Here is a 72,089-nt window from a genome sequence, read left to right as displayed (position 1 = left end):
TTTGCACTGATCACTGAGGAAGGCTTTCTTATCTCTTCTTGCTATTCTTTGGAACTCTGCATTCAGATGTTTGTATCTTTCCTTTTCTCCTTTGCTTTTCACTTCTCTTCTTTTCACAGCTATTTGTAAGGCCTCCCCAGACAGCCATTTTGCTTTTTTGCATTTCTTTTCCATGGGGATGGTCTTGATCTCTGTCTCCTGCACAATGTCACGAACCTCCATCCATAGTTCATCAGGCACTCTGTCTATCAGATCTAGTCCCTTAAATCTATTTCTCACTTCCACTGTATTACCATAAGGGATTTGATTTAGGTCATACCTGAATGGTCTAGTGGTTTTCCCTACTTTCTTCAATTTAAGTCTGAATTTGGCAATAAGGAGTTCATGGTCTGAGCTGTAATCAGCTCCTGGTCTTGTTTTTGCTGACTGTATAGAGCTTCTCCAATATTGCATGGGAACCTGGAATGTTAGGTCCATGAATCAAGGCAAATTGGAAGTGGTCAAACAGGAGATGGCAAGAGTGAACGTTGACATTCTAGGAATCAACAAACTAAAATGGACTGGAAAGGGTGAATTTAACTCAGATGACCATTATATCTACTACTGTGGGCAAGAATCCCTTAGAGGAAATGGAGTAGCCATCATGGTCAACAAAAGAGTCTGAAATGCAGTACTTGGGTGCAATCTCAAAAATGACAGATGATATCTGTTCGTTTCCAAGGCAAACCATTCAATATCACGGTAATCCAAGCCTATGCCCCATTAATCCTAGTAATGCTGAAGAAGCTGAAGTTGAACGGTTCTATGAAGACTTACAAGATCTTTTAGAACTAACACCCAAAAGGGATGCCCTTTTCATTATAGGGGACTGGAATGCAAAAGGAGGAAGTCAAGAAACACCTGGAGTAAAAGGCAAATTTGGCCTTGGAATACGGAATGAAGCAGGGCAAAGGCTAATAGAGTTTTGCCAAGAGAATGCACTGGTCATAGCAGACACCCTCTTCCAACAACACAAGAGAAAGTCTCTACACATGGACATCACCAGATGGTCAACACCGAAATCAGATTGATTATATTCTTTGCAGCCAAAGATGGAGAAGCTCTATACAGTCAGCAAAAACAAGACCAGGAGCTGACTGTGGCTCAGACCATGAACTCCTTATTGCCAAATTCAGACTTAAATTGAAGAAAGTAGGGAAAACCACTAGACCATTCAGGTATGACATAAATCAAATCCCTTACAATTACACACTGGAAGTAGAAATAGATTTAAGGGACTAGATCTAATAGACAGAGTGCCTGATGAACTATGGATGGAGGTTCGTGACATTGTGCAGGAGACAGGGATCAAGACCATCCCCATGGAAAAGAAATGCAAAAAAGCAAAATGGCTGTCTGGGGAGGCCTTACAAATAGCTGTGAAAAGAAGGGAAGCAAAAAGCAAAGGAGAAAAGGAAAGATACAAACATTTGAATGCAGAGTTACAAAGAAAAGCAAGGAGAGATAAGAAAGCCTTCCTCAGTGATCAGTGCAAAGAAATAGAGGAAAACAACAGAATGGGAAAGACTAGAGATCTCTCAAGAAAATCAGAGATACCAAAGGAACATTTCATGCAAAGATGGGCTTGATAAAGGACAGAAAGGGTATGGACTTAACAGAAGCAGAAGATATTAAGAAGAGGTGGCAAGAATACACAGAAGAACTGTGCAAAAAAGATCTTCACGACCCAGATAATCATGATTGTGTGATCACTGACCTAGAGCCAGACATCCTGGAATGTGAAGTCAAGTGGACCTTAGAAAGCATCACTACAAACAGAGCTAGTGGAGGTGATGGAATTCCAGTGGACCTATTTCAAATCCTGAAAGATGATGCTGTGAAAGTGCTGCACTCAATATGCCAGCAAATTTGGAAAACTCAGCAGTGGCCACAGGACTGGAAGAGGTCAGTTTTCATTCCAATCCCAAAGAAAGGCAATGCCAAAGAATGCTCAAACTACCGCACAATTGCACTTCTCTCACAAGCTAGTAAAGTAATGCTTAAAATTCTCCAAGCCAGGCTTCAGCAATAGGTGAACCGTGAACTTCCTGATGTTCAAGCTGGTTTTAGAAAAGGCAGAGGAACCCGAGATCAAATTGCCAACATCTGATGGATCATCAACAAAGCAAGAGAGCCCCCAAAAGCATCTATTTCTGCTTTATTGACTATGCCAAAGCCTTTGACTATGTGGATCACAATAAACTGTGGGAAATTTTTCAAGAAATGTGAATACCAGACCACCTGACCTGCATCTTGAGAAACCTATATGCAGGTCAGGAAGCAACAGCTAGAACTGGACCTGGAACAACAGAGTGGTTCCAAATAGGAAAAGGAGTACGTCAAGGCTGTATATTGTCACCCTGCTTATTTAACTTATATGCAGAGTACATCATGAGAAATGCTGGGCTGGAGGAAGCACAAGCTGGAATCAAGATTGCAGGGAGAAATATCAATAACCTCAGATATGCAAATGACAGCACCCTTATGGCAGAAAGTGAAGAGGAACTAAAGACCCTCTTGATGAAAGTGAAAGAGGAGAGTGGAAAAGTTGGCTTAAAGCTCAACATTCAGAAAACTAAGACCATGGTATCTGGTCCCATCACTTCATGGAAATAGATGGGGAAACAGTGGAAACAGTGTCAGACTTTATTTTGGGGGGCTCCAAAATCACTGCAGATGGTGACTGCAGCCATGAAATTAAAAGATGCTTACTCCTTGGAAGGAAAATTATGACCAACCTAGATAGCATATTCAAAAGCAGAGACATTACTTTGTCAACAAAGGTCCACCTTGTCAAGGCTATGGTTTTTCCTGTGGTCATGTATGGATGTGAGAGTTGGACTGTGAAGAAAGCTGAGCGCCAAAGAATTGATGCTTTTGAACTGTAGTGTTGGAGAGGACTCTTGAGAGTCCTTTGGACTGCAAGGAGATCCAACCAGTCCATCCTAAAGGAGATGAGTCCTGGGGTTCATTGGAAGGACTGATGCTGAAGCTGAAACTCCAATACTTTGGTCACCTCATGCAAAGAGTTGAATCATTGGAAAAGACTCTGATGCTGGGAGGGATTAGGGGCAGGAGGAGAATGGGACGACAGAGGATGAGAAAGGCTGGATGGCCTCATTGATTCGATGGACATGAGTTTGGGTAAATTCTGGGAGTTGGTGATGGACAGGAAGGCCTGGCGTTGTGCAATTCATGGGGTGGCAGGGAGTCAGACACGACTGAGCGACTGAACTGAACTGAACTGAACTGATTTTCTCTTAGAAGAGGTGACTTTTTTTTTTTTTTTGTATTGGGGTATATCTGGTTAAAAATGTTGTGATAGTTTCAGGTGAAGAGTGAAGGGACTGGGCCATAAATAAAGTATCCATTCTCCCTTAAACTCCCCTCCCATTCAGGATGCCACATAACATTGAGCAGAGTTCTGTGTGCTATACAGTAGGTCCTTGTTGGTTATCCATTTTAAATATAGCAGTGTGTACTTGTCTGCCCCCAACTCACTAACTAACACTTTCCCCTGTTGCTTCCCCCTCAATCATAAGTTAGTTCTTTAAGTCTGGTAGTCTGTTTCTGTTTTATAAATAAGTTCATTTGTATCATTTTTTAGATTCTACATATAAGGAATGCCGTAAGATATATATCCTTCTCTGTTTGACTTTCTTCACCAACATGACACTCTTTAGGTCTATCCATGTTGCTGCAAATGGCATTATTTCATACTTTTAATGTCTGTTTAATATTCCATTGTTATATATATATATATATATATATATATATATATATATATATATATATGCCATATCTGTCCACAGACAGAGGAGCGGATCAAAGTCGTCTAGCCAAAGCTATGGTTTTTCAGTTCTCATGTGTGGATGTGAGAGCTGGACTACAAAGAAAGCTGAGCACTGAAGAATTGGTGCTTTTGAACTGAGGTGTTGGAGAAGACACTTGATAGTCCCTTGGACTGCAAGGTGATCAGACCAGTCAATCCCTAGGAAGTCAGTCCTGAATATTCATTGGAAGGACTGATGCTGAAGCTGAAACTCCAATACTTTGGCCACCTGATGTGAAGAACTGACTGATTGGAAAAAACCCTGATGCTGGGAAAAATTGAAGGCAGGAGGAGAAGGGGACGACAGAGGATGAGATGGTTGGATGACATCACTGACTCAATGGACATAAGTTTGAGTAAACTCCAGGAGTTGGTGATGGACAGGGAGGCTTGGCATGCTGCAGTCCATGGGGTCGCAAAGAGTCGGATACGACTGAGTGACTGAACTGAACTGTCGATGGACATTTAGTTTGCTTCTATGTCTTGGCTATTGTAAACAGTGCTGCAATGAACATTGGGGTGGATGCATACTTTTGGGTCATGTTTTTCTCTGGGTATATGCTCAGGAGTGGGATTGCAGGGTCATATGGTAGGTCTATTTTCAGTTTTTCAAGGAACCTCTATAATGTTCTCCATAGTGGCTGCACCAGTTTACAGTCCCTTCAACAGTATAGGAGTGTTCCTCTCTCTACACACCCTCTCCAGCATTTATTGTTTGTGAATTTTTTGATGACAGCCATTCTGACTATTGTGAGGAGATATCCCATTGTAGTTTTGACTTGCATTTAAAAGTTGACATTTAAACATGTTCTTCAGTGATACATAGGGCCAACCAAACCCCTTCCCCCCACCAGGAAGTTCTGGTTCAGTTCTTTCCAGATTAACAAAACAAAGACAAAAGACAGATTGTAACAGGAGGGAAATGGGCAGGGCACAACTTTTGAAAGAATGACATAGCCCAAGGACACAACATAAACTGATTAGAATCAAATGAGTCCTGAGATGGCTGGCAAGTGACAACTTAGATTAGACCTTGATCCTCAATCAGCAAGCTAAATGACACACCCAGAGGTGCCAGGCTTTCCTCCTAGCTAAGTAGGTTAAGAATCTGCCTGCAATGCAGGAGACCTAGGTTCCATTCCTGGGTTGGGAAGTTCCCCTGGAGAAGCAAATGGCAACCCACTCCAGTATTCTTGCCTGGAGAATTCCACAGACAGAGGAGACCAGCAGGCTAGGGCCATGGAGTCACAAGAGTCAGACATGACTTAGTTACTAAAGCACCAAAGGTTCCATGACAGTTCCAAGGCACTGTCAAAAGACCAAGCAGTGGGCAGTGGCCCAATTCCTAGAAATCTCTACCCTTTCCCCAAAATAGTTGGAATAATCCTCCCACTCATTAGCATATGAAATTACCCAGCCTATAAAAAGTAACAACCACATTCCACTGCCACCTGACTTACCCTCTGTGATGGCCCACACTTTTTCTGCTTTGAATCTGAACAAATCCACTTCTTACCTATCACTTTGTCTCTCATTGAATTCTTTCTGTGATGAGACATCAAGAACCTGAGCTCATTAGGTCCTGAAACCAGATATCAAGTGTTTTGGCTGGGTTAGTCCCAGCCAGGTGGGTTCAAGCCCCAAGCAGGCTTTTGGCCAGGTTCAAGTCCCAGCACATGTGTTCAAGTCCCAATCTGAGGTAAATGGTTTCAATATCAAATTATTTCCCTTTGCTTTTTATCATTTCCTGAATTAATGATACTAAACAGGTGAACTGAAAGTTGATATGTTGCAGGATATTTCAAACCTCCATAGCACCAAATTTTAACAAGGAAAAATAAATATCTCTTTAACTTATAGAACACCAGAACTTACACAGGACTTGGGAAACAGACTCTGGGAGGGCACAAACAGAACCTTGTGCACACCAGGACCCAGGAGACAGGAGCAGTGATGCCACAAGAGACTGACCCAGACTTACCCTTGAGTGTCTAGGAGTCTCTGGCAGAGGTGTGGGTCAGTGGTGGCCTGCTGCAGGGTTGGGGGCACTGAGTGCGCAGTGCCTGCATGGGATCTTCATTACCTCCACCATAATTTGGCTCCAGGTAAATAACAGGGAGGGAACACAGATCCAACCGTAAAAAAAAAAAAGTTGGATTAAAGATTTACTGAACATGTCCCTGCCCATCAGAACAAGGCCCAGTTTCCCCCTTAGTCAGTCTCTCCCATCAGGAAGCTTCCATAGGCTCTTATCCTTCTCCATTAGAGGGCAGACAGACTGAAAATCACAATCATAGAAAACTAACCAGTCTAATCACATGGACCACAGCCTTGTCTAACTCAATGAAACTATGAGCCATGCCATGTAGGGTCACCCAAGATGGATGGGTCATGATGGAGAGTTCTGACAAAACATGGTCCACTGGAGAAGGGAATGGCAAACCACTTCAGTATTCTTTTTTTGAGAATCCTATGAACAGTATGAAAAAGCAATAAGATAGGACACTAAAAGATGAACTCCCCAGGTCAGTAGGTTCCCAATATGCTACTGGAGATCAGTGGAGAAATAACTCCAGAAAGAATAAAGAGAGCCAAAACAAAACAACAACCAGTTGTCCATGTGACTGTGATGGAGAAAAGTTCAATGCTGTAAAGAGCAATGTTGTATTGGATCCTGGAATATGTTAGGTCCATGAATCAAGGCAAATTGGAAGTGGTCAAACAAGAGATGGCAAGAGTCAATGTCGACATTTTAGGAATCAGCAAACTAAAATGGACTGGAATGGGTTAATTTAACTCAGATGACCATTATATCTACTACTGTGGGCAAGAATCCCTTAGAAGAAATGGAGTGGCCACCATACTCAACAAGAGTCCAAAATACAGTACTTGGATGCAATCTCAAAGATGACAGAATGATCTCGGTTCATTTCCAAGGCAAACCATTCAATATCACAGTAATCCAAGTAATTTAGCCAGCAACGCTGAAGAAGCTGACATTGAATGGTTCTATGAAGACCTACAAGACCTTCTAGAACTAACACCCAAAAAAGATGTCCTTTTCATTATAGAGGACTGGAATGCAAAAGGAAGAAATCAAGAAGTACCTGGAGTAATGAGCAAATTTGGCCTTGGAGTACAGAATGAAACAGGGCAAAGGCTAACAGACTTTTGCCAAGAGAATACACTGGTCATAGCAAACACCTTCTTCCAACAACACAAGAGAAGACTCTATACATGGCCATCACCAGGTGGTCAATACCGATTGATTATATTCTTTGCAGCCAGAGATGGAGGAGCTCCATACAGTCAGCAAAAACAAGACTGGGAGCTGACTGTGCCTCAGAACAGGAACTCCTTATTGGCAAATTCAGACTTAAATTGAAGAAAGTAGGGAAAAACCACTAGACCATTCAGGTATGAAAAGAAAGAAAGAAAGAAAAAAAAAGTGAAGTCGCTCAGTCGTGTCTGACTCTTTGCGACCACATGGACTGTAGTCTACCAGTTTCCTTTGCTCATGGGGTTTTCTAGGCAAAAATACTGGAGTGGAGTTCCCATTTCCTTCTCCAGAGGATCTTCCCAACCCAGGGATGAACCCGGGTCTCCTGCATTGTAGGAAGATGCTTTACCATCAGAGCCACATGGACCTAAATAAAATCCCTTAAGACAATACATTGGAAGTGACAAATAGATTCAAGGGATTAGATCTGATAGAGTGCCTGAAGAACTATGGACAGAGGTTCATGACATTGTACAGGAGGCAGTGATCAAGACCATCCCCAAGAAAAAGAAATGCAAGAAGGAAAAATAGTTGTCTGAGGAGGCCTTACAAATAGCTATGAAAAGAAGAGAAGTGAAAGGCAAAGGAGAAAAGGAAAGATATACCCATTCAAATGCAGAGTTCCAAAGAATAGCAAGGAGAGATAAGAAGGCCTTCCTCAGTGATCAGTGCAAAGAAATAGAGGAAAACAATAGAATGGGAAAGACTAGAGACCTCTTCAAGAAAATTAGAGATACCAAGGGAAAGATGGGCACAATAAAGGACAGGAATTGTATGGACCTAATAGAAGCCGAACATATTAAGAAGAGGTGGCAAGAATACACAGAACTATACAAAAAAGATCTTCACAACCCAGATAATCACAATGGTGTGATCACTCACCTAGAGCCAGACATCCTGGAATGTGAAGTCAAGCGGGCCTTAGGAAGCATCACTGTGAACAAAGCTAGTGGAGATGATAGAATTCCAGTGGAGCTATTTCAAATCCTAAAAGATGATGCTGTGAAAGTGCTGCACTCAATATGCCAGCAAATTTGGAAAACTCAGCAGTGGCCACAGGACTGGAAAATGTCAGTTTTCATTCCAAGAAAGGCAATGCCAAATAATACTCAAGCTACTGCACAACTGCACTCATCTCACATGCTAGTAAGTTCAGTTCAGTTTGGTCGCTCCAAGCCAGGATTCAACAGTTCATGAACTGTGAACTTCCAGATATTCTAGCTGGTTTTAGAAAAGGCAGAGGAACCAGAGGTCAAATTGCCAACAGCCGTTAGATCATCAACAAAGCAAGAGAGTTCCAGAAAAACATCTATTTCTGCTTTATTGACTATGCCAAATCCTTTGACTGTGTGCATCACAATAAACTGTGGAAAATTCTGAGAGATGGGAATACCAGACCACCTGACCTGCCTCTTGAGAAACCTGTATGCAGGTCAGGAAGCAACAGTTAGAACTGACGTGGAACAACAGACTGGTTCCAAACAGGAAAAGGAGTACATCAAGGCTGTATATTGTCACCCTGCTTATTTAACTTATATGCATAATACATCATGAGAAACACTGGGCTGGATGAAGCGCAAGCTGGAATCACGATTGCTGGGAGAAATATCAATAACTTCAGATATGCAGATGACACCACCCTTATGTCAGAAAGTGAAGGAGAACTAAAGAGCCTCCTGATGAAAGTGAAAGAGGAGAACGAAAAAGTTGGCTTAAAACTCAGCATTCAGAAAACTAAGATTATGTCATCTGGTCCCATTCAGTTCAGTTCAATCACTCAATCGTGTCCAACTCTTTGCGACCCCATGAATTTCAGCATGTTAGGCCTCCCTGTCCATTACCAACTCCCGGAGTTCACTCAAATTCATGTCCATCAAGTCGGTGATGCCATCCAGCCATCTCATCCTCTGTCGTCCCCTTCTCCTCCTGTCCCCAATTCTCCCCAGCATCAGAGTCTTTTCCAATGAGTCAACACTTTGCATGAGGTGGCCAAAGTGCTGGAGTTTCAGCTTTAGCATCATTCCTTCCAAAGAAATCCCAGGGCTGATCTCCTTCAGAATGGACTGGTTGGATCTCCTTGCAGTCCAAGGGACTCTCAAGAGTCTTCTCCAACACCACAGTTTAAAAGCATCAATTCTTCGGTGCTCAGCTTTCTTCACAGTTCAACTCTCATATCTATACATGACCACTGGAAAAACCATAGCCTTGACTAGATGGACTTTTGGTGACAAAGTAATGTCTTTGTTTTTAATATGCTATCTAGGTTGGTCATAACTTTCCTTCCAAGGAGTAAGCGCCTTTTAATTTCATGGCTGCAATCACCACCTGCAGTGATTTTGGAGCCCAAAAAATAAAGTCTGACACTGTTTCCACTGTTTCCCCATCTATTTCCCATGAAGTGATGGGACCAGATGCCATGATCTTCGTTTTCTGAATGTTGAGCTTTAAGCCAACTTTTTCACTCTCCACTTTCACTTTCATCAAGAGGCTTTTTAGTTCCTCTTCAGTTTCTGCCATGAGGGTGGTGTCATTGCATATCTGAGATTATTGATAATTTTCCTGGCAATCTTGATTCCAGCTTGTGCTTACTCCAGCCCAGTGTTACTTCATGGCAAATAGATGGAGAATCAGTGGAAACAGTGACAGACTTTATTTTTTTATGTGCCCCAAATCACTGCAGATGGTGACTGCAGCCATGAAATTAAAAGATGCTTGCTCCTTGGAAGAAAAGTTATGACCAACCTAGACAGCTTATTAAAAAGCGAGACATTACTTTGCCAGCAAAGGTCTGTCTAGTCAAAGCTATGGTTTTTCCAGTAGTCATGTATGGATGTGAGAGCTGGACTATAAGGAAAGCTGAGCACCGAAAAAACGATGCTTTTAAACTGTGGTGTTGGAGAAGACTGTTGAGAGTCTCTTGGACTATAAGGAGATCCAACCAGTCCATCCTAAAGGAAATCAGTCCTAAATATTCATTGGAAGGACTGATGCTGAAGCCAAAGCTTCAATACTTTGGCCACCTGATGCGAAGAACTGACTCATTGGAAAAGACCCTGATGCTGGGAAAGATTAAAGGCAGGAGAAGTGGACGACAGAGGATGAAATGGTTGCATGGCATCACCAACTCAATGGACATGAGTTTGAATAAACTCTGGGAGTTGGCGATGGACAGGGAGGCCTGGCATGCTGCACTCCATGGGATAGCAAAGAGTGGGACAGGACTGAGAAACAGAACTGAAGTGAATTAACATATTACTTGATGTTCCAAAAAGGAATAGGTGAATGCTTTCTTATTAATGACTTTCTGGGGATTATTTGAATAATTGGAATGCTGTCTTTTGCCCTTCCCTCTTCACTTCCCCGCAAATTTCTTCTTATAGTTTAATATCACATCACTGAATTGACTGATTTATTTTCCTGTGGTTTAGGTATGTTCTAGTCTCATATCAGTGACTGTATTTTTACCTAGACTAAGCAAGGTTGAACGCCCAATAAAATTAATGCCATTTAACATTTATGATATTCTAGTCCACTGTGCATATTTAAAAACCATGTTTTTTTATTAATGAAACTCCTGAAGCATGGACTGAAAAAAAATAAAGACTAGGCTTCCTCTGAAATTGGCTCCTGCTCTATTGCTTCTCATTTTGAATTATATTTCAGTAATCAAGAAACAAACAAATTGAACTTACACAGTATTTTATAACAATAAAAAGTAATATTTATTTAATATTTAATTTATCTGACATTCTATATAGCATTGTTCTACTTGAACATTAAAATTTATATTTCATAAAATATGAAATAACACTGGCCTAAAACTCATAATAATTCTCTGTAGAATTTACACAGCCTGCTTTTGGATATGGGTAAATTTTTCTTTCAATTCGAATTCTATTCCTGATTAATTAAAATCACAAACCTGAATTGGTGTTTTTTGTATACTCAAGTCTAGAATAGTAATTTTCCCATCTCTATGTTTCAAGATTTTTAGAAAACAAAATATGTAGAGAGTCCTATACCTTTCTAAAAAACTGGCACAATGTAAAATGTAAGGCATGCTGCCCTGAGCAGTGCCATTTAAATTTCTGAAATCATTCTCTCCTTCCTAATTTAACAGGAATTATGGGTTCTCTTTCTAGAAAAATGCCTGCACACAAAATTTTGCATTCAATTTTAGGGTATTCTCTAGTGACTTTCTGAGGGGCTTCCCAAAGACCTCCAAGTTACAAAACACTAGTCTGGAAGGACTGTTACTTTGCCTTTACTAGGTACTGTTTATAGCATGCTATAAAAGATTTAAAGTAGTTTATTTACCTTACAATTCACGTTAATAATTTAACAGAGCCTGTTTGAATAGTGGAGTAATAATACACTCATGGAGCTACAAATTAGTTAATTTATTTGGTAGTTGTCTCACTGTGGAGCTAGAATTAGACCTGGCAAATAGCTCCTGAAATATGGTTTTAGCAGGTGCTGTTATTCACTTCACAAATATTTATGGAGCTTCTACTATGTACTAGGAATTGTGCTAGGCAATGAAGTAAAAAAAACTTGTAAAAACACACACACACACACTTTAAGGGTATGAAAACTTACATTGGGGTTAGAAGACAAGAGCAATAATGATACTAGATGATAGGTATTATCATAGGGTAAGTAAAGATGTCTAATAAAGTAAATAAGAAGGGCATCTGGAAGAGCAAATGAAGGCTTCCCAAATAAAATAAGAAACAGGTCAGTTCTGAAGGATGAATAGGAGTGAGCCCATACCTCTGACACATGTGCTTAAAAAGTCAGCCTTCTATGAAACCTATTTCAAAAATGGCTGTCCTTCATTTTCTGCTCCCTGGAGTTAATATCTTCCAGTCATACACACAGACTCTGTTTATTTATCTATATATCTCAAAATTAACACACTTAATTTGCATTTCAAAGAGTTTGAATTTAGGTATTATCTTTTGATATCCTACTGATGAAGATTTTGCTCTCTTTAATCACCTTATCTTCAATCCCTTGCTCCTGGCCTTAGCACAAACCTATGCACATGTAAACACATCCTCCCATGCCATACCTCATCTTCCCATTTTGTCAGTATTTATATTATGCTTACATTATTTTGACCATGTAAATACAGTTATGTTGAGGGAGGAAAGGAATTTTCAGGAGTCAGGCAGAGCTGACTCCATCTTGAAAAAGAAGAAAACTTTTTGCACTTTCAGTGAGCTTTGGACTATGTGCCTAGTAGCACAGGGATAACATACCTACGGCTAAACTGGCCTCCTGTACTGATAAACACCAGATTCCATACCAAGATTTTCCATCCCCCAGAAAAATGTAATAATCCCCTATGTAGTCAATCACCTTTGTAATCTTTATGGCACCCATTTGTATAGGCTACAATGTATAATTAGCTGACCCTTCTGATTATGAATCATGGCTGTAACCTGATTGTATCTCCCTTTAACACTTTCTAGGCTAGGTTTAAGGAATTTGGGGATGTGGGCTTGAGCAGTACACTTAAGGTATAAAAGGTTTTCACAAAAGTCAGCTGGGGTCCTTGCCGAAGAGGAGACTCTGCCTTGGGCTCGCCGATGTAATAAACTGCACTTTACTATCCATGGCGAACTTCCAGATGGTCAAGCTGGTTTTAGAAAAGGCAGAGGAACCAGAGATCAAATTGCCAACAGCCGTTGGATCATCAACAAAGCAAGAGAGTTCCGGAAAAACATCTATTTCTGCTTTATTGACAATGCAAAGCCTTTGACTGTGCGCATCACAATAAACTGTGGGAAATTCTGAAAGAGATGGGAATACCAGACCACCTAACCTGCATCTTGATAAACCTGTATGTAGGTCAGGAAGCAACAGTTAGAACTGACATGGAACAACAGACTGGTTCCAAATAGGAAAAGGAGTACATCAAGGCTGTATATTGTCACCCTGCTTATTTAACTTATATGCATAGTACATCATGAGAAACGCTGGGCTGGAGGAAGCACAAGCTGGAATCAAGATTGCCGGGAGAAATATCAATAACCTCTGATATGTAGATGACGCCACCCTTATGGCAGAAAGTGAAGAAGAACTAAAAACCTCTTGATGAAAGTGAAAGAGGAGAGAGAAAAAGTTTGCTTAAAGCTCAACATTCAGAAACTAAGATCATGTCATCTGGTTCCATCACTTCAGTTCAGTTCAATGGCTCAGTTGTGTCCAACTCTTTGTGACCCCATGAACTGCAGCATACCAGGCTTCCCTGTTCATCACCAACTCCTGGAGTTCACCCAAACTCATGTCCATCGAGTCGGTATGCCATCCAGCCATCTCATCCTCTGTCGTGCCCTTCTCCTCCTGCCCCCAATCCCTCTCAGCATCAGAGTCTTTTCCAATGAGTCATCACTTCATGGCAAATAGATGGGGAAACAGTGGAAATGGTGTCAGACTTTATTTTTCTGGGCTCCAAAATCACTGCAGATGGTGACTGCAGCCATGAAATTAAAGATGCTTACTCCTTGGAAGGAAAGTATGACCAACCTAGATAGCATATTCAAAAACAGAGACATTACTTTGCCAACAAAGGCCCGTCTAGTCAAGGCTATACTTTTTCCAGTGGTCATGTATGGATGTGAGAGTTGGACTATAAAGAAAGCTGAGCTCTGAAGAATTGATGCTTTTGAACTGTGGTGTTGAAGAAGACTCTTAAGACTCCCTTGGACTGCAAGGAGATCCAACGAGTCCATCTTAGAGGAGATCAGTCCTGGGTGTTCATTGGAAGGACTGATGTTGAAGCTGAAACTCGAATACTTTGGCCACCTGATGCGAAGAGCTGACCCATTTGAAAAGACCCTGATGCTGGGAAAGACTGAGGGCAGGAGGAGAGGGGACGACAGAGGGTGAGATGGTTGGATGGCATCACCTACTCGATGGACATGGGTTTGGGTGGACCTGGGAGTTGGTGATGGACAGGGAGGCCTGGCGTCCTGCGGTTCATGGGGTTGCAAAGAATAGGACACGACTGATTGACTGAACTGAACTGAACTGATCTGCATTGTCCTTTTGAGTGAGTTTGTTTCCTGGAACGTGTGGCTAGAGCAATGTGCCAAGATACAATGGCCTAATCTTTGCTATACATTTTGCATCAATATTTGTCTGATTTGTATGTAGTTTTCCCTGTACTTAGTACTTTGTCACCTCTAAATGCTACCCTAGATATGTAAGTTTCCTCTGATGTTCAACACATTATTCTATCAAATTTCATCTCTGTCTTTGAGCTATCTGACCTATTCCAATTTGGATGGGTGGCTCTCTAGGTCTGTAGTCCAGTTGTCACGTTGGAACTGCCCTTCACCAACAACTTGGGATTTCAGTTGAATGAAAAATTATCATCTAGGAAACCATTCTAGATTTGATTTTCTTTTATGGCCTAATTTCCCTAGGATACATTTTCCAATGTCTTCCTTGGAAAGAGTACAGAGGAGGCAATATTTTGAGATTTTTGATATAAAATTGAGAGGGTAACAGGCAGGAAGGCCAGAGGTCTCCAAACAGAGGAAATAGGCTGCAAGTGTCAGACATTTTTTCTCTCTCTCTTTAGCAGCAGGAGGAAACAAAGGAATGTTAGAGAGTTTTCCCCCTTCTCTATACAAATTTAAAAAGAGGTTTCCCTTAAAATTCTGTGTTGCCATGATGACATCTGGCTCCACCTGAACTTAACTTTTCTCAAACCTTGAGCTAACCAATACGTTTTTCTTATGGAAACGTTTGTCTTAAGCTATGTTAATGAACTATGTATTTGCCCTAGACTGTGTCTTCAAGTCAGTTCCACCTAAGATTCAGAACTGACTTGACAAACCAGTATGTTCTACTCATGCATTGTTCTCCTAATCTATGTTAATGAAACTCTATATTTACTTGGAAACCTACCTTTCTTCAAGATTCATGTCAACTGCTTTATGGCCTGGGATAACTCACCTGGTGCTAATGTTATCTCAAAATGCATGTTGTGGGTGAGGGGCCTGGTGCCACTCAGTTTTGAGTTTTGACACATCTCCTTTCTTTAATTAACAGCTTGCTAGTAGCTATGTAACATTCGGCTAAAGACTAGCAGGGAGACACTCTCTCTGCCCCGTTCTGATGTCTATGTCAGAATCTTTCTCTATCTCTTTTATACTTTAAAGAAAAAATTATTATACAAAAGCTTTGAGCCATCAAGCCTCATCTCTGGCTCCAGATTGAATTCTTCTCCTCTGGAGGCCAAGAATACCAGCATCTTCGTGGTTTAGCAATGACCTTTCATCTTGGGGGATCATCTGGGATTCTTCAGGACAAGGTGAGGATGCTCAGAGGTCTAGTTCTTTGTTTTCCTAGCAAACACGTTTTCTGCTGTACTTTACTAACTTTACTAGCCAGGCTTCAGCAATACGTGAACCGTGAACTTCCAGATGTTCAAGCTGGTTTTAGAAAAGGCAGAGGAACCAGAGATCAAATTGTCAAAATCCATTGGATCATGGAAAAAGCAAGAGAGTTCCAGAAAAACATCTATTTCTGCTTTATTGACTATGCCAAAGCCTTTGACTGTGTGGATCACAATAAACTGTGGAAAATTCTGAGAGATGGGAATACCAGACCACCTGACCTGCCTCTTGAGAAACCTATATGCAGGTCAGGAAGCAACAGTTAGAACTGGACATGGAACAACAGACTGGTCCCAAATAGGAAAAGGAGTACGTCAAGGCTGTATATTGTCACCCTGCTTATTTAACTTATATGCAGAGTACATCATGAGAAACGCTGGGCTGGAAGACGCACAAGCTGGAATCAAGATTGTGGGGAGAAATAGCAACAACCTCAGATATGCAGATGACACCACCCTTATGGCAGAAAGTGAAGAGGAACTAAAAGGCCTCTTGATGAGAGTGAAAGAGGAGAGTCAAAAAATTGGCTTAAAGCTCAACATTCAGAAAACGAAGATCATGGCATCTGGTCCCGTCACTTCATGGGAAATAGATGGGGAAACAGTGGAAACAGTGTCAGACTTTATGTTTTGGGGCTCCAAAATCACTGCAGATGGTGGCTGCAGCCATGAAATTAAAAGATGCTTACTCCTTGGAAGGCGAGTTATGACCAACCTAGATAGCATATTCAAAAGCAGAGACATTACTTTGCTGACAAAGGTCTGTCTAGTCAGGGCTATGGTTTTTCCAGTAGTCATATATGGATGTGAGAGTTGGACTATAAAGAAAGCTGAACACTGAAGAATTGATGCTTTTGAACTGTGGTGTTGGAGAAGACTTGAGAGTCCCTTGGACTGCAAGGAGATCCAACCAGTCCATTCTAAAGGAGATCAGCCCTAGGTGTTCTTTGGAAGGAATGATGCTGAAGCTGAAACTCCAGTACTTTGGCCACCTCATGCAAAGAGTTGACTCATTGGAAAAGACTCTGATGCTGGGAGGGATTGGGGGCAGGAGGAGAAGGGGACGACAGAGGATGAGATGGCTGGATGGCATCACCGACTCGATGGACATGAGTTTGAGTGAACTCTGGGAGATGGTGATGGACAGGGAGGCCTGGCATGCTGTGATTCATGGGGTCACAAAGAGTGGGACACGACTGAGCAACTAAACTGAACTGAACTGAGCGACTGAACTGACTAACTCTAAGGTGTGCTTGTGTGAATGAATGACATGCCCTGGGCGAAGCAAGTTAGGAGCCCTGCTCTGCTGTTTTGAATGAGATGCCTCGTAATTACTGAAGGCAGCCTCAAAAAGGGGCACCTCATTGGGGGTTTATACCGACCTGCCAATGCCAAGGACATCCAACCTCCTTGTGAGGGGAGCAACCAGAAATGGACAAAGCATGTGGACCAAAGTCTCTTTTCTCGGTCAAGCTTTCTGGTCTCTCTGACAATTTCAAAACTTCTTGGGAATTAGAACTGCTAACCTCATCTGTCAGATCACAGATTTTCAAGGGACTTGCTGTCCATGATGTTACTGTGTACTGTCACTTATGTCCCAAACATGGATTGGTAGTCAGGAAGCGCCCAGCCTTGCTAAGAATCCGAAGTTCAGAAGCTAGATGGAGCTCAAGCTCCAAGAGCATCTCTCAGGTTAAAGATTACTCAGATAGGAAGTACAGCAGGCTTCTTCCTTTGGTAACACTAGCTTTTAGTGGGACCAGAGGAGGCTCTCCAGTAACTTTTGTCCCAACTACTCAGATATTCTTTCTGTGGAATCTGTGGGAATGAACTGAAGGACTGGGCCTAATAACTCAAGGGAAAAAAATCACTTTTTCCTCACTGGCCAGCCCTTCACCATCTCTTTTGCTATCACTTATACTCATGTGGTGACGCTTGGAAGGAACATTGTGGTTTTATGTTTGTATCGGTCTTATTGTGGTCAGGAATATACTCAGGGTCATACACTAGCACTCAGGTGATGAATGTTTTCCCTAGTGATCTTAGCTTGGGAGGCATTCTGGAAGGTTACTTTGATTGCACCCTGCGTGACATGAGAGGCAAGCAAGTTTTTAATGGTGAGAAACTGGACACTGGTCTGGGACGCCATCAGGTCTACCCCTGGTGCATCTCCACCCCATCTTGATCGTAGAGCCGGGAATTTCTCTGGGAATAGAGAAGTGGGCCAGTCTGTTATTACAAGCTCAAGGAGAGACGTGAAACCGGAATGTGCTAGCAAGTGGGAAAATGATATGCAAAAATGTCATCCTCATTTGGCTCTTATTTTACTGCTGCAGAGAACTAAAGAAGTTTGTGACCTGCTCCCCCCTACCCCATTCCACCCCACTTTAGCCACTTACTAAAAAGGGAAATTGCCCCTTTTCAGACAGTTAGTGAGGAGGGGCTATTCTTCTGCCTAGCACAGTGCCTAACTTCAAATCCAAGTTTGCATGCTCAGTCACTTCAGTTGTGTATGACTCTTCGTGACATCATGGACTGTAGTTCCCCAGGCTGGTCAGTTCATGAGATTCTCTAGGCAAGAATACTGGAGTGGGTTATCATTTCCTTCTTTAGTTACTTTAATAAGCCTAACAGTCTTCTGTCATTTCAACTAAAATATGTAACTTTAAATTCTGAAACATTTAAAAAAATAGTAGACCTGTACCTATTATTTAAATCAGTAACGAAATTTGTCATCTTTATTCAGCTCCTCACTTTTCTCTTTTAAAGCAATAACACATAAGATCTCTCCACCGTCACCCCTTCTTGCCTCCTGAGAAGTAATCATTATCCTGAAGTTGGTGTGTTTCTTTTATGCAGGAATGTAAACATAAGCACCATGTTACTGTTTTGTGTATTTTAAAATTTTAATTAAGTAGTAGACTGTTCCCTGGGTTGGGAAGATCCCCTGGAGGAGGACATGGCAACCCATCCCAGTATTCTTGCCTGGAGAATTCCTATGGACAGAGGAGCCTGGTGGGGTAGTCCACCAGGTCTCATGATTTGGAGACAATAGAGACTAAGCACAGCACAGCACAGCACACAGTAGACTGTTGCCAGACGTTTTGGAATTTACCTTTTTCACATAATTTGGGTATTTAGCCATGTTGATACATGTACATGTAGTTCACTCAACTACTACTTTGCAACAGTCTATTTTGGTTTATAGAGGTGTTTCAGATTTTTTCTTTTTCAGAGAAGCATGAGATGGGATCCTCACCTTGGGAGAGTAGTAAGGGGTAGTAGGATGGGAAGGGAGCAGTGTGAGGGAGAATCAGACTGGAGATATGAACTCACTTGAGAAATACAATAATGCTGCTGGGTCCAATTGGGGTTTCTGGATATGAATGTGGAATTAAGCCTGTCCATTGGTATGATCTTCTCCAGCTAAGTCTAACGTACTCTGATGTAGAAAAAGGCAGACAGGTATTTGAGTTCAATGAGATGGAGTTTAGGCAAGTGAGAACAGTAGACAGGGGATCAATATTGTTTAAGGTTTTACTGGAGAGCAGTTATGATGGTTCACAGCATCAGAGTAAGGATGGAGGTAAATACAGAAGGGGGATAGCGTTGGTTATCTATTGCTACCTGTAACAGTTAATGTGTCAACTTGGCTGGGCCAGAGTGCCCAGATATTTGGTTAGATGTTATTCTGGGTCTATCTGTGTGTGTTTCTGAGTGAGATTAACATTTCAATGAGTGGACAGAGTAAAGTAGATTGCCCTCCCTAATATAGGTAGGCCTCATTCTCTGGTGGTTCAGATGGTAAAGAATCTGCCTGCAATGCAGGAGACCTGGGTTCGATCCTTTGGTTGGAAGATCCTCTAGAGAAGGGCATGGCAACCCACTCCGGTATTCTTCCCTGGAAAATCCAGGGGACAGAGGAGCCTGGTGGGCTACAGTCCATACGGTTGCAAAGTCAGACATGACTGAGCAACTAAGCACAGCACAGAAGAGTAAGGCAGAATTCACTCTTGGCCTGCCTTTGAATTGGGACATTGACTCTCCTTCCTTCAAACTCAAACCCAGACTAGAACTTATACAATCAGGTCTCCCAGTTCTTAGGCCTTCAGATTTGGACTAGAACTACACCTTGGGCTCTTCTGAGTCTGCAGCTCACCAGCTGCAGATCTGGGAAATTGTTTCTCTGGAAAACACATCCTAAAACACTTCCTAACAATCCACCCCAAAAGGAATTTAGCAAGAGCTCAGCTAAGAGATTGTCTCTGCTGCATTTGAAGCCTGGAGTGACGGGCTTGAGAATCAATTTCAAGGTGGCTTCTTCACTCCATGTCTGGTATCTCACTTTCCAGTTTTTCCATGTGACTTTGGTTTTTCCAGCATGATCTCAGGGTAATCACACACCTTACATGGCACCTGGTATTCTAAGGAAGCAAAAGCTCCAGAGAGGAAATGAAAGCTGTCAGGCCCATTACAGGCTGTTGGAATTAGCAGTCACTTTTACTGTACTCTTATCAATCAAAGCAGCCACACTCTTTTCCAGAAAAAGGTAGAGAAATAAACTCCACTTCTTGATAATGGAGTGGCAAGGTTATACTGTGGAGAATATAGGATGAGAGATATTTTGCAGCCATATTTGGAAAACGTAATCACTGCAGGGATGATGGGCCATGGAAAAGGGTTGGTTGGAATGTAAGCTGTTCCAATAACTATGCTAAAGAACAGAAGCTGGTGGTCAGAATGAAGAGCTTTAAGTTGACAATTTTCAAAGCAGATTCAAGTACTGGAAATGACAAAGGTCTACCACTTACCATGGAAATGAGGTGGCTGAGAAGGTATGGAGGAAAAGTTCACTGGAGATGAGGTGGTCAAGCAACCAAAAAATCAGAGGGTGGTGAATAGGTTAAAAATGATAATTCAAACAGGCCATTCCTTGAAGAAAAGTTTCTCTAACACAGATGCATCTTGGTCAATATCTCTACCCTCACCTTTCTCTATAGCTTTTTCCCTGACAGCTGTGTTTTAACCCACTCACCTCATCCACAGAAAAACAGTGTAATCTAAAAAAGAAGAAAGCATGTACTTGAACACCAAATTAGTTGACAGAACGGTTCAATTTAGCTAGTAATAGAAAAATTCATCTGCACATCAATATTTCAACTCTCGATGCATGAGTCATTTTTTTCAAGATCAAAAGTATGCAGAAAAATTTCCTGCTTGATGTTTAGATCAATGCCATGTATTATTTATGATGAAATCTTTTTAAATGACTTACCAATCTCCCTGAAGTATAGGCATAAAGATACACAGCTTCCTTAGACTTAATATCCTTTCTAATTATCTGGGATAGAAAGGAGGAAATAGTTTGTGGTGGGGATAGCCTTCTACAACCAAAATCAATTAATAGGTGGCATAGCACATAACTGGTAAATTGTACTGTACACTGGAAACACAGAATGTTTCAAAGACTATAAGAAGATCAATATCCTTCCCTAAACATTCTCAAGGTATGAAGGACATAATTGTTTAAAAGGTTCTTTATTTTAAATAATAAGAAATTCTAAGTAGGCAAATTCAGAATATTCATCCAAACCTTTATTGAGTGAATATTACATTGTCAATGAAACAAAAGTGAAGATGAGCCCTGGCTATGAAGCAAGGGATGCTCTCTCTTGTCTGCTTTTACTTCTTACTTCATCACATTACCTTCCCCCATCCCATGTTAACACGTCTCTTTGATCCTTAAAAGCTGTACTTTCATTTATTCAATTAACACTAGAATTAAAAAAAAAAAAAAAAAAGCATAGTCAAGTCGAACAGAAAGCCATAACATCATGATATAAAAAAAGGATAAACAAAAGCAACCATACTCCAATAAAAATTAATTTAAAAAACGTGTAAGTACTGCTACAGTGTTATAATACAAACCCTGTAGAAACAAAGAAAAATCCATTTTGATTGGTAAAAGGGATGATATTCCCACAAAGCTGAAATGTAATTTTAACTGGTTGAATTTAAAGAATAAAATAAACAAAGTCAGCATGTTTGAGAAATGCTAAGAATTCGAGTATGGCTAGAACACAGGATGAACAGAATCACAGAGGATAATATACATGATGGAAACAAGTTGTGCTGTATTCTGTAGGTATTAAAGGGTGATTACCGATTTCTGAGCTAGGAAAGTTAAGTGGTACACAAGTGACACAGCTAGATGTATAGTTTAGGTAAAAAACTTAACAGTGGACTCTGGGAAGATCCAAAAGCAGGAGATCCAAAATACAGGTACTATTAGTTAAGAAGTTCCTATAATAATCCAAGTAAGAAATAAAGTTGGTCAAAACCCCCAAATAAAATTTAACAGTTAACTGAGTTAGGTTGGAACACTCTAAACTGAATATACAAGTCAAGAGTATCTTAGATACTTGTAATATAGTAGTTTAAAGAAATACAACTAGTTTAAATTATTCCTGCTGCCGCTGCTAAGTTGCTTCAGGTGTGTCTGAATCTGTGCGACCCCATAGATGGTAGCCACCAGGCTCCCCAGTCCCTGGGATTCTCCAGGCAAGAACACTGGAATGAGTTGCCATTTCCTTCTTCAATGCATGAAAGTGAAAAGTGAAAGTGAAGTCGCTCAGTCGTGTCAGACTTATAGCGACCCCATGCACTGGAGCCCACCAGGCTCCTCTGTCCATGGGATTTTCCAGGCAAGAGTACTGGAGTGGGGTACCATTGCCTTCTCCGAAATTATTCCTGAGTAAACTATAAATAGAAAATAACTATAATGTACACTTTATAATGACTTAAAAGGGCTATTTACATTTAGAGTATGTATTTTAAATATTATCAAAATGGAACTTAATATATCAACTTTATTAATTATACGTACATAATTTATACAAAAATGTTAAGGATTTCCCCCCCATGGTTATAAGGATACCTCTGATTAACTTTTTTATAATTAGCTAACACACATTCATATGCAAATAATCACCATCCACTTAGAAAAACAATTAAAATACTATCTGCTGTGTAGTCAACTATTTATTGAGCACGACCTATTTTTCAGCACCAAAACACGTTTATTACCTTACAGAAATCAAAAAAACCATCCTTCGTCTCTTTCTTAGTTACCTCCCTAAGGTCATTACCATGTGCACGTGCTCAGTGGCGTCCAGCTGTTTGCAACTCCATGGGCTGTAGCCTCTCAGGCTACTCTGCCCAAGGAATTTTTTAGGCAAGAATACTGGAGTGGGTTGCCATTTCTTACTTCAGGGGACCTTTCCAACCCAGGGATCAACCTGCATCTCCTGCATTGGCAGGCAGATTCTTTATCATTGCACCACTTGCAAAGCCATGGTCATCACCACCTATCTATAATTTCTTTTAATAAAATACATGTAAGTGGGAAGGTATAATAATAAGTATTATTCTATTCTGGAATTTTAAAATGAGACATGCACACGTTTAAAGGTTATACATTTTAAATAGATATAAACTGTTAATTCCTAAAAAATATTTAAAAAATTAACCTCATTTTAATTTTTGGTTTATAAAAATAACTTTAATTGCAGGGTGTCAATTCAAATAACTGTGTATTATGATGGTCAGCTACATACAAGATATATATTCTTTCAAGTTTAAAGTACCTCTCCTAAGAACTAGGCTAATGGTTGATTCCTTATTTTAGTTCAACTGGAATAAAACCTAACAAGAGTATTTTCTGGTAAAATACAAAAAATATTAGTCGCTTAGTCATGTCCGACTCTTTGTGACCCCACGGACTGCAGACCTCCAGGCTCCTCTGTTCATGGGATTCTCCAGGCAAGAATACTGGAGTGGGTTGCTATTCCCTTCTCCAGGGGATCTTCCCAACCCAGGGATCAAACCTGGCTCTCCTGCATTGCAGGTGGATTCTTTACTGCTCGAGGCATCAGAGAAGCTGTATAATACAAAAAATTATAGCCCAAAGGTCAAGCAACAAAGAATTTAATACACATTGAGAAGAACCTAACAGGTAATAGTAGAAAATTCTAGCCAGCATCTACTTTTGTGTAAGATTATCATACAGAAAACTTGTTCTATTAAAAGTATCTTCTATAAAGGGAAGAAACTAAAAAGAAACAACTATGTAAGAGATCTAGTTCAGTGCCCTCCTTCTACAAATTAAGAGACTGGGACTCAATCTTAAGTAACTTGTCCAAGACACATCTCAATGGTAGAATCAGGACTGATTCTGGAACCTGACTTCTATTCTGGGCTCTTGCTTACCATGTCTGTGTTCTCTCATTTTATGACTGAATCATATTACTTATTCACTAAGTTTTTACTTTAAATTTGGAAAATTAACAAGCAATGAAATGTCATCTACCCAACAATTCTCGAGTTGTTTTAAAAAAATGAGCATAATAAGAATAGGATGCAGTTCATAACATTAGAGCACTTGCTTGGCTTAAGGTTAAGAACTTTACACAGGAAAAAGTTCACTTTACACAGAATTTGGTTTGGCTAACAGAAACCTTACATGAAAGTCACAAACTTGGAAACCTCTTAATCTATATCATAGTAACTTCATATGTCGTGAAATGGTTTTCTATAATCTTGACATTTTCTTCAGATAGCCAGTTTTCCTGTTTTAGCTGCCTTATAAGAGCTTCCAAAGACTTCAATCTCCCTAGAGTTTGTTGTTCCTGTAACTCAAGGAGAGTTATCTTTGAATGTAGTTTAGACACTTTCTGCCAAAGATGTTCCTTATTTACATCTTGTCTGCAGTAAGAATGCTCAATCTGTAAAACTTCTGTCTCATAGTCTACATCCTTATATGAGTCTTCGATGTCTATATCTTCTTCCATTTCCACTGTTTCTTTGGGGGCAGGTATAAAAGAATTAATCGCAGGTTTGGAATTTTCTGTAGGTACAAAAATGGCAATAACGGATTCTTTATCTGTGTTTAATTCTTCAACTGTTTGAGTAACTGTGCTGAGTATGAATGGATTTTCCTGTGCTGACTTAATTTCCACAGAATTATTTGTAAAGTGTGGGTTAGCAAGATGATTAGTAGTTATTTCAATCACTTCTTGGGTTTCTAAAGGCTGCTGAATGCCCTCTGAACTTGCAGTTGTCAAAGTAATAGTTGTAGAACTTAGATTCTCAAATGATGTGTGAAAACCACCTATACCCATGTCTTGGTTAACTGATGTTTCCAATATAGATTCTGGTTTTCTGGTACCTTGTTTAACTAGACTAAGAGTTAATATGTTATTTTGCACACTTTCTGCTTTTGGATCTGGTGGTTTTACCAAGGCAGATGATTCAAGTAATTCTGCATGTTCAGGGAGGAGATCTGTATTAACTGGATGCTTCTTTGGCTCATTTGATGCAAAAGATTCTTCTGACTTGGCTTTTAGGCATACTTCTTTCTCACTTTTCAATTTTTTCTTCTGAGATTTTTTTTTGGAAGGATCTTTCTCCTATAAAATAACATTTTCAAATTCTAAAAAAGATGTCCTTACTAGGCTTTATCCTCTTATTAGTTAGTGCTATTTCCATACAACTTTGAGTAGTATACTGACCAAACAAATTTATTCAGTTAAAAAATGTTTTCAGTATGTTAACAGCTCAAAATGTATGTGAAAGCATTTTTTAAAAAAATTATGCATAATCAATATATAAAGAAAAATCTCAGATCATTCACAAGACTAGTAAAAAAATCTTAGATCATTAATTTACATTAAAAACTTAACCTGATAATTTATGTATGTGTTATCTTTGGCTCCTCTTAAGCTATGCTTCAGAATGGTTTATTAAAAAATTATCACTTTCAGTAAAGTACACATGAGTTTTCCTTTCTTAAGTATGTGTTTTCCCAACAGTTATTTTTCACTCTCCTCCCTCTTCCTGACTATCTGCCACCCTGCAATCTGCCACCATACTCAGCATTAGCCCCTTCTCCCCTACTCCCTGCCTCCAATACCTGATTGTCTTCAGGCAAAGCAAATATTGTTGGAATTGCAGTTTGTTTCAAATAGCGAATACCCCATCTGATGTCAAGAGAGTCAGGAGTAAAATGGTCACTACACAGGAACTGGTATTTACTTGGAACCCATGAATCTCGTTTCATATTCTTTAACCATTTTTCAAGTCTTTCTTTGTCATGTAGAGGAAACCTGAAATTAAAAAAAGGAAAACTTTGCTATATTTTAACAATAATGCCAGACTCCAGGCCTGTATATACAGGTAACCCAAGGGCCACAAAGACAACTGTTCCTACCATACAACAGCATCTTCATGACAACAACTGCCATATCACCTCTGCAGCAAAGAAAGCTAAGGTATGAGGTGTGCAGCCAAAGCTTTTGTCTGAGAAGTATAACTCAGGGTCCTTCAAGTAAAATATTTATGTTACTACAAAGGATAAAATCTATTCATATTTTCTATGGATTATGTTTCTTTTTCATTCTGTTGTATAGTCTGTAGAACTAGTGAAGAGTTTTGTTAACTAAAAAGTTCTATTCAAATATTCTTCATAGTAATATAACAAATCAAACCATTTCCTGTCTATAAGAAGCATTAAACCTAAGGCTTTTATATTAATATTTTTAAAATAAGGAGATGTTAATTCAAAAAATGGTTTAGCTAACATAACAGGAATACTATATCTTATAAAACTACTAATATTCCATTCTCTTTACTGGAATCAGCCTCAATTCCAACCATCTATAATGTAGTCCAACATTTCTAGTCTTCTTTAGCTAGTGGTTTGGGAACTCTAAAATTCAAGTATTCAAGTTCTGAAAGAGAACTAAACATGTTAAGAGGGCAGACTCATATTTTATAATAGGAAACACATCGAAAAGACAAAGAAAGGCAAGAGAGTTCTTTATATATGTTGTTCCTGTACCAAATAGCCTGGATATTCAGAGTTGGCTCTACCACACTACATGTTTTAGGGTAAAATTTGGACTTGCTGCAGAATTTGACAGAAAACTTTATTCTACCAGTGTAAACAGGTTTGTATTAAACAACAGTGATTTATACTTCTTTTGAAGATTTTATAGGAACACAGTCCAAGACACATATTATATAATAATCTATTTTTAAAAAGGAGTAACATAAAAGGTTCTCATACAAGAAGCAGCTGTTATACATTTCTCTCAATCACAACCATTTATGCTTTGTAGTAATAAGATCTTATAAAAAAATAAATATTGATAACGTAGTAAGATGCTAGATGAAAAGAATCTGGGTGCTTTGTAGGAAATAATTTTTAACCCTGATATCGTTCCACAGAAAAATCATATTATCTGCTTTTGGAAGTTTTTTTTACCATTAATACAATATTCATACACAGTTTAAAAAGTTTTTAACCTTACATATATACATATATATACATATATATACATATATATACATATATATATATATATATATACATACACACATATATATATATATATATATACACCTTACTTATATTATAAATATGATAAACGTAATGAGAAAAGGCATTTAGTGGCAAAAAGAATTTTACTTTCAGAGGACTTAGAATAATCACTGGTATAAACTGAGCACTATATTCATTGAATTTCCTAATTAACATAAATTTATTTTGCAGCACGTGACAGTGTTAGCAAGAAAATTCTTCAAGTTGGATGCTATTAGGGGACTGAACACATGAAATTTTAAAAAGTCAATAAAAAGTTCCATTTCCAGTAAATCCATATTTTGAGGAATAAAAATCTATAATTGACTTTCTCTGGCCTTATTATTTTTCTCTCCTTAAAAATAGTAACTATGCAGTCTACAAGACTAAAGAAGTCCTAGTCTGAGGTTATGAGCCCCCCAAACCCAAGGCCAAATAAATATGGGAAATATGGTATTAAGTTCAACATGATTCTTTGCTACAAACCTCCTCAGAGCCAGTGACATTCATATACCAGAGTATGTTTATCCCCGTAAAATATCTCTGCAACCTGTGGAAGGGCTTCAAGGAAGATAACTGTAGAAATATGGCACATAGTGCAAATCATTTGGAGTTATCAGTTTTTTGTTTTTTTCCATTAGGTAAGATAATGGAAAGCAGCTGAGTCATTACTGAACAATGAGCTTTAGGTCTAAAGTCAAAAAAGCTTCACAAAATAGCTAGTGAAACTTCAAATTAACTTAAAGACACTCACATTAGAGCTAAATTATTTAGAATTCCACGGACAGACGAGCCTGGTGGGCTACAGTCCACGGGTCACAAAGAGTTGGACACGACTGAGCAACAAACACTTTCATATAAGAAATAAAGGAAATTATAGAATAGTCTAAACACGTTGCTTTTTCACAAACACGAAGCATGTTATGAATGCCAAGTGCTATTTTATGTTTTTAGACGTTACGTGTGAATTCTGTACTATTAACGTGTCCACTTTACAGATGGAAGGTCTTGGGTAGCAGGGTTAAATAATTTACAGGTCGTTCAGCTACAAAGTGATGGAGCCAGGATTTGAACCTAAATCTGGCTTTGGAGCCGGTATCTTACTAATAAGTAGTACACAATACTTCTTCCCTATTGTTCCAAGTAAAAATGAGTACTTTTGGGGTTCCTCAAAAAAATATTTCGTGGCTATAGTTATTTGGAATACATACAGTAATTTGGAATAAAGTGGAATATTCCCTACTTTTCCAGAGTTCGCTTTCTGCCACTTCACTTTTAGGAAAGTTTGGTCTAACAGGTATTAGGGCCCAAACAAATTTTTCGCTTTTACAAAATAAAAGCAATTGCTTCCTCGCTTAGAAAAGGCTTCCTAGGAACGCTCTACGTTGGGAGAGCGGGGAAAACCTGTTAGCCCTTACTTACCTGCTCCCTGTACCAATGAAGAATTATCTAGAGCCCTGAGCAGGTGACAGATTATAATTCCGCCTCTGCCACAAAACTTTCAAGGTATGTTACCTTATCTTTTCTGAAAAGCCTGTTTTCTCAGGAGAAAATGGAATAACATCTACGCGACCTAACTCACAGGAGGTGTAAGATAAACTTGGAGGGCACCTTCCCATTCGGCACGTTTGATGCACCTGAAGTGATTCAGTTCAGTTCAGTCGCTCAGTCGTGTCCGACTCTTGGCGACCCCATGAATTGCAGCACGCCAGGCCTCCCTGTCCATTACCAACTCCCGGAGTTCACTCAAACTCACGTCCATTAGCGTTGTTCAATGAAATGAGGTCAGGGGAGGTGGGGAAACGCTCTGAAAACCAGAAGTATCGCTCAAATTTTACCGCTTAAAATGCCCTATTAACACCCCCAACAGACCCCTCCCTATGCCTCGCCACACGCCCAGCGTCCTCCCTAGAAATGTCAGAACATTTCCAGGTAGACTCAACTCGCGCCTTCGCGCCCTCCTCCTGCGCAGAAATCAAACACTCCCGGAGAACCCAGGACAAATTTACAGAGCAGACAGGAGACGCCAAACCCTAACCCCAAACGCCACAGGACAGCGACCCAAAGGCAAGCTGAAGCTTCCGCGTTAGGGGCAACTTACGGGTAAAAACTAAGCTTCCGCTCTTTATTATTTCGTCCCCGGCGGTTCTTACAGCAAATCGCTGCGCAATAGCGGGGCATCCCTGCAGCGCTGCCACACAAGACCCGAGCCGCCAAGGGGCACAGGCGGGACTTCCTCACCGAGGCGGGGCTGGAGATCCTTGCTGCCCGAGGTATCGCGCCTGCGCCAGGCGGGGTGGAGTGGAAAGACTCGGCCACCCTGAACTCACTTCCGTTTCCGCCGGCTTCGGTTCGGCCCTTTAGGGGGTTGGAGCCGGAAGTGACGCATGGGCTGATCAGCAACAACAGTTTTCCACGTGCGCGTAGGGCGCCAGGGTCAGGTGGGGAGGCGGGAGCCAATAGAAAAGCGTTTCGTGTATGTCCTCCTGAGGTGCAGGCGCCCGCAGCTACCGGCCAGCCAGTGGGGAGCGGGCTGTGCGGGAAGGCGGTTGCGAGAGGCGTGTGAGGTCGGCGGACAGGAGGCAGTGGGCCCGTATCGGCTCACGGAAGCTGCTGAGGCCGGGGTGAAGGCCGAGCCGAGCGGCCGTGTGGAGTCGCTGGTTAGTGTCGCCGGTTAGGAGCAGCAGCAGCCGGAGGTTGTGGACGAGAGACGAGGCCGAGGTCTCGGGGAGGGGGGTTAGGCCTCGGTATCCGCTACGATCGCCGCTGGGGCTTCGGGCTGCCCGGTGTTCTTGAGGAAAATAGGGGAAAGGTGATGGCAGAAACACAGCGTAGTGCTGTTTGTCGTGGGGTTGTGCCGCGGGCTTTCTCGGGTGTGGGCAGCTCCTCTCAGGGCCGGATCCCGGGTGGGACCCCGAGCCCTTCAACCCAACGGCTGCATCTGGTCTGCTAGGGCGAGTATGGGTGAGGGCTGACGGTCTAGTCCAAGCAGTCACCGGTTCTGAGGAGAGACCCTCGGGACTGTCCGCCAGGTCCCTCTTAGGAATGAGGAGTCAGTATAAGGCAGTCAGTCTTCTAGGAAAGGATGGGATATTCACCTTGAAACTGTGAAATGAAGTTTATTAAACCAGGAAGGTACCTCTCTGCCAGTGTTAGACCCGCCCTTTGGCAACCGCCCTTTGGCACCGCAGTACACGCTCGGTTTGTGTTCGTTTAACCAGGAGTTTGTACTTGATTCTTGGTACCCGTGACTGTGACTAACTCTCTGGAAAGAAGTGATCTGTCTACTAATTACGCTTCAAACGGGCCACAGGAGAGGAAGGCAGGCAGTTTCCACAAACCAGAGTGTCTTTCGTCAGGCATGTTATGTCATCTTAGGTTTATAAGCACTCCTATATTCAAAAAACAGGATCAATTCTTTTTAAATCGCGAATCATTTAATCTGTAGTCTCGAGAATTCCAAGTTGTATTCTAGGTGGAAACTTCTTTGAGGTTAGAGAAATACTTTAATGACTCCTGAGAAGTTTGAAAGTAAATTTACCTTATCTGTAGTACAAACAATGAAAGTTCATTTTTTTTTTTTTGGCAGCCTTAGCAGAAATCCTAAATTTTGTTAATTACGAGTTTTTAACATAACATATATTCATGCTTTTGTATTAAATATTTGAGATCTTACAGTTTTTTGTTTTTTTTTTTTAAAGAGATTACGTTCTGTTGAGTTGTCAATATTATTGTGATATTGAGATTCTATAAGTGCAAGCCTTGGCTCCTTTTGCCGAAATGAAAACTGAAAATTTCTTTGTTGCTGTTGAGTCATTAAGTTGTGTCTGACTCTTTTGCAACTCCGTGGACTGTCGCCTGCTAGGCTTCTCTCTGCCCATAGGATTTTCCAGGCAAGAATTGTGGTGTGGGTTGCCATTTCCTCCGGGGATCTTCCCGACCCAGGAATTGAACCTGCGTCTTCTGCTTGGCAGGCTGATTCTTTACCACTGAGCCATCTGGGAAGCCTGTTTCTTAAGGAGGGAAGGTTACTGCTAATTTAGACATATGGGGCTATTTACCATAGACATGTTTCCAGTTAACTTTTTTTAAACTCCTTTAGAATATACATCGGAGAAGGCAATGGCAACCCACTCCAGTACTCTTGCCTGGAAAATCCCATGGGCGGAGGAGCCTGGTAGGCTGCAGTCCATGGGCTCGCGAAGACTTGGACACGACTGAGCGACTTCACTTTCATGCATTGGAGAAGGAAATGGCAACCCACTCCAGTGTTCTTGCCTGGAGAATCCCAGGGACGGGGGAGCTTGGTGAGCTGCCATCTATAGGGTCGCAGAGTCGGACACGACTGAAATGACTTAGCAGCAGCAGCAGAAGCAGAGTATACATTCTTGAAGATTAGGATTCTTTCAAAAAGTATTTTGATTTTCCACCCTTTTTGCATTACTGCATTAGTGTACTTTAAATCCTAAAAGCTCACCCAGTTCCTTTTAAAAGAAAAATCTAAAGATTAATTCCATAATTTTTTTTCTTTTCTTTTTTAGGATATTAGAAATGGCTACTCCCCAATCAGTTTTCATCTTTGCAATCTGCATTTTAATGATAACTGAATTAATTTTGGCTTCCAAAAGTTACTATGATATCTTAGGTGTGCCAAAGTCGGCCTCGGAGCGCCAAGTCAAGAAGGCCTTTCACAAGTTGGCCATGAAATACCATCCTGATAAAAATAAGAGCCCTGATGCTGAAGCAAAATTCAGAGAGATTGCAGAAGGTATGTAAATGACTATTTCCAAGGTCTCAAAGGTATTAAGTAGTAAAGGAGAATGATAGGTAAGAAGTTTGTATGTATTTGAAGGTTTTGTGGGAGATGAGAGGTAAAGTGGGATGTATATGTAAATGTAATGAAAGTCTCAAGGCTGTTTTCTTATAACATTTTGATCCTGGATGTATGGAAGTATATACTTTTTTGGGCATTCAGATCTAAAAATGTTGAAAATGTATTATTTCATTCTTTTATTATTTATAACATCGCTTATTGTTTATGTTAGGAATTTTAGATACCTCAAATTTAAAGTTTTTATGAAGTATGGAGATTAAATATAAAACTATTGAGCATAAAAAAATTAAATAGATTTTAAATGTTTTTTTTTCTTCCTCACTTGGTCTACATCTCAAAGCCACATTTGTCTTTAAAGGAAAAGTTTTAAACAAGTTTTGACTTAATACTAATTCCGAAACAGATTGCATCTCCTGAGCATTCAGTAGTTAATGTTGGGTAGTGGTAACTGGGAGTTGGAGTTAAACATTTATTTCAGCTAGTAAGGAGGTGAAAAATCTGAATTCCTCTTAATTTGCTCATTAAATTCTTTAATGCAAGCAGTGATTTTTACACAAATAGTATGAAGAATAACTCTGAAATTGTTGCCCATATAATTATTTTTAGTAATGGTAGCATTTATTTAACATTTATTGTATAGATACTAGAGGCAGGTATTGTGCTAACTGCTGATAGCATACAGTGGGTAAGACAAAAAATCTCTGCCTTTTGTGACTTTTTACTCTTACGCTTGTAAGCTTTGGTTTTATTTGTGCTGTGAAATCTTTTCATAAAATAGATAAATTTAAAAGGTTTGGATATATGTAATTTTGTTTCTCTTCAGTTACTAAAGTATTTTTATTTCTTTTCAGCATATGAAACTCTCTCAGATGCTAATAGGCGGAAAGAATATGATACACTTGGACATAATGCTTTTACTAATGGTAAAGGACAAAGAGCTAGTGGAAGTCCTTTTGAGCACTCATTTAACTTCAATTTTGATGACTTATTTAAGGACTTTGATTTTTTTGGTCAAAACCAAAATACTCGGTCCAAGAAGCATTTTGAAAATCACTTCCAGACACGCCAGGATGGTTCCAGTAGACAAAGGCACCATTTCCAGGAGTTTTCTTTTGGAGGTGGTTTGTTTGATGACATGTTTGAAGATATGGAGAAAATGTTTTCTTTTAGTGGTTTTGACACCACCAACAATGGACATACAGTACAGACTGAAAATAGATTCCATGGATCTAGCAAGCACTGTAGGACTGTCACTCAGCGAAGAGGAAATATGGTTACTACATACACTGACTGTTCAGGACAGTAGTTGGTTCTTTTTCTGTTCTCATTAAACCCAATTAGGTGACTCCTCTTCAATATCTTTGATGCAGAAAGAATTTTTTTGTGAACTATTTTGACAAGTGCATGATTTCACTTAACTTAATATAGCTGTTAAATATATTTAAATTGTTTTTGACAATTCAACATCTAATTAGGAGACCAATAGCTAATTAATTTCCCTGATTAGACAAGGTTCTTTAAAAAAAAGATACTATAATTCTGCCTGGTCTTTTTTTCTCTACTTGTCCTTGGGCTTATTAACATGACCAATTTAAGGAAAGAATTGACTTTGCCTGATAAATATTTAAAGGTTAAACTTTAAAAGTTATTCTAGATTTAAATTATGTGAACATGAATGATTTTTTTTGAGTGAAACCTTTGCTAATTTAAAATTGCATGCTCTGTAGCATCTCTGACTTAGGTTGCAAAATGTATGTGAAACTGTATAATTCAGTTCAGCAAAGGATGGCAAGCAGTATCTTGTTTAATTTCCACTGAAAGCTTGAGAAAAGTATGGTTTAATATTTACCACAGAACCATGCAGAAGAATTGGAGTAAAGGAAATGATTGTGTTGCTCATAGTTTTTAAGACCAAAAGAAAGTTGAAAACTTAAATATTGTCAAGAGATTGTTACCTGTTTGATCCCTGGCTAATGATTTTGTAGTGTTAAAGTCATAGCTGTTTTACACATCTTTTCACATTTCTTAATTAGTTGTTGGCCCTCTAGGTCTTAGTGTGAATTTATGTATTTTTGTGTGTGTGTGGTTTTTCTTCTTTGCACTCATCTTTAGAGATTGACTAATACCTCATTCTGTTTATAAAAACAGCCAGTAATTTCTGTGCAACCTTATTATGTGCAATATTTTTAAATCCTAAGAAATGTGTGCTTTTGTTTTCAGATGGACTTATTTCTTTAGTTCTGCACTTGTTCCATGTTGTACTCCATATGAGTACTAATCCTATGGATACATATTAAAACTAGTAAATATCTCATACAGCTTTGTGAGTGAGAGAAATATAATATTTACAATATGATCTCTGTTTTCATTTTATTCTTAAAAGTCTATTCTGCAGTTCTGGAGGGTATATAAGCAATTGAGCTGCTAATACTGACCATAGACTATTCTAGAAGTTTGAAGATTTTGTTAATTATAATTTTGGTATATTTGCTTGCTAGGAGCGAGTATTCTTGCCACTGGTTCTTTCCTCTTCAGGCCTGGTTGGGAAAAAGCAGACTGCATGAACCTATATTTGTTAGTAATCATCTTTAATTTGAAATCTGTGAAGAAAATGAATGTATTATATTTATGTATCTTTATTAGTTCCTAAAAGTTATACATACTACTTTCATTTGATAATAAGAAAATCGCCTGCCTTGAATTTTGGTCTAAAAATTCTCTGTGGCCTATTAAACAGAAAAAGTAAGGCAAAAAAATAAGCAAAAAAAAAATTTCAAATCACAAACATGAAGGATTATTTTATCTAGTTTTAAACATTCATTTGACTGCCCCCCCCCCCGCCCCCCCTTTTTTAAACCTCCCATTTTGCTCTTTGGCATCCTTTTTGCAAGGGAAAATGTACCATGAGTCATACACACTTAGGATACAAGCTAAATATAAAGAAAGATGCTTAGATAATCTAGGTATATGTGTGAGTAATTAGCTGTGTAAGCAACTAGAAATTAGACCAGTAATCAGTATAACAATTTCCTCCGTAATTTAGAATTTTTTTTCTTTATAGTTTGTATAGGTTGAATGTACAAAGAGAATGGTGAACTCCTGTAGTTATGCAATGACCAATATGATAGCTTAATCTGTACTCCCTATATAAGTCAACACAAAATCTGTCACCTTTTTTTCTTCTATATAAAATAGTAACATAACATGACTTTATGTTTTTCTGGAGCTAACTTGTGTAATTCTTCAAGTTTTGGGTACTGTAGTGCATGTGGTAAATTTGAAGTTCTTTTGGTGCTGTAGATTGGTAGGCAGTTTTGTGCTCTAAATTTCAGATCCAATTCTGAGATCAGTTCCATGAAAATTTAGGTTGCCTAGTGGCTCAGAGGTTAAAGCATCTGCCTCCAATGCGGGAGACCCGGGTTCGACCCTGGGTCAGGAAGATCCCCTGGAGAAGGAAATGGTAACCCACTCCAGTATTCTTGCCTGGAGAATCCCATGGACGGAGAGGCCTGGTAGGCTACAGTCCACGGGGTCGCAAAGAGTTGGACACGACTGGGCAACTTCACTTCACTTCACTTCACTTCAAGGTCAGTTAAGAATTTATGCATTCATGAAGTAGTTATTTTAATTTTTCTAAATAAAACCACACTAGGGGAAATGGTGCAGTGGCACCCTACTCCAGTACTCTTGCCTGGAAAATCCCATGGATGGAGGAGCCTAGTGGGCTGCAGTCCATGGGGTTGCGAAGAGTCGGACACAACTGAGCGACTTCACTTTCACTTTTCCCTTTCATGCATTGGAGAAGGAAATGGCAACCCACTCCAGTGTTCTTGCCTGGAGAATCCCAGGGACGGGGGAGCCTGGTGGGCTGCCGTGTATAGGGTCGCACAGAGTTGGACACGGCTGAAGCGACTTAGCAGCAGCAGCAGGGGAAAATGAGACCACTGTTGAACAGAATACAGAAATTTATATCAGGAATAGGTCTCTAAAATTTATATTGTTCATGTTAATGCTGGCACCTTCAGTTCCGTGTGACATACTGAATAGTCAGTCATGGTGGTTTCCCGCCTAGTTCCAATGACAGAATACGATGAAGCCATGGTTCAGTTGCTCAGTCGTGTCCGACTCTGCGACACCATGACTGCAGCATGCCAGGCTTCTGTGTCCATCACCAACTCCCAGAGCTTGCTCAAACTCACGTCCCTCGAGTTGTTGATGCCATCCAACTGTCTCATCCTCTGTCGTCCCTTTCTTCTGCCTTCAATCTTTCCCAGCATCAGGGTCTTTTCAAATGAGTCAGTTCTTTGCATCAGGTGGCCAAAGTACTGGAGTTTCAGCATCCGTCCTTCCAATGAATATTAAGGACTGATTTAATTTAGGATGGACTGGTTGGATCTCCTTGTGGTCCAAGGGACTCTCAAAGAGTCTTTTCCAACACCACAGTTCAAAATTATCAATTCTTCTCTGCTCAGCTTTCTTTATAGTCCAACTCTCACATCCATACATGACTACTGGAAAAACCAAGCTTTAACTAGACGGACCTTTATTGGCAAAATAATGTCTCTGCTTTTCAATATGCTGTCTATGTTGGTTATAGCTTTTCTTCCAAAGAGTGTCTTTTAATTTCAAGGCTGCAGTCACCATCTGCAGTGATTTTAGAGCTCCCCAAAATAGTCTCTTGTTTCCATTGTTTCCCCATGTATTTGCATGAAGTGATGGGACCAGATGCCATGAACTTAGTTTTCTGAATGTTGAGTTGTAAGCCAACTTTTTCACTCTCTTTCATTTTCATCTTGAGTTCTTTGCTTTCTGCTGTAAGAGTGGTGTATCTGCATATCTGAGGTTACTGATATTTCTCCCAGCAATCTTTATTCCAGCTTGTGTTTCATCCAGCCTGGCATTTCGCATGATGTACTCTATAAATAAGGTAAATAAGCAGGTAACAATATACAGCCTTTCCCGATTTGGAACCAGTCTGTTGTTCCATGTCCAGTTCTAACTGTTACTTCTTGACCTGCATACAGATTTCTCAGGAGGCATGTAAGGTGGTCTGGCTTTCCCATCTCATTCAGAATTTTCCACAGTTTATTGTGATCCACACAGTCAAAGGCTTTGGCATAGTCAATAAAGCAGAAGTAAGTATTTTCTGGAACTCTCTTGCTTTTTCAATGATCCAACTGATGTTGACAATTTGATCTCTGGTTCCTCTGCCTTTTCTAAATCCAGCTTGAATATCAAAGTTCACGGTTCACGTACTGTTGAATCCTGACTTGGAGAATTTTGAGCATTAGTTTGCTAGCGTGTGAGATGAGTGCATAGTTAAGATGTTGGAGTGCAGTAGTTTGAGCATTCTTTGGCATTGCCTTTCTTGGGATGAAAACTGACCTTTTCCCGTCCTGTGGCCACTGCTGAGTTTTCCAAATTTGCTGGCATATTGAGTGCAGCACTTTCACAGCATCATCTTTTAGGATTTGAAATAGCACAATTGGAATTCTATCACCTCCACTAGCTTTGTTCATAGTGATGCTTCCTAAGGCCCACTTGACTTTGCATTTCAGGATGTCTGGTTCTAGGTGAGTGATCACACCATCGTGGTTATCTGGGTCATGAAGATCTTTTTTGTACAGTTCTTCTGTGTATTCTTGCCACCTCTTCTTAATATCTTCTGCTTCTGTTAGGTCCATACTGTTTCTGTCCTTTATTGAGCCCATCTTTGCATGAAATGTTCCCTTGGTATCTCTAATTTTCTTGAAGAGATCTCTAGCCTTTCTCAATTTATTGTTTTCCTCTATTTCTTTGCATTGATCACTGAGGAAGGCTTTTGTATCTCTCCTTGCTCTTCTTTGGAACTCTGCTCAAATGGGTATATCTTTTCATTTTCTCCTTTGCCTTTAGTTTCCCTTCTTTTCTCAGCTATTTATAAGGACTCCTCAGAGAACCATTTTGCCTTATGCATTTTTTTTCTTGAGGATGGTCACTGCCTCCTGTACAATGTCACAAACCTCAGTCCATAGTTCTTCAGGCACTCTCTCTATCAGATCTAATCTAAACGAAGCCATGAACATGCTTATAACATAAAATAACATCCAGGAGTTTTGAGGCATGATATAAAAGGGTATAAAGCAAAGAGCTTGAATTGAGAGGTAAATCTGAGAACCATAGTTAAGATGTTGGAGAAGCTTTTACGTCTCAGATTTTTAGTGAAGAAATGGGCCAGAGCTCAATTATGTTAATTCATTGAAGAACTTCATTGGGAACTCTTGCCCTTTTGCTTTCAGGTAAACTGTTGACAGCTTTTTCTTAAGGTCAGAGACTCAGTGTAACTCTTCAAAGAAAAAGATTATTTCTGGGCAGGCTCCCCAATTGTGGGCATTGAGATGACATGATAGATTGAGCAGAGGTGAATTTTCACTTGGTGGTGGAGAGGGTGGTGTTGAATAATAGTAACACTCCAGTCCCAGAGTAAATAAAACCATATTTTGACATGTAGGGAGCAATAATTTCTGCATCCTGATTACATACTTACCTGCAGTTGCTTGCAGGTTGAAATACCCTGACAACTTACAAGAAACCATAGCTCCTATTGAAAAAGGAGCTCTAATGCAGGCATACGTTACTGTTGAAGAAACTGTTTTTCTCATCTATGCAAATTGAATTCCTTCATAAACACATACATATGCTCAAGGAATTCAGACATTTAAGGAAAACCAACAGTAGGGAATAGAAGCCTGGACATCAAACCCCGTATTTACTGGTTGACTATGTAGGTCTCATTGAGAAGGTGAATATACAGACTTGAGTTATATGTATGAAAGATGGAAATGTGTAACAAGTCCTAGGAAAAGTGAAGAAGCCGATATAGCTGGAGGTCACTGATAAGGCGGAATAGTTGGAGATGAGTCTATAAAGATAGTGAGGTAGGTGGGCAGGACAGATCCTGTAGGGCTTTGTCAGCTTTTGTAAAGATTTGACAATGGAATGTGATAGCTGAGTTTTGAGCAAATAGATGACTCACTTTCATAGACTTTAGAAGGATCATACAGGCTGCTGTGTTGCTAGTAGACTGTAGAGGGGCAGTGGTGGGCTAGAGAGATCAGTTAGACTACCTTCATATTCCCGGATGAGAGATTAATGCAGCTCACACTGCACCAGTGGGAATGGTTGCCAGTAGTTGCCAGGATTATTTGCTTAACAATTGGATGTAGGCGTGAAAGAGGATAAAAAGATTATTCCAAGCTTAGTGTTTAGAGAACCAGAAGGACAGTTGTTGTTAACTTAAGATGGGGAAAGCTGCAAGAAGACATTTAAGGGGAAAGATGGGAAGTTCAGTTGGACATACAATTTTGAAATAATGTATACACAGGGTTAGAGATAGGCCTGGAATTTGGAGAGAGCCGAGCTGAAGATGTGTATTTCTGAATTGTCAAAATATAGGGAATATTTTAAACCACGAGTCTAAATCACCAAGGGAATATTTATAGATATAAAAAGAAACAATCCAAGAACTAAGCCCTCAAGTGCTCTAAAATTAAAGGCAAAAGAGCCCCTCCCCTCCCCCCAAAAGAAACATGAGGAGAAAATGAGGAATACACAACGATATCTCAGAAGAGGCAGCCAGTGTGTTAGGAGTTTTGTGTCTTGGGAGAAAGTGAAAAAAAGTTTATCAAGAAGTAGAAAGTGGGGCTTCCCTAGTAGCTCAGAGGTGAAGAATCTGTCTGCCAATGCAGGAGACACAGGTTTGATCCCTGATCTAGGAAGATCCTGCATGCCACAGAGCAACAAAGCCCATGTGCCACAACTATTGAGCCTGTGCTCTAGAGCCTGAGAGTCACATGCCAGTTTCAGTAGTTGCAGTGCCCAGGCTCTAGGGCACACAGTCTCAGTAGTGGCTTGAGGGCCCTAAAGCTCATGGGCTCCAGGAGTTGTGGCACTCGGGCTTAGTTGTTCCATATCGAATCCATGTCCCCTGCATCGGCAAGTGGATTCTTAACCACTGGACTACCAGGGAAGCCCCACCATTAGAGATTTTTAAAGAAGACTGGGCTTTTCTCTTTGTACCCTGAACTGACAGCTGAATTTTTCAGTTAGGAATCAACCTCATCTTAAATGTTACAGAATCTTGGCATTGGTAGGTTTAATGTTTGTGGTTTCAACTATTTGGGACAGACTCCAAATTTCTATAATATAAGAATTTGTGATTTTTTGAGGTATAAAATGGAATTCCATGCCATATTAGTGTATTACTAGGTAGTAAGTAGACCTAGCCACCTATCCAATATCTACAAATCAAAGTATCTTTGAGTACCTCGTATTTATCATTGTGTAGGCATTTAAAGAAGGAAATCATATGCTAATGGTGTTGACTAAATTAGAGATATAAGTCTCTTTCTTCAAAGTTGAGGCTATTGTATTCTTTTTCATGTGAAGATTGGTTGCTACCATGATCCATTTACCGGATCAAATCTTTTGGTTTGATCCACTGCTTTCTATTCTGCCCCATTCTGCCACTGTCAAACCTCAATTTCCCTCATTTATTTGAATACCTGTTTTGAATTTTAACTACTGGCCTGGAGGGAGTCAAATCTACACCTGTTTTCAAATCTACATTGTTTTCACCTTCCCTCCACCAATCTATGCTGCTGACATCTCAAAGATGCTTCATGGTAGTCTTTTTTGGGTTATGACACATTATATAATTATCACTCACTAAATTAGCAGCTTAAAATAAAAAACTTTGCACTATTTAATTTTTTAAGCTTAATTTATTATTATTCAAATATAATTTCAAGTAATAATGATCACTTGAAAAATTACATGAGTGATTACACATATTAGGGAAAAGTCATTAAAATCATTCGCTGGTATTTTACAGTTTATTTTTAGTGACAATGAAATGTATTAACATGTTGGTATTATTAAAAGAGCAATAACATTTTCTTGTTTTAAATGAATTTTACTATTTTCTACATTATGTTTCATAATTAGAAATGGAATGAGTTGATGTTTTCTAATGCATAATTATTTGGTTATTTGTATTCATTCTTATTTAGATAATACTGATTCTCATTCCCTGACACACATCAGGAATATAGACCCACATACATTAGAGATATAAGATACAGAGAAAAACATTTTCTTTCCTTTTCAGAGAGCGTTTTTGTTCCTTCACTCCGTTTCCTTCCCTGTTGTAGGTAGAGGTGCTATGTTAGTTGGAATAGGCTAATCTACTCTGTAATAATGTATCAGTCACATTCATATTCTTAAATATTGGAATAATATCAAAATAAATATGCCTAATGACTGTATTACTTAATGCTATATTTAAAAAAAAGAATAGCTGTAAACTGTGTTATTTGTGTGTTCAATGAAAATAAGTATGGGAAACACTAGTTTTCTTTATTCCCCTGAAGTGAAAGTGAAGTCGCTCAGCCATGTCCGACTCTTTGCGCCCTGTGGACTGGAGGAGGACTTTGTGCCCTGGAGGAGCCCACCAGGCTCCTCCATCCATGGGATTCTCCAGGCAAGAATACTGGAGTGGGTTGCCATTTCCTTCTCCAGGGGATCTTCCCGACCCAGGGATCGAACCCAGGTCTCCCGCATTGCAGGCAGACCCTTTAACCTCTGAGCCACCAGGGAATCCTGTATTCCCCTAAGACTTCTCAATTATTTTTTTACATGCATAGCTCTGAGAAGCAAATATAGTTTGAGGCATTTCTAAAATCTATTATCAAAAAACTCTTTTTCTAGGAGCATCTCTCTGGACCAATTAAGTAAAAGAATTCCATGTAACACTCTGGAAACTCTGGACCACCAATACCTTTAAATCTAAGTAAAGAACACACTTTTGTGGAAAAGACAAACTTTAAAACACTTTAAAAGTTTTCCATAAATAAGTGTTAGGATTAATGTCCCTTATAGCACTACTATGGGCAGTAGAGAAAATTAATTAGAAGAGTGATTTGAAGAGACAGCCATGTCATTGAAAGTGTAAAGCACATGTGTATAGTATTACTTTGCTTTTCTTTGTTATAAACATTACAAAGCTCTGGATTAATGTTAGATTTTGGTCATCAAGATAGAATACATATGCTTAAGAGATACATTATACATAGTAATGCACCTTAAGGGATCCAAGCCTAAAAGTCCTCTTTTTCTTATTCTCAGAATGCCTACTGATGTCTCTGTGTTGGTTTGCCACATGGAAAATGACATAAAAAATAATGCATATAATAAACTAGTATTGGAGAAATCAGAAAATTCACCTGGATGGAAAAAAAAAAAGCGCAAAGATAAATGCATCCATGCTCATTCATAGCTGGCAATTTTCTTTCTTCATTGAGAAAATGGAAGAATTCTGAAAAGAACTCTCCAAGTTTCTTATCATCTTCTATAGAGGCTGCTCCACTTCCTCTGCCTTTCTATGAGCCCACTACCATCAGTAAACTCCTTATGTTCCCTCCTAAAGCCAACCCCTCCACCATAGACTGGATCACATCTCTCAGAACATTCAAAAATATTCTTCAGAAATTCTTCCCTCTTGTTCCTGTTATCAGTTTTTTTGCTTTCCATTTAATAATTCCTACCAGGAAACAAACCTTTTGCTAGTTCTATGTTAAAAAAATTTTTTTCTCTTGACTCTACTTTTCCAACCAGTTGCTGTCTAATTTCTTTGCTCATCTTTGTAGTGAGACTTCTTCAAAGAGTTTCCATTCCCACCAGAACTCTCTACCAGAACTACTCTCATCAGGGTCGCTGATGAGCTCCACATTGCATATCAATGTCAAATAACAAATAAATTGGCCACTTTTCAGTCCTCATCTTTACACACAGTTCAACATTCTCCTCCTTAATATATATCTTGGCTGAGCTCCCAGAACACCAAACTCTTGGTTTTTCTTGTCTCTCATTGATTGCTTCTTAGTTTTCTTTGCTGATTCTTTTTTCTCTTCTTTGTGTCTTTTCAGTCTTGGTTCTTCCCTCTTCTCTTTCTTCTTCCTCTTTCTTTCCTTCCTTTTTCTTCTTCCCTTCCCCTTTCATATGTTACCTCTCTTCTCTTCCTCTTTTTGTGATTTTAAAGTCATCAGTATAACTGCCACTTACAAATTTCTGTCTCTAGGATAACTCTTTCTCCTAAACTCCGACTCATATATTCAACTATCTACAGCTCTCTTCAGAATATCTAAAATAGAATTCAAGATATTCCAACTCAAGTCTGCTTCATCTCAGCTGATTGTCAATCCATCCTGCCAGGTGCTCAGGTTGATTCTTGGTTTCTCTCTTGCTCTTGCAATCCCACCACATAGCCAATTCTACTGGCCATACCTTCAGAATATTTTCAGAATCTCACAACTTCTTATCACCCTAATATTAATAACACCATCAGCTCTCACATGGATTAGTGGGGTCAAAGTGTTGACTAAAAAAGATGTACAGCTTGTGAGTTGCAAGTTAAGTTCTAGTTGGGGCAAAATGAGGACTGCAGGCTGGGAAGCAGCATCTCAGATAGCTCTGAGAGAATGCTCCAAAGCAGCAGTGGGTGAAGGTCAATATATAAGGTTTTGGTGAAGAAGGAGTTCAATACCATGAAGCCCTCATTTTAAAAAGACTTTTTGTTGTTTTTAGTCATGAGGATGAAATCCCTTCATAACCATAAAGGGATTTAGTGCTTCTCTAGATATGAGGAGATGGAAGGATTGAGATAATAAAATCTGTTCCTAAAAACATCCAACTACCCAAAGACTTTTCCCACTAGGGATCCAATCAGTCAATCCTAAAGGAAATCAGTCCTGAATATTCATTGGAAGGACTGATGCTGAGGCTGAAACTCCAATACTTTGGCCACCTGATGTGAAGAACTAACTCATTGGAAAAGCCCCTGATGCTGGGAAAGATTGAAGGTGGGAGGAGAAGGGGATGACAGAGGATGAAATGGTTGGAAGGCATCACTGACTCAATGGACATGAGTTTGACCAAGCTCCAAGAGTTGGTGATGGACAGGGAAGCCTGGTGTGCTGCAGTCCATGGGGTCGCAAAGAGTCAGACATGACTGAGCGACTGAACTGTCCCACTAGATTCCCTGGAGCACAGAGTGCCTCACTCCACCCTGAAATCCCTCAGGGATTGTTGAAGGTCAACGGCATAGCAGCCCTGGGTTCAATCTTCATAGAGGCAGATGGCAAAGGCCTTTGTTGTTCAGTCATTAGCAATGCTCTTGGTAAGTGCCAATTTGTAGTTGAAAAAGGTATATTTTCATTCTTTTTTCCTTATAATGTGTCATCAAATCAGCAACTAAGATTATCCTTTTAAAAGGTAAGTCTGAATTTGACGTTTCTCTGCCTAAAGTTTTCTATGTACTCCATTGTCATTCACAGTAGAAGCTGGTTGTTGTTGTTTAGTGGCTCAGTCATGTCCTACTCTTTGTGACCCTATGGACTGTAGCCTGCCAGGGTCCTCTGTCCATGGAATTTCCCAGGCGAGAATACTGGAGAGGGTTGTCCTTGCCTTCTCCAACAGTAGAAGCTAAATCCTTTATAACTGGCCACAAGGTCGTGCACAATCAGCCCATCCTCCTCCTTAACTCACTAATTTTATCTTCTACTCCTTTTCCCCTTGTTCACTCTGTTCCTGCCAAGCTGGGCTTCTTAATCTTTCAGGAACGTGCCAGGCACACTTCCTTCTTAGGGCTTTTGCACTAGCCCTTTCCTCTCTTTGGACCACTCTTCGACCATACGGCCGACCCTTTCACCTCCTTTCATTCTTGGCTCAAATGTCACCATTTCATTAGAACCTCCTGGGTCATCCTATTTAATATTATGAAGTGTCCCTCCTCTACCTTCCCCATTCCTTTCATCTCTTTTTTTCATTTTTTTAAAATGCCCTCTTATTTGCTTACTTATCATGTTGTCATTTTTCTTCTTGATAGAATATAAGTTCCATGAGGATAGGAATCTTTGTTTTGTTCACTCATGTGTCTTGTGTACCTAGGTCTGTGGCGGGCATAGAGTGGATACTCAGTATTTACTGAATGAATGAATTAGACATCTCAATAAGATGGCATATCACAGCAATTTGATTTTTGGAAACATTGCAGTATCTTTCATTTATCTCTTAGAAAGGGGTTAATCTGAATAGGGACATTTTGATTATACCAGATAAATGACATCTATTCATAAAAACATTGAGAATCTAATATAGTCATCCAGTGGATTTTTTTTTTTTTTTTACTAAATGATAACATCTCTTTTGCTATTAGTTTTTTCTCATTATTTTTCTTTCAGACATTATAGTGTTAGAAAGTAATATTCTGTTCAAATACCATAGTCTCAGCTGTCAGAGATAATATCTCATAAGAAATTATTTTTGAAAGGAGACAAAATTAGTTTATATATTGATACAGTGGATCTTTAGATACTCAGAAAACTAGGACATGGCTCCTCACTTATAAGAAGATCAAAGAGGAACTTTAAAAGAACTTTTACTAAGCTAAGAAGTTAAAATCAGCTGTTAACTCTTTTTATATAGACACTCATTACTGAATGGGAATATGTGAGCTTTTCTTTCAAAAACTTTGAAAATGATAAATCTTCCTTCTTGAAACCCCTTTGAGCTGTGTGCACAGGGACATAAATGTGCAATTTAAGTTTTACTTTAAAGCTATAATAATGGTGTACTGAAAATATCTCCTACTTGGTAATTAGAAATAAACAAAAGAATTCTATTTTTCAGCGCTTCTGGAAAATTTTAAAATTGATCATAAAATAAGTCAAAGGAAATCTCAATGAATTCATGTTTGGAAAATGTATAGGATGTGCTTTCAGCTGAGACTGTTAACAGGAAAAATGATGTCAACCTCATGCTGCCAAGGGCTACATTATGGAAACAGAGAAAGGGCTTCCATGGAGGAAGTTTAGATAAACAGATCCAGAGTCATTTATCCCTGGATCCAGCTATGCCTAAAGCCAATACTTCCCCTGGGGTCTTCGTTATGTGAAAAAAACAACAAAAAAAGTCTTTTTATATTAGTTAGACTGAGGTAGTTGAGGTCTAGCAGCTGTCACACAAATCCTTCATTGAGTGTCAGGAGCAGTGAGGAACCACATTGGGTAGTCCCAGAGAAGAAAGGGGAGGACAGGAAGACAAAGAAAGCGTGTGTGTGTGTGTGTGTGTGTGTGTGTGTGTGTGTGTGTGTGTGAGAAAGTCGCTCAGTCATGTCCGACTCTTATGCTTAGATAAAAAGGTGAACGTGTGCTGGCCTCAGGGAGAGAGGGATCCTCTGAGACTGGAAGGTAGCAAGTGTGGCAGATTAAAGATGGCAGAACTTCCCCTCCCACTTAGTTGTCCTGGAAGACTTCATGGAGACAGCACATGCAGGTCTGTGGTTTGATCTCCTTAATAATGTTATGAAGTCTCAGTCTCAATGGCATTATTGTAAGCCCCGTGACCAGTCCTGTAGTCAATGTAGACTGCTTCCCCAAAATTGTGCTGAGGCATGACAGGGTTAACCAGTTGCCCCAGTATGCCATCAAATATTTTCATTTTCACTGAGTTTCATGATGTAAAAAAGACGTTTGAAAGCACTAGAGAGGATTACATTGTGGGACTTCTCTCATAGTGTTTGTAGTAGATAGAGTAATGGTCTTCCCAAAATGTTCATGTTAATTCCCAGAACCTATGAATATGCTCAGGTAGGTGACAAGGGAGCATTAAGGTTGAAGATTGAATTACAGTTGTTAATCATCTTACTTTTACCTAAGGACGTTTCCTGGATTATCGAGGAGGGCCTAACGTAATCACAAGGGTCTTTGAATGGGTCAGAGGGAAGCAGAAGAATAAGAATCTGAGACTATGGTGTTCTGAAAAAGATTTGTCATTGCTGGAGCAAAGGGTTACTCATCAAGGAATGAAGGCAGTTTCTACAAGGTTTGAAAAAGGCCAGAAAATGGATTCTCCCCTAGAGCCTCCAGACTGGAACACAGGCCTGCCAACTCCTTGCTTTTAGCCCAGTAAAGCCCATTTTGGACTTCTAACCTCTGGGACTATGAGATAATAGATTTGTATTTTAAACTACTAAATTTGTGGTAATTTGTTCCAGCTACAGTAGGAAAATAATACAGGGTCCTGTAGAGGACAGAGGCTCAGTGCTTGATGGAAAAATAAAGCAGCAGAAGGTGGATGATGAAGACAGATGTGACTGAGGGCCAGGCCTGCCCCATTTTGCTGTCGCCATCTGAGTCCTGGGATTCTCATACATTTCTCAGAGGATGGCAAGGTGCACCAATAATGGTATTTACCATCCCATCAGCAGGTAGGTAGGAAATCCAAACCAGATTTAATTTTATTTGGAAAATGATGTACTGGTATCAGAAAATCATGGAACAATGAAAATGTTGTTTATCAATTGTATAACATCAATTTTGAATTTTGTTCATTTATACTCTTTTGAAGTCACTTTTTGAACTAATTACTAGTGTCAAGTCTTTACAACTGTGTCTATAAAACCCCTAATTGTGCTTTTCCTGGAGGATTTCTACTGTATGAAGTTCATGCATTTCTCCCTTTTGACATTATTTTCACCAGCAGTAGCATGGAAAATCCCATGGATGGAGGAGCCTGGAAGGCTGCAGTCCATGGGGTCGCTGAGGGTTGGACACGACTGAGCGACTTCCCTTTCACTTTTCACTTTCATGCATTGGAGAAGGAAATGGCAACCCACTCCAGTGTTCTTGCCTGGAGAATCCCAGGGACGGGGGAGCCTGGTGGGCTGCCGTCTATGGGGTCGCACAGAGTCGGACACGACTGAGTGACTTAGCAGCAGCGGCAGCAGCACTATTCCATCTTTGTTGATAATCATAGCCAAACTTTTATGAGTTCGTTTTTTCCCTGGTGGCTCAGATGGTGAAGAGTCAGCCTGCAATGCAGGAGACCCAGATTCGATACCTGGGTCAGGAAGATCCCCTGGAGAAGGAAATGGCAACCCACTCCAGTACTCTTGCCTGGAAAATCCCATGCACGGAGGAGCCTGGCAGGCTATAGTCCGTGGGGTTGCAAAGAATCGGACATAACTGAGTGACTTCATTTTCCTTCTTTTCCTTTTTCAACTTGCACCCACTTTGAGCAGTAGCCTACTAGTTACAAATCTCATCTCTTCTATTTTTTTTTTTTTTTGCCTTGAAGCATTTGGGTTATTAGTTCCCCACCCAGGGATCCAACCCTCACCCCATGCAGTAGATGTGCTAGGTCTTAACCAGAAGCAGGGTGGACCAGCAGGGAATTCCCTCATTTCTTCTATTCTTGGCCTGTCTCTCCCACCTCAGTGAATGCTCTTAGGCCCAAACCCTCCCTCTTCCATCCTCATTTCTGAAGACATCCTGTTGTTATCTTAAAAGGCACTAATCATCATGAAAGATCATGAATTTATCCTCTCTTAGGATTCTAACTAGTCTTCATATTCTTTAAAGCCCACCCATTCTCTGACCTTTACTTAATTTTCTTCTGTTAAGCGACCAAGCATGTATGCATCATTTGTCTATCAGTTTCTCAAATTTTTAAATCTATTTGAAACAGCTTCTGCAGTTTCTGTTATATAATTAAAATGCAAAAGCAATTCAATGTCATTTCAAATGGAAACATATTACCAATTGGGTTGATAAGCTCATATATTGGTGATACCAGGTCACATCTTTTTTCTTTTCCCAAATACTTTGAGTAATGATAGGAACTCTCAGACATTTAATTTTACTTATTGACTGTGTCTTGGGTGATCAGGTGCTATTTTTCATATATTTTAAAGTATTCAATATTTTCCACATTAAACTGTAACATATAGAGTAACTGCAGTCTTTATTCTTGCTATTATTTCTTATAAAAAGCAATTTAAATATATTGATTGAATTGTAGTTTAAAATGTAGTCTTTGTTTTAATTAGATGGATTAAAAAATATATTTCATCCAAAGGTGAAAAGACTTTCTTCAAAATGATTGTATGTTTCATTTTTTCCCACTATTATTAGAAACAAGGAAAAAATTACCTTTATTCTACTTAACCTACTGCCTGAAGGAGAAATTTTTTTCATTTATTTTCTCTGATGCATTAGTATTTGTGATACAGCAGAAGCTGGAACATTACAAATGTTTGTAATTGTTTGCTTTGCTGTAGGGACTGGACTAAATGAATGAATTAAGTAGCCAGAAACAAATATGATTGTCAAGCATGATTTAGTTGGCATATAGCTTTAACAGCTGCCAAATTTAATATGGAGGGTGGAGGAGGGTTTCATAACATTTGCAAGTAACATTTGCAATGTCAGACACCTCCACTTTTCCACTAGATGGAGGCCTTGCTTTGCTTTGAAGCCGTGGACCGCCTGGGTGCTGCAGTGTGTTGTAAAAATGAATAACATCCTACGGGCTTTTCTTTTTCCTTCTGTGTTCCATTGCTCTATTTTAATTGTTAGCTATCATCTGTGCCTTGTGCAAGCTTTTGGCCTTTGGAGTGGGCCATAAGAGAATGAGAGGATTAAGTCAGAAGCAGGGAGAGCAGGAAAATCAGAGGTTAAAACTGGTTCTACCACAAGTTGCACTGTGAGGAAGCTGAGGTATTCCTTTATTTCCTCCCATTTTGCTCATCAGTATCCACTACCCTGCTTTTGGACACACAGGATACACGAGGCCTCACTTCCTTTGGCATTCCTGATATATTTATCAAGACACCTTTTCAGTGTCTTGTTTCTTCATAAGGATTTTGATTCATATTTTGGTTCTTCTAATACTGTACTCATTGTTCCTACTCACTGTTCCTTCTGTGCTAGAAACTTTCACACCAACCATTTCATCTCATTCTCACCAAAATTCTATGAGGGCAAAGGTTATCGGCCATCTCTCAGCCAGATGGCTGTTAGCTATTCTGGCACTGTAATTTGCTAAAAGATTTTCCAAACTGATGTGTCATAGCTGTTTCCACAATGTTTCGATGTGTTCAATAAACTTGGAGAACATGGTGATAGACACTATAAAGAACCATGTATTCATTGCAGAATTTCCCTGAGTCTTTAACAATGACTCTGGCTGTGAGAAGTCTTCACTCCCTCACCTATTAATAATATTTCTGCTCCATGAGGGTGCTGGTCTTTCTTATGTGTCTGGTGTCTAAGGACCTCCAGGTATAGAACATTCTTCTTGGAGATCAACTGTCTTCATTAAAAATATTACTTGGGGTAACTCTAGCTCTAGCTAGCATCCTCATGGAATTATGAGGAAGCAAGGGATTAGGAGTTAGTGAGATCTCTAGGAGAGCAGGTAAAACTTTGCCATCCTGGCAGTGAGTAGGATGGAAGCTACCAGCTGCAGCATCTCTTTCATGTCACCTTTCATTGCATGTGTATTAAAAAGTGAGTACCTCCTGGTACTTCATCAGGTTTAGACCAGTGGTGTTATAGAGGAGAATTCTTCTCTATCACCAGTTCCTGGATTATGGATTACGTCTTTCATTTGCTCCAAGTTTTCTCATCTAATGGTTCATATTTATTGGAGATCATGAATATTAGCACATACCTTTTAATCTAAAGTTACATTGTATAATATATTAATAAATACTAATGTTTCAGTAAATTAAATATTCCATGTCACAGTGGGGCTCGTAGATCTGGGGAAAATTAAGCCACAAGTTTTCACAATTCTCCAAGGATAAGGATCTTCAGAGCTCTGCCAGCAGAAACGCTGGAGTCAGCCTCAGATGAAACCTGATACTATTACCCCACTGATTTACCTGACTTGGTGCTGGTCCCACTCCCTGGCTCTTTTCCTGTCTTTCAGTGATTTTCTAATCACAGGGACCTCTCGACTGTCTTTGGCTCTGACCTTTGGTCAGTGCCTAGTAGCTCAGTCGGTAAAGAGACCGCCTGCAATACAGGATCCCTGGGTCAGGAAAATCTCCTGGAGGAGGAAATGGCAACTCACTCCAGTATTTTTGCCTGGTAAATCCCATGGAGGGAGGAGCCTGGCATGCTACAGTCCAAGGGATCCCAAGGCTTGAACATGACTTAGTGACTAAGCCACCAATGTAGTCACATATCTCGTTGATTGAATCTTGAGACAGAAGATTGAGATTTTGAGTCCTTCTTTCCTCAGAAGACCTCTACGCTGCTTACACAAATTTGTTCATATGTTCCAGCATCCTTCAGGAGTTTCCCCTACTATTATTTGCCACAACCTCCCCCTGCCCCAACCTACTTGTGTATTATTTATTTCACTTCTGCATCACTGAACATCTAATCGAAAGTCCAAAACAAGCAAACAAAAACCTCTTAGAACACTAGATGCAGCTCTTGCTTTTGCTTCAGAGGAAGGCAGAGGCTTCAAAGGCTGGTAGCAACACAGTAGATATTGAGTACTACCAGCAAAGGGCAGATGTGCTAAGACAAGATGAAGCCTGGTTCTGATCCCATTTTCCAATGCCCCCCTCTTGACTGGGAACTGGGAACTAGGGGGCCGAGCAAGAAGTTGAACGGAAGCCATTGGAGGAGTCCCTCAGCATCAAGAGAACTACAGACAAGAGGTCCTGTGTATGAGTGCATGTGTGTTTCTCATGAGGAGTGATTTCAGAAAAGTCTACGAAAGCCTACCACCAAGCAATTCTCTTTGGCCAACTGCTCAACTCATTGAGCTCCAAGGCAAAAAAGACAGCTGGACCCAGACTTTCCTTCCCGCTCATCCTTCTCCTCTCACTTTGGTCTCCCTTGAAGGGCTCCAGAGGGTAATAGCAACTACAGAAAGGAAGATGAAGTGTTCCACCATATCCTGGGCTTCCCACTCCCAAGTTTCCTGATCTTAGGGCTGTCTAACCTGCAGATGGAACAAGTAGGGGCTGGGGTGGGTTTGGAGGAAGTAAAACTGAATAAAGAATAAAGTTTTAGTATTGAATTTGGCAAGATATTCTATTGCCCAAAATGCTTAGAGGGGTTAAATATATATAATATAAAATTTACCATTTTAACCGTATAAAAGTGTACAGTTCAGTGACATTAAGTACATTCACATTGGTGTATGACTGTCGCCACTATCCATCTCCAGAACTTTTTCTTCATCTAAAGTCTATACTCATTAAATGATAACACCCCATTCCCCCTTCCCCCAGCCTTTAGTAATCACTATTATATCTGTCTCTATGATTTGACTATTTGGGTATACTCTATATAAGTGAAATCATATAGTATTTGACCTTTTGTGAATGACTGATTTTACTTAGTATAATGTCTTCAAGATTCATCCATGTTGTAGCTTGTGTCAGAACTTCCTTTTTAAGGCTGAATATCATTCCATCATATATATATATACCACAAGTTCATCTGTTGATAAATACCTGGGTTGCTTCCGCTTTTGGTTGTTGTGCATAATGCTACTATGAACATTGGCCTACTGTTGAGCTCCTGTTTTTGATTCTTTTGGGTATATACCTAGGAGTGAAATTGCTGAGTCATACAGTAATTCTGTTTAATTTCTTGTGTAATTGCCAAGCTGCTTTTCTCTGTAGCTGCACCACCTTACATTGCTACCAGCAAAAAAGCACAAAGATTCCAATTTCTCTACATCCTCACCAACAAGACTTTTTATTACCTATGCTGACATGAATATCTGCAGGACCAGCCCATAATTTCTTTTCAAGGACTCAGAAGAGCAAGTGAAGGATTGAGTGGAGTGTAACAAGGCAGGACCCTATGGGGTCCTCCCAGAACAGATGCCTCCCCTCGTCCTCTGCTGCTTCTCTTCTCCTAAGTACCTAAGATTGTTGAAATGCTGTAGTCATTGTTATGTCTGACTCTTTTTGTGTACCTTTGCATAATCTTTGCATATTACCTTAGTCCCTAAGATAATAGCATCTAATGCACATTTCCTGAGTTGTTTCACAGAAACTAAAGCCCCCACCAAAAGGAAGATGTTAGCTACTTGATGACAGTGCGCATAGCCCGCAGGCCTATTGGAAACTAAGGATTGATAATGTTAACCCCTGTGACACCGCCCTGTTACCTCACAATCAACCAATCAGGGAATCGTACACAAGTTGATCACTGACCCTGGGACTCCCTTCCCTCATCTGGGCTTTGAAAATGCTTCCCAGAAACCCATGGGGAATTCAGGTGTTTTGAGCACTAGCTGCTCTGGACTCCTTGCTTGGTGCCCTGAAACAAACACTGCAGTGTTAGTAAACAGGCTTCATTGGGGAGAAGACCCAAGTTTTGATTTGATAACCCCAGTGGCTCAGTGGTAAAGAATCTGTCTGAAATGCAGGAAATATGGGTTCAATCCCTGGGCCAGAAAGATCCCCTGCAGAAGGAAATGGCAATCCACTCCAGTATTCTTGCCAGGAAATCCTGTGGATAGTGGAGCCTGGTGGGCTACAGTCCAGGGGTCACAAAAGTTGGACGTGACTGAGTGACTAAACAAGTTAGCTACTTTTTACTGCTCTCTGTACCCTATGGGGCCTGGTTTGGAAGCAGTCAGATGGCACTGACAATCAGGAAGTAGCTGAAGCTGGTTCAGTTTCCTCCATCAACAAAATCCTGAGGCACTGGCTTTTCTCCTTAAAAACTAAGAACAAAGGATTTCCCTGTTGGTCCAGTGGCTTAGGCTCCAAGAGCCCAATTCAAAGGGTTTCAGCCTTGGTCAGGGAAATAAATCCCAGATGCTGCAAGAGTTCCTATGCTGTAATTTAAAGATCCTGCATGCCTCAATGAAGATGGAAGATTCTATGTGCTGTAACTAATAGTCAAATAAATGAATAAAAATAAATATTAGGGAAAAAAAAAAAAAAACAACTGAGAATGCAGAGGGCCAGAGCTCTGGGCCATATTCCACCATTTTTTATCTTCTGTGCCTACAGGTGAGCAAAGTGAGTAAAACCAAGGCCTGCAAATGAGTTATTTATTTTGTACAGATTTGTCCTTCTTATTCTTCTCAAAAATCAGTATGAAAAGATGGGAAGAGTTACAGAGCCAGACCTTCACAACTCAGAAATTATCAATCCTCATTTGCAAGCAGTTAGTTTTTGTCTTCTTTTATCATATGGCTAGTTTTGTGGTCAGAATGAAGACTACTGAAACCTGCAACATAAATGTTCATGGATTCTTTTCCTTTCATTGTCCAATTTTGTCTTCCTATCGAGCACAGTGGCACATAGGTGCCATCTCCTATTTCCTCAGCTTTATCAATGGTAGAAATTAGTCCTAAATTAGCCCTTTTTATGAGCTTACTAACTTCTCATAAAATGTGTTGATAAACTTCTACAGCCATGGTCCACATTTAAGCAATAAAACTTAGATGAAATGAGCATTTTCTGGCATTAATAACTGAATGAAGTAGCTAAGGGCCCCAGGTGAAACCAAGGGTTCCCTATCCAGCATTAACCAGCAACATTAATTCATAATCCTAGCAATTATCCTTAGCACTTTGCAAGCATTAACTAGACCTTATACACTTTTGTGAGGCAGATATTGTTTACTCTATTTTTACAGATGAGGAAATGACCTTAAAAAGACCAAGAAGCAAATTGCTTAGAGAGTATCTGACTATATCTCTGATTTTCCAAGTTATATGGTGGGGAAAAAAACAGGGACAAATAGATGGTTTCTCTTTCTCTACCTTTCCTTCCTCAACTAAAAGGCTAATTGGAATTGCAAAAAATATTTTTGAAACAACATTATTATTGTTATTATTATTTCCTTTTTGCCCAGGTCTTTGAAGAATTTAGAAATCAAAAAAATCTCTTTCTATAATTAAAATGTGAAGACAAAAGCTACGTGTAGCAGAAAAACATCCCGTTAATGTGATTTCCTTGTGGTGGATTGACAAGTTCAAAGCAGAAATGTATGTTGCCATGGCCACCAGATCATATTTGCTCTGCTGGTTCATTTGACTTAGCTGCTGAAGAAGGAGGGTAGCATTCAACCAGGAATCACTGAGCATTGTTAGGATAGATCTGTAATTTTTATGTAATACTTTCTCTTTATAGATCTACACAGATCACAGCTGCAAACTGTTTACAGTCACTTTGGGGGCAGAGTTTTCAGAATCTCACAGGAATATAAGCTGCAGAAGGGGGCACAGGAGGATGCCTTTCCTCCCTTCTCAAACATCTCACCCATAACAGACTATAAATAAATATTTGTCAAAAAGATGGGGGATGGATGAAAGGATGACTCATTATCATGCACCAGCTGCCTGAGTTAAACTTTCGGTTGATGGGAAGGGAGGTTGGGAAAAGAAGTTGCCATAAAAAAGAAAGGGGAGGGAAAGGGGGGTGCCAGGAGAAAGAAGGAAACAGACTCTCTGGAGTGCTTTGTAATCTTTCGGACACAGGGGGTGCAGAATGAAAGTTCTCCTTCTGCAGTGACAGAGGAAGAGAGATTAAGAGCAAGTGAGAGAGAGAGAGACACTTCCTAAGACCACTGAAGTCAAATACACAAAAAACAGTTAAATATTATGAGCCCAACGATGCTCCCCACCTCCTCCACTCTTCCTTCACTAGGTTTACAGAGTCTGATAGTAAGCGAGAAAAGGGTGGAAGCTTACTCTCTGGAGGGACAGGAGTGGTTCCCTGGTGCTGAGCCAGAGTTTGAAGTTTAGCTTCATTTGTTTCAACTTATCAGGGCTAGGTGACTTTCATTTTGAATTATATGTTTTCCTTGCCTGATAAATGAAGCCTCCTGCCAAGGCCTTTGGATCAGGAAAGGCTCCTGCTCCTCAGATGCAGGAGCAAGCATTAGCAATGTGAAATGATGGTTCCGGAATAGCAGTGGAAGTAGCAATATTTCATGGTGGTTTTCTCCCTCCCTTCTCTCTGTGTTCAGCATTGTCTAAGCAAATTCTGGTGATGTCTTTTGTGTCTGCATGATGCTTAAGTAAGCAAAAGGCAGGATAAAGTAAATGTCTTCCAAATCTTCATTTATCACGAACACAGACTGTAGTTTCAGCTCTTCTGCTAGATACAAGTAAGCTGACAGATGTTTATCATCTGCAGTAAATCTTATGACTGACATAGCTGTTGAATTTGTACCTCTGTTTTTCCTGGGGAGCGGTAAATTGTGACATAAAATCATTTGATGTTAATGCTCCCTGTCCTTTCTGCTTCAATTTAGCTCCAAGGCACACATTTTCAGAGCTCTAGTTGCTAGAGGGCTAATGGCTGGGCTATCCCAAGGTTTGGGGTATCCTGGTCTCAACTATCTGTTGAATTCCAGATTATTTTTCTCCCTTTTCCTCAACTTCCTTAACCACCACCTGCCACCAGTTACATCCTTTTCTCAGTTATTCCTTGACCCTTGCAGATAACTGATCACATACTAATTCATGTGCTGTGCTTAGTCACTCAGTTGTGTCCGACTCGTTGCAACCCCATGGCCTCTAGCCCACCAAGTTCCTCTGTCCATAGGGATTCTCCAGGCAAGAATATTGGAGTTGCCAAGAATACTGGTTGCCATGTCCTCCTCCAGGGGATCTTCCCAACCCAGGAATCAAACCCAGATCTCCCACATTGCAGGCATATTCTTTACTGTCTGAGCCACCAGGGAAGGCCATAGTAATGCATAACAAGTATTAATGGATGATAATATTAATAGAAAGGAGTATAATTTCTCAAATGTTTCCACTAAAATCTTAAATTCACTACAGTGAATGAAAATCTCTAATGGGGCTGAGGGATGTAGGGTGAGAGGCAGGGGTGTAAGGCTGAGGTAAGAAAAGCAAGAGAGAAATTGCTTTAAAAATCTATTTTAAGTTATTTATCATTTAGGTTACTTAATGCTCCTGGCTTCCTTGGTGGCTCACAGGTGAAGAATCCACTTGCAATGCAAGAGACCCAGACTTGATTCCTAGGTGGGGAAGATCCCCTGGAGGAAGAAATAGCAATCCACTCTAGTATTCTTGCCTGGAAAATCCCACGGACAGAGGAGCCTGGCTGGCTATAGTTCATGGGTCACAAAAGAGTCGGACACGACTTAGAGACTAAACAATGCTCTAGCCTATCTGAAATTCCCAGCAGAAAACACTCTATACATACCTTGTCCATCCTGTGTGTGTGATGTGTGTGTGTGTGTGTACACATGCTCAGTTGTGTCTCACTCGTTGCAACCCTTTGAACTGTAGCCTGTCAGGCTCCTCTGTCCATGGGATTCTCCAGGCAAGAATACTGGAGTGGATTACCATTTCCTCCTCCAGGGGATTTTCCTGACCATCATGTGCTTTTGCAAACTTCCAGCACACTGCTGTGTACTTTTGAAGGTGAGTAGGGATAAATCTTTAATTCAGATGAGTAAATTTCTGTTATCATTTATGTCATCCTTTAAACATTCTTATTAGTATTAATACAGTATAAAAGTAATATTTTTTTAACCTCAAATAATATAGGAGAATATCAAGAAAAATGACTCCTCTTCTAATTTCATTCTTTTTGGAGAAAATCACTAATAATAATTTGCTGGCTATTTTTTTCAGAATTTTTTTCAAGTAAGTGCATATCATTATATGATCTATAATGTATTATAAATTAGTTAATTGTGCCTGTGTTTTAGCTTTAATCAATACCTTAGGGCTGATTAGTTAATCTTTGATATATGCTAATCAAGGTTAGGGTTCAAGGAATGGTCAGTTACCATTGAAGTTCTAATCAGAAGGCCCTACTCCAGAGAAACTAGTTCTCCAGTTGTTTATTTCTTATTTTTTAAATTAAAATTAAAAAAAAAAAATTTTTGTTACCCCAGATGGGACTCAAATATTTATTTTTTAGCATAATGGATGCTAGAAATAATATTCCCTTAGTAAGATTATTAATGTTTGAAATATGTGAATTGATTAGAAATATTATATTGGGTTCCCCAGAGGCTCATGAAGGAGACCCAGCTTTGCTCTCTGGGTCAGGAAGATCCCCCAAAGAAGGGAATGGCAAACCACTCCAGTATCCTTGCCTGGAGAGTTCCATGGACAGAGGTGCTTTGCGGGCTACAGTCCATAGATTCACAAAGAGTTGGACATGACTGAGTGACTAACGATTTCTTTCACTAGGTTTAGGATTTTGTTCTGTCTTGTGGGACAATTCTTTGAGCTAAGAGAAGTAAGTGTGATTTTATTTGTACCTACTAATAAATCTTTGTCTTCTGAGCTAAAGTTCTTGTGAGACCTGCTTTCATTGTACCAGATACCCACAGTGGGGACAGTTGTGGAAGAAGGATCCTTTACTATCACCTACTTCTAACCTTTAGAGCCTACCATTCTCTATGAAAAAGAACCTACGATTGTGAACAAGTGGGACTGGGTCAGTTCCCAGCACATCTATGTATGTGCTTAGATGCTTAGTTGTGCTGACTCTTTTTGACTCCATGGACTGTAGCCCTTCAGGCTCCTCTGTCCGTGGGGATTCTCCAGGCAAGATACTGGAATGGGTTGCCATGCCATCCTCCATGGATCTTTCCAACCCAGGGATTGAATCCAGATCTCCCGCATTGCACGCAGATTCTTTACCATCTGAGCTACCAGAGAAGCCCCAACACTTGTATAATAAGATATATAAATAATAAGTAAATAGATTTAAAGTATATACTCATTAAAAAAAGAAATGGAGTCATAAATATATACTCTTTGCTCGAGATAGTTTACTGTTGTTGAAAGTGAAAGTGAAAGTTGCTCAGTCGTGTCTGACTCTTTGTGACCCCATGGACTAAACCATCCATGGAATTCTCCAGGCCAGAATACTGGAGTGGGTAGCCTTTCCCTTCTCCAAGGGATCTTCCCAACCCAGGGATCAAACCCAGGTCTCCCTCATTGCAGGTGAATTCAACTGCTGTTGAATGAATTCTAATCTCAGGAATTTTGGGTACCGGAAGGATATTAATGAAAGAGATCTGGGGGTAAGATGGACTTTTACAAATCTTGTTAAATTTCTATTACATAAGTGCATATTTGTCCTGCTGATGACTTGAGTTATCTTTTCAGCTCAGGCTAGGCATTTTAATCTATTCACTTATTTTCTGATTTTAATAGTAAAATACATTAATCATGGAAAGATTAAAAAATTACAGAAGAAATAAAAATCATCTCTAATGGTCTTATTTGGATATAACTGTGTTATTGACAATTTGGTGTGTTTCCTTCCAGTGTATGTGTGTGTATACATCTGTACAGATATACATACAAACAAAATCACACTGTAAGTAGTTTTGTGTTATATTTCTTTCACTTAGAATTATATAGTGAACGTTTCTGCAAACCATTAAAATGACTTGAAAACATAATTCTATAATTGTCTAATAGTTATAGATGGACCATAGCTAAATCATTTCCCTGTCATTGGACACTTACATATCTAGATTTTTTGTTTTAATATTATCATATTATGACATATTTTAGACATAAAGATTTGCCCTAATTTCTGAGACTAGATTCTCGTGTATAGTTTGGAAACCAGTTTATACATGACCTATTTCATCCTTCTCATTCACCTGTTATGCTACAAAAATAAACAAAAAGAAACTCTGTGATCTCATACTCTGTCATTTAGAAATATTTGAGAGGCTTTTAGAGAAAAAAATTAGAATGTTCTAAGGAACGGTACTGTTGGTGTTGCAAGCTATGCTTTTGTTTTGAAAAATGAAAAAGCCACTTTATTTTCTAACGATTAGTTTAGGAAGCATGGGTTTAGGATTCTAGTCTGATGTAACCATCAGAGTAGCTCCTTGCTCAGCAACATTCTATCCCAGTGGATCTGGGTTGTCCTGCCGTTATAGTGCCATCTAAAGCACCAGCCCTTCAACCACTGTGCGCAAATGATTCCTCCCTTCTTCATTTCTGGTTTTCTGTTTTTTTTTTTTTAGGGGAAACAAACATTTCAAGCTTTTGTGTGGCCCCCAGCAGGTGCTAGTGGCATTCAGGGAGCAGGCCAGCCTCAAGCTCTACAAAGGAGGAGTGAGGTGGTGCTAGCCATCTTGCTTAGCTGAGAAGCAGAGAGAATTCACAGCTGTTCACTGCTAGCCCTCTCATCTCAGGAGTCTGTGAAGTGGCACTTTCCATGGACTCAAAGTAGATGTTAGGAAAATTTTTGGAGTCCTCTCACCCTGGAAACTGCTAATTAAAGTGCCACCAAGATGCTTGCATTGGCTCTGAGCTGGTTACACATACATTTTAAAGAACTGACCTCTCCCCTTTCTGTCTCTTGTACCCCATTGTGAGTGCTCTGGGTGGTCAGCAAATAATAACTGATAATAACTCTCTCCTATTCTTTCAGACCCCTACAGAAATGCAAATCGCTGCCTTCAGAAGAAAGCACACAGGCATATGAATTTTATGTGAGCAGGGATTACCAGTGAGTCATGCTTGATGTTGTTGTATAAACTATTCAGGTGGGAAGGCTAACACTGCAATACGAGAACACGATGGGGAGTGTCTTTTTTTCCTGAATGTTCAATTATCAGAGAGCACACAGTACACACAAGTCCCAATCCACAAAAACAGACAATTACATAAAATGTACGCCAAAATCTCCACAGGGAGGAAAACTAAAGTCTTAAAAATCAAATGGTTATCACAATGCAGAAGAGAAAAACTCTGGAAGGTGGTAAGCAGAGTTAATACCTGAGAGGGAGCCAAACTCATGCAGATGTGTGTTATTTATGCCCTTAATTGTTATTTCCAGTAGGTTCCTGGCTGCCAGTGCACATGAGTGAAGTGCTGTAAAATAACAGATGTCACACATCACAAGAACAATAGGGAGTCAACATAAACAGCAGCATAAATCTGGTTACCTTAGGTACCAGGGAAAAAAAGGGAACATACAGAAAAACGGATGAGCCTGTGGCTGTAATTTATAAAACAAAAGATCCCATACAAATATGTTCTATACTAATTATATACCTGCGTCAAATACACTAAGAGACAAGTCATCTTGGAATGAAACCTACTTGGGTAACAAATTTTCCCTTCATTCTTAAAAGGACAAAAGAAAGGGGAGAAAGAGAATGAATGAGAGGGAACAGAGAAAGAGAACCAGGTCAGCCAGTGGCATTTTGTAGAGAAAGGCTTGTGGGATGTAAGAAAAAGACCAAGAAGAACTGGGATGTAAATTTTAAAACATCATCAATGATCCGGCAGAGAGATGTTCCAATAAGGCTTACAATCTAGCACCAAATAATGATGCTGAGAACACTACAGACTGAGATAGTTTACAAAGGCTTAAGGGAGCTCAGAGGCTTGAACCAAAAAAACAGGAAAAAAATTCAGGATACAACTGAGAAAAGTGAACACACACACACCTGGGGAACAAAATCTTAAGTAAAGATACCTATTTGGAGAAAACCTGTGTAAAGCCTGGATGTGGAGTGAAAGCAGGTAGCAAATACTATCAGAATTGCAAAGTATTACAACAGCTCCAAAAGGTGAGAGTTCCCTCTTGGGGTTTTTAATGCAGAGGTGTCTCATTATGAAGCATTGACAAAGGAGCTTATGTCCCTCTTTACTAACAGAGTGAGATCTTCACTACACAGCTGACCAAATGAACCTTGTTCACAGTACAGAGTGCACTGGGGGTCATGTGAATATGTACACATGGCCAGAACTGTTCTGATTCTATCACTTCTAGTCAAACAATTTAACAGAAATTTGAATATACCAACCTATAATTTTCAGAACTTAAGGAACTATGTAAGAATAATAGCAGTTACTAAATACCAGGCATTGTTGTAAGCACTATACATATTTAACTAAATCCTCATAACCCTCCAAATAGGTACAATTGTTCTCCTTGTTGGATGGGGAAACCAGGGTGCAGAGCTTAATGAAATATCCCAAAGTCATACATTTTAATAAATGGTGATTCTGGAATTCAAACCCAGGAAGGTTGTCCCCCAAGTTCTTGTCCTTTTAGCACTACACAGAACTTCTGTCAGTGGGTAGAAAAGGAGGCTTACTCCATAATTCCTATCAGCTTGACAGATAAACTTTATCTATGAACAGGACTGGAAAAACTGACAATCCAGGCCCAGCCTATGCCATTCATCCTCATGTTTGCCTGCGTGTTACTTCACTCCCAAATATGTGGTTCCCCTTCCAAAGGTGATCTAAATGGTCTGCCAAGACATAACTCAAAGATTAAAATTTGTGCTCCAGCACCTGGATTGTTTTCATCTTGGCCCACTGAGCTGTGATAGTCTTCAGAGACATAAACATGCTGGAGACTGTGAAGAGCCTGCATAGATCAAAATATCCCTTGTGGCTTTAGTCATTTAGTTGAGAAATTAAAACTAGTTAATTTTAGAGTGTTATTAAAAGTAATTGAAGTAATACAATTTTTGAAACACTCCACACAAGCATACATAAACATGTATTATTTATGAAACATCGGTTTCTTTGCAGACATTCTTTGTCACCCTGGAATTGTGAAGTACAGATAGTTGACCCCATAACAGTGTTGTGAAAGAGTCAATAAAATTGTATCAAAGAATACTGGGCTGCCATGGTTCTATTCTGCTTTCCTCCCCATCTTGAGTCTCCCACCATGAGTCAGGACTTTTTATTAGACAACAGAAGCACACTGCCTCTGAAAGAGCATCTTCATTCAAACCCTTGTGCAGGGACTTCTTTAGTGGTTCCGTGTTTAAGACTTCACCCCTCAATGCAGGGGGTGCAGGTTCACTCCCTGGCCAGGGAGCTAAGGTCCTACATGACTTGCAGCAGAAAAAAGAAAGCAAAGACAGAAGCAGTATTGTAACAAATTCAATAAAGACTTTAAAAATGGGCCACAGTAAAAAAAAAAAAAAAAAAATCCATGTGCAGAGCATGGTGAGTATCTTGTAACTGATCACGTTCCCCTCCCTGTGTTGGCACCTGGGAATCTCAGAGTCAGGGTTCTAACCCAGCCTTGACAAATGTTGCTCTTTATTCTCTCACCATCTTTCCTATTCTTAACGTTTGTCCAATTTCTTGACTTATCTATTATTTTACTGTTATGGGCTGAATTGCTGCTGCTGCTGCCAAGTTGCTTCATCGTTTCTGACTCTTAGCAACCCCATGGACTGCAGCCTACCAGGCTCCTCCGTCCATGGGATTTTCCAGGCAAGAGTACTGGAGTGGGTTGCCATTGCCTTCTCTGACTAATATTTGTATGCTGACATCATAACTTGCAGTACCTCAGACTGGGACTATGTTTGAAGAGAGAATCTTTAAAGAGGTAACTGAGTTAAAATGAGGTCATTAGGGTGGTCCCCAATCCAATATGATTGGTGTCCTTTTAAGAGGAAATTTTTACACAAACATGTATAGAAGGAAGATCACGTGAAATTCACAGAGAGAAGATGGCCATCTACAAGCCAACTAAGGAGAAAGTAATCTGAGTTGTGAGAAAGTAAATTTCTGTGGTTTAAACCTTCCAATCTGTGTTGCTTATGTCTGCCTCTTATGGACTGAATTATGTCCCCCACAGCCAGGAAGACAGGCCCTACCAGAAACCAGTTCTGATGGCATCTTGATCTTGAATGTCAAGCCTCAAGAACTATGAGAAAATTAAATTCTGCTCATAATTAAATTCTGCCTTTGTTTCTCTGAGTGGGGCTTAGGAGTAAAGTCAATGGAAATGAATCCTGCTTTTGAGAAGAATAGGGCAGATGGACCAGAAAACTGAGTCTGAGCTTCACCTGGGCACTGCTGTGTTTGGGGCTTTTCTGCCATCCAGTGCAATGGGCTGAATATTTGTGTCCCCCCAGATTCGTATGTTGAAATCCTAACCCTCAGTGTAGTGGCATAAGGAGGTGGCATCTTTGGGAGATAATTGGGTCTCAAGCCCTTATGAATGGGGTAAGTGTCCTCATAAAAGAGGTGTTTGCTCCCTTTTTAGCCACATGAGGATGCAAGGAGCAGTTGGCAGTCTGCAGCCTGGACAAAGTCTCTCATTAGAACCCGCCCATAATGGTCCCCTGATCTAGGGCTTCCAACCTCCAGAACTGTGAGAAATAAATATCTGTTGTTTGTAAGTCAAGGCACACAGTCTACAGTACTTTGTTACAGCAGCCCAAACTAAGGCACACAGGAACTGCCTGAACTTAGCCTCTTCAACTCACGCATGGGAACCTTAGCCACGAGCCAGCCAGGCATGATCCAAAAAGACTTGTTTTAGTGTGAATCTGTTGCCAGCCACATCCACCCTGAACCAGAGTGTCTCAATCACTAGAAAAATCTTCTTTGGGACTGGGAGAATTGAAGATTAGACAGACTTCAGGCTTGGTACTGCTTATTGATTCTTTCACTTCATCTGAGAAATATCTTTCCCCCTTTCAAGAGACTGAGATTGAATTCTCAATTCAGTAGGTTTATGTGATGAGGTCAAAAGGATTATGCTCAACATTTTATCCTTGCTTCATGTCTCCTGGCTCATGCAGAGATCATCCAGAGTGAGAGGCTGGAAATAAGTTGATAGAATTAAAATGTAGCATGTGGCATATCCAGAGGAAAATAAGCTCTAAGACAGAATTGTGTACCTAATTCTGCCTACTACAGGTGTCTTCAATCAATCAAGTGAGATATCTGATATAGATGCATGCATGCTCAGTCCTGACTTTTTGTGATCCCATGGACTGTAGCCCACCAAGCTCCTCTGTCCATGGAATTTTCCATGCAAGAATACTGGAGTGGATTGCCATTTCCTACTCCAGGGGATCTTTCTGACCCAGGGACTGAATCCATGTCTCTTGTGTCTCCTGCCTTGGCAGGTGGATTCTTTGCCACTGAGCCACCTGGAAAGCCCCACTTGATATAGGTATTTAAGTATAATCATACTTAGACTTGTTATTTAGTTATATGTATTTATTATTTAGTATAGATAAATATTTATTATATATATAGTATAGAAAGAGAGAGAATGAGAGAGAAAAATGAGAACTTTTTGAAGGGATTCATCGCAGAATATATTGACTTAGACATGAGGATGGCTTCTACGCAATATCAGGGTAGAAACAGAAAGCAGGGCAGGCAGGTAGGCCTCCAGGCAATGGAAACTGTCTGGCTATCTTTTACAGGCTCTGCTCCTGGAATGAATGTGACCCAAATTTTATTTATTTATTTATTTATTTGAACTATCTTTGAATTCTTCTTCTCAGTGTTCAAAGTCCATGGAGAGAGGGCTGCATTTCATGAGTTGGTGCCAAATCTGATAGGGGTAAGGTATAGTTCGACTAAGACTTCACAGAGAGGTGAAGAAGTAATTTTTCTAAAAGGAGTTAGGCTAACATAAGAAAGAGGGAATGAATCCTGTTTAGCAGAACAATAATAACAATAATGACAACAAATGTCCACTAGCTTCTGAATCCTTCTTGCTTCCTCAGAGCTGGTGATCCATCCAGGGTGACTCCCTTTCAATGTGTTTAAGGCTGCTCTTGGCACCCTGTCTGAGAGACGATGAATACCCCTTGCTTTGAAATCTACATACCTGATCATGCAGAGTTGTTAGCGTTATTTAAGCTCTGGCCCAGAGCATAGCTTTAAGGACTTAACTACCATCTGCTGATGTTCAGGGCATAGTGCTTTTTTCCCGGGTGCTCTGAGCAGCATATGGGATCTTAGTTCCTCGATCAGGGCTAGAACCTGTACCCTCTGCATTTGAAGTGAAGAGTCATAACCTCTGGACAACCAGACCAGTTCCCCAGGGCACAGTGCCTCATTACTGTCTTCCCCACTGCACTGGATGCCTACTTTGCTAGTCTGTGAAGGAAGGAAGCAGGGCCCCATGGAGCTGCCCCTCTGCATCTTACCTTGTGTCTGTGTACTTGCTGCTCTCCTGTTGGACAATCAGACTACTGTGCCCCAGGGCTAGGTGATGAGAGTTTTCAACTCCTCTTGCTGGCAATGGCATTTAGTTTTGGGTTAGTCACAGCCTGCCCACATCATGAAGGCTAGCAGATGTTACTTAGAGAAGGAAGAAGATTCTGAGAGTTCATAGTACTCCTAGGAATGATTTTTGTCAAATTAATTAGCTGTCACTTTGAAGGGAGGTGAGGCACGGTAGTGATAAACTATGGGTGGCTAGGTACTAGCAGGAAGTGTACAGGAAGGCTGCCTTCACAGGTGCCCGAGCAGCCCCAGGAATGCAGGGTCTGGAATGGTAGGGCTTCCTCTTGTCACTGTCAGTTTTTATGTTCATTCTCACCCCTCAGCACTTCACCTCCCTTAATAAGTATCCAGAATCGTCATGCTCTTTTTCAGTTCCTGTTAGAGCAGACAAAAGGTAGCTTAATAAACACCCACACATACCAAGGTGCTAAGAACTGGGTGAACTGCTTTTCCAAGGGGAAACTGCACTTTTAAATGGTAGAGAGATTTATAACACAATGGAATCAATTCTTTCGGTGGGATTTAATTAACATAGTAGTGGAGAAGGCAATGGCACCCTACTCCAGTACTCTTGCCTGGAAAATCCCATGGACGGAGGAGCCTGGTAGGCTGCAGTCCATGGGGTCGAGAAGAGTCAGACACGACTGAGTGACTTCACTTTCACTTTTCACTTTCATGCATTGGAGAAGGAAATGGCAACCCACTCCAGTGTTCTTGCCTGGGAAATCCCAGGGATGGGGGAGCCTGGTGGGAGCCTGTCTATGGGGTCCCACAGAGTCGGACACAACTGAAGCGACTTAGCAGCAGCAGTGGGGAAAATACCATTGGAAAATGGGAGTCTTCTTCATATCTTTAGAAATATACCTTATTGACCATTTCCTGATTCTGAACATGTGCACCTTTAGCTGGGGGCCATGTAGCTATTGTGAAGAGAGGAAAATAACACTGATCAAGAAAAGGGGCCCAGGGCTTCCCTGGTGGTCCAGTGGTTAAGAATCTGCCTTGCAACACAAGGGACACAGGTTCCATCCCTGGCCTGGGGAGATCCCAAATGCCGCAAGGAAACTAAGCTTGTGTGAACCACAACTACTGAACCTGCACTCTGGAACCTGTGAGCCTCAACTACTGACGCCCGTGCACCCTACAGCTTGTGCTCCACAACAAGAAAAGCCACCACAATAAGAAACCTGTGCACCACAGCAAAGACCTGGGCCAGCCAAAAATAAATTTAAAAAAAAGAAAATGAAAAAAAATGGTTCCCAGCTCACTTTGGCTGCAAACAAGTTCTGTGCTTCAAGGGAAGGGCTAGTGGAAGAAAACCTGAAAAAGCTGGTTTGAGTAGCATTTAGCTAACAAAACACCTTTCTTACCTCTCTTTAATCCCAGGAGAGATCACACTTTTTATAATCATACAATAGACCAAACCATCAATATATTCTTAGAAAGCCTATGAAGATTAGCCATAAAAACTAGTTAAGGGCAATGATTATACTTCAACTTATTTGTTGAAGTATAATCCACCTTCACTTATTCAATTCTTTTAGCAAACTTTATTGAGTGCCTACTATTTGCCAACATCTTCTGGATCATCGAAAAAGCAAGAGAGTTCCAGAAAAATATCTATTTCTGTTTTATTGACTATGCCAAAGCCTTTGACTGTGTGGATCACAATAAACTGTGGAAAATTCTGAGAGAGATGGGAATACTAAACTACCTGACCTGCCTCTTGAGAAATCTGTATGCAGGTCAGGAAGCAACAGTTAGAACTGGACATGGAACAACAGACTGGTTCCAAATAGGAAAAGGAGTACGTCAAGGCTGTATATTGTCACCCTGTCTATTTAACTTATATGCAGAGTACATCATGAGAAACGCTGGGCTGGAGGAAGCACAAGCTGGAATCAAGATTGCCGGGAGAAATATCAATAACCTCAGATATGCAGATGACACCACCCTTATGGCAGAAAGTGAAGAAGAACTAAATAGCCTCTTGATGAAAGTGAAAGAGGAGAGTGAAAAAGTTGGCTTAAAGCTCAACATTCAGAAAACTAAGATCATGTCATCTGGTCCCATCACTTCATGGCAAATAGATGGGGAAACAGTGGAAACAGTGTCAGATTTTATTTTTTTGGGCTCCAAAATCACTGCAGATGGTGATTGCAGCCATGAAATTAAAAGACGCTTACTCCTTGGAAGGAAAGTTATGACCAACCTAGATAGCATATTCAAAAGCAGAGACATTACTTTGCCAACAAAGGTCCGTTTAGTCAAGGCTATGGTTTTTCCAGTGGTCATGTATGGATGTGAGAGTTGGACTGTGAAGAAAGCTGAGTGCCGAAGAATTGATGCTTTTGAACTGTGGTGTTGGAGAAGACTCTTGGGAGTCCTTTGGACAGCAAGGAGATCCAACCAGTCCGTCCTAAAGGGAATCAGTCCTGGATATTCATTGTAAGGACTGGTGTTAAAGCTGAAACTCCAGTCCTTTGGCCACCTGATGCAAAGAGCTGTCTCATTTGAAAAGACCCTGAATCTGGGAAAGATTGAAGGCGGGAGGAGAAGGGGACGACAGAGGATGAGACGGTTGGATGGCATCACTGACTCAATGGACATGAGTTTGAGTAAACTCTGGGAGTTGGTGATGGACAGGGAGGCATGGCGTGCTGCGGTACATGGGGTAGCAAAGAGTTGGACATGACTGAGCGACTGAACTGAACTATTTGCCAGGCACTATGTTAGATGTTCTTTCCTGGTGGCTCAGATGGTAAAGCGTCTGTTTACAATGCGGGAGACCGGGGTTCGATCCATGGGTCAGGAAGATCCCCTGGAGAGTGAAATGGCAATCCACTCCAGTACTATTGCCTGGAAAATCCCATGGACAGAGAAGCCGGGTAGGCTACAGTCCATGGGGTCGCAAAGAGTCGGACACGACTGAACAATTAGGACTTGATGCTAGACGTTAATCATTCTATATGATTAAGTTATAGTTCCTCTGCTTAGAGAGCTCAGAGTCTAGTGAAGGAGACAGATGGGCACACAGTAGTTTTAAAACGATATGTGAAGTGCATTCTTAGCTGTAAAAGTAAATTGCTCATATAATTGAAGAGAAAGAACGAATTCTGTCTAGCTTTAGACACAGTCTGGCATTTGAGCTGGTCCTTCAAGGACAAGAAGGTTTCTGAGTATCTCATTAGCTCAGCATCCTGAATATAGCAGTTTAATAAATGTCATTGTCTAACAGTCTCCGAGACGGAGGAAACTAGAATTCCTTGAAAGTTGAGTTCATTGTTGGTTCTCTCAGTTTTTGCTTGGACTGAGGTCGAACCAGTTCATCTCATTCATGAAACCCCTGTGTGGTTCTAGTGTGGCGTCATTTGATCACATAATCAAGGTTCCTTAGGTTATCATACAGATACCGAAGGAAGATAGGAGTTGAAAACTGGATGTATCATATATGCAAACACACTTAGGTGTTGAAATTGTCATTTCTCTCTCTTTTTTTGTTCTTTCACTTTTTTTAAGTTCTCAGTCTTGAAACCACTCTCACAACCCCAGTAATTTAGCCCAAGTTCATTCTGATGGGTGAATGAAATGTGTTGCTGTCATGGCACTTAAACTGCCACAGCTCCAGAGTTGCAAATTGTAGATTTTATAATGAAATTTTGATTAAACTGGGATTTCTGCCCCCCCCCCCCCCCCCCAGCGATAGCTATCTGTTAAGTAGTTCAGTATTTACAAAATAAATGGTGAGAAGCTCACCACACATTCTCCGTGTAGTTTTAGCGACTTCATTTTTAACAGTAACAATCATACTATTCTGAACTATTGAATTTCTTTTTTTCCGGCACTCTAAAAAACTAACAATTGAATGTTTGAAAAAATTTATTGATTGGCTGCTCCTATCAGTTGTTTTTGTCTGTATCTAGATAACGACTTGGAGAAGGAAATGGCAACCCACTCCAGTGTTCTTGCCTGGAGAATCCCAGAGATGGGAGAGCCTGGTGGGCTGCCGTCTATGGGGTCGCCCAGAGTCGGACACGACTGAAGTGACTTAACAGCAGCAGATAACGACTTATATCTAGGTGAAAAGCACACATTCTACAAACTATCAGGCATTTCAAAAGGATACAGAAACAATGAGAGGAATGAATCTGTCAATTTCTATTAAACTTGATTAAACCTTTGCTGTTGACTATCGGGGGACTCTTTTTGATGTCAAAAATAGTAAAATTCTAATTTCCACCACAAGGGGGAAGTAGAACACTAAAATTGTAATGAAATGGCGGCTAATGAAAAATGTAGTGCATTTGTGTTAAGAAGAAACGTAATATGTTGCACAAAAAATGAGAACTTAAAAAAAAAGTTGACTAGAATTTAGTAATCTCTGTGGCTTCATATTCACATTAATTTCAGCTCCTTCATATATATGTGTGTGTGTATATAAATATTTTTAAAGAATATTTTGAAAGTTGAAATCTCTTTTTCAATAACTCTATGTACTTTTTGTTGTGCTGAGTCTTCACTGCAGTGGGCTCTTCTCTAGTCGCGGCAATTGAGGGCTCTCTCATTGTGGTGTGTGGACTTCTCTTACTGTGGAGGCACGTCTTATTGAGGAGCACAGGCTCTAATAGGCACACGGGCTTCAGTAATTGTGGTTTCCAGGCTTTAGAGCGCAGGCTCAGTAGTTGTGGCCCACTGGGCATAATTGCTCCTCGGCATGTGGGATATCCCCGGACCAGGAATTGAATCTCTGTCTCCTGCCTTGGCAGGCGGATTCTTTACCACTGAGCCACTAGAAAAGCCTTAGCCTCCTTATATTTTGTAAATTTTCTACCAATTTCACCTTTGAGCTAAATATATGGCTTACGAAATGGACAAAGAAAAGAAATAATAATTATCAGTGAAGGGAAATACTTCACTTTTCATCTTGAATGATAGCGTGTAAATTCTCAAATATTTTGGGGGTGATGATCAATTTTTTTTTTTTTAAACGGCTGGCTGGGAAGTATATATTTTTGAGGTTGCAACATCAATGGAAAATAGATCAGCCAAGTGGTTGAATAACATGGTTTAGTGTTTAAACAGAGCCTACACTTCTTTGAAAAGGTAAATGTTTAATCTGTTTTTCTGGTCTTGCTTGTAGTTCAGGCAAGCTCTTGTCAAGTCTGATTACAGATTCTCTTCCTTCAAGAAATATTCCTGATCTCGTTCCACCTTAAACAGATGACTTTTCTTTAGTGTGCCTCAGAATCCCCTGGAAAAGTTCTGAAAACAGATTGTAGCGTTCTTCCCCCAGAGTTTCTGGTTTGGTAAGTCTGGGCAGGGCCTGGAGAATACGTACTTCCAACAAGTGCCAGGTGGTGCTGATGTTGCGAGTCTGAGATCACACTTGGAGAACCATAGTTCAGCATATATTCATTCGGTTTATGCTTTCAAATATCGTCACAGCAAAGCCTAAAGAATGTTACCCATTTGTTATGCTGGAATTTGGTTTGGCTCAATATTGTTTGAAACCAAGTGGCTGCTGACAGTGGCTCAGGAAGTTTCCTCAGCTCTGCAGTTGGATATATTTATTAGGATTTGATGTGAATACTGTCCCGCATCTTTGGGCATACTGGTTAATCAAGACATTTTGTGTGTCTATATTGTTTTTCTGAGCACACTTGAAGTCACTCGAAGAGGGCTGAACCTTTTGTCCCGTGATTGCCCTTAGAGGCCCCTAAAGCTAATTACAGTGTTTGTTCTATAGCATATGTCTGCTGCTGCTGCTGCTAAGTCGCTTCAGTCGTGTCCGACTCTGTGCAACCCCATAGATGGCAGCCCACCAGGCTCCCCTGTCCCTGGGATTCTCCAGGCAAGAACACTGGAGTGGGTTGCCATTTCCTTCTCCAATGCATGAAAGGGAAAAGTGAAAGTGAAGTCGCTCAATCGTGTCCGACTCTTCTCGACCCCATGGACTGCAGCCTACCAGGCTTCTCCATCCATGGGATTCTCCAGGCAAGACTACCTAAACCTTAATAACTGAAGAAAAGTTGAAATATCAGTTCATGGGCTACTTAGAGAGTAATTCTTGCCAGAAACACTAATACTGATATAAAGTGAGAATTAGGGAAGGATTTAGTCTGAGTCTTTCAGCTTTTCTATCTATAATCATTAGTTAAATTAAAATCCTTAGTTGTCCATATTTCTTTATTTTTTGCCTCAGTGAAAGAAAAACATGAGCCAAAACTGTGCTGAGTATCAATAGACTTCTAGTTGTTTTGATCATGGGTTTAGTGGGTAAATTATAGCCATGTGGTCTTTAGCCTTCCAGAGTAAGATGAAAATAGTCACACTTCTGATTCACTTTGCTGTAAAGCAGAAATTAACACAACATTGTAAAGCAATTTTACTTCAGTTAACAACAACAAAAAAGAAATAGCC

General features: G+C 40.2%; 2 protein-coding genes across 6 annotated transcripts; one reads left to right on the top strand and one right to left on the bottom strand.

The window, feature by feature from the left end:
* Nucleotides 1-21,137: 21,137 nt before the first annotated feature.
* On the bottom strand, nt 21,138-29,286 carry THAP5 (THAP domain containing 5). Of its 4 annotated transcripts, XR_003034248.2 has the most exons (4): nt 29,085-29,222; nt 25,535-25,727; nt 23,451-25,031; nt 21,138-21,339 (listed from the first exon to the last, which is right to left on the bottom strand). XR_003034248.2 is itself a non-coding variant. In XM_005205461.5 (3 exons), the coding sequence occupies exons 2-3, from the start codon at nt 25,679-25,681 to the stop codon at nt 24,117-24,119; spliced, it is 1,062 nt and encodes a 353-aa protein (XP_005205518.1). In that variant the 5' UTR covers nt 25,682-25,727; nt 29,225-29,286; the 3' UTR covers nt 21,138-24,116.
* A 217-nt stretch (nt 29,287-29,503) lies between these two features.
* On the top strand, nt 29,504-34,173 carry DNAJB9 (DnaJ heat shock protein family (Hsp40) member B9). Of its 2 annotated transcripts, XM_005205458.5 has the most exons (3): nt 29,504-29,643; nt 31,525-31,751; nt 32,669-34,173. In XM_005205458.5, the coding sequence occupies exons 2-3, from the start codon at nt 31,535-31,537 to the stop codon at nt 33,121-33,123; spliced, it is 672 nt and encodes a 223-aa protein (XP_005205515.1). In that variant the 5' UTR covers nt 29,504-29,643; nt 31,525-31,534; the 3' UTR covers nt 33,124-34,173. The 2 variants fall into 2 exon arrangements, with proteins under 2 accessions (XP_005205515.1, NP_001179968.1); NM_001193039.1 differs by lacking the exon at nt 29,504-29,643 and having other exon boundaries at nt 31,290-31,751.
* The last annotated feature ends 37,916 nt before the right edge of the window (nt 34,174-72,089 follow it).

Source organism: Bos taurus, chromosome 4, assembly GCF_002263795.3.
Source record: "Bos taurus isolate L1 Dominette 01449 registration number 42190680 breed Hereford chromosome 4, ARS-UCD2.0, whole genome shotgun sequence".
NCBI classification, from domain to species: Eukaryota; Metazoa; Chordata; class Mammalia; order Artiodactyla; family Bovidae; genus Bos; species Bos taurus.
The sequence above is the reverse complement of the archived record's forward strand: the minus strand, read 5'-3'. Positions and strand labels throughout refer to the sequence as shown.

What these genes read in the sequence shown, in the direction of transcription:
- THAP5 (XM_005205461.5), bottom strand. Translation starts at nt 25,681, where the DNA reads ATGAAACGAGATTCATGGGTTCCAAGTAAATACCAGTTCCTGTGTAGT. An exon ending in CTTTGCCTGAAGACAATCAG is followed by an intron (nt 25,032 to 25,534) that starts GTATTGGAGGCA and finishes GTTATTTTATAG; the next exon opens with GAGAAAGATCCTTCCAAAAA.
- DNAJB9 (XM_005205458.5), top strand. Translation starts at nt 31,535, where the DNA reads ATGGCTACTCCCCAATCAGTTTTCATCTTTGCAATCTGCATTTTAATG. An exon ending in ATTCAGAGAGATTGCAGAAG is followed by an intron (nt 31,752 to 32,668) that starts GTATGTAAATGA and finishes ATTTCTTTTCAG; the next exon opens with CATATGAAACTCTCTCAGAT.